The sequence below is a fragment of the Brienomyrus brachyistius genome, unplaced genomic scaffold (assembly GCF_023856365.1).
Source record: "Brienomyrus brachyistius isolate T26 unplaced genomic scaffold, BBRACH_0.4 scaffold160, whole genome shotgun sequence".
Lineage (NCBI taxonomy): Eukaryota > Metazoa > Chordata > Actinopteri > Osteoglossiformes > Mormyridae > Brienomyrus > Brienomyrus brachyistius.
This window is the reverse complement of record NW_026042435.1, coordinates 237,903-309,991: the sequence shown is the minus strand read 5'-3', so window position 1 is coordinate 309,991 and position 72,089 is coordinate 237,903.

Here is a 72,089-nt window from a genome sequence, read left to right as displayed (position 1 = left end):
GGCGGCATCAGGAGGTGGGAATGGCAGCCACGCAGCTGCGGATCACATCCTAAATTCAGCTTATTTTGCAGATGTACCTTTTATTGAGACTAGAGCAGTTGGGGGTTTAGGGACTTCTCTCAGGGGTCCAGTGGTGATGTCACTCTGCTGACTGTGGGATTTAAACCGGCAACCTTCCAGTCATAGGCGGCGACTGCCAACCCGCTCAGCCACACACCACCTTCATTGATGAAACCCACCGTTTTGACGCCAATTAGACGGAAACACAGTTGAGCCAAAAACCACGCAGCGTAGGGCCCCCCAGTCAGGTGCTGCTCGTGTTTAAAAGGCAGGGACGCTCTGCACTCTGGTACGGCCAGGTGGACGGGGGAAGCTGGGGGGGGGGGGGGGGATTAAAACCAGCAAATGACAAAATGGCCGCTTCCTGCCTCCTTTCTCTTTGCCCGAGAAACACGAGACGCATCGCTAAGACTGGTGATGCTTGGATCTGGGAGAGAGGAGTGCGAAGGGACTGGGAGACGGCCTGAAGCTAAAATGCAGACATGCTGTGTTTGCGTCTCCCCCCCCACCACCCCCCCACTTGTTGGGCCTTTTAAACGAGCTGGAAGAGGATCCCACCTCCGGAATACCGGATCCATTATCTGACCTCTATTCCTGCGGCTCAGGCTTAATGCTGCATGTTAGCGGAGAGATAATGGATGTAATTGCAAATAGCAGCGTAATAATTTGCCAAATAGTCTCTCTGCTGTTAAGTCCTGAGCTGATCTGAAGCACTTTAATTGGGATTTAAGGAAACCATGTTAAATCAGATTGCATTCAGTATCGACATTTGGTTAGTTTATTCTGTAAAGCAGGGTACCCCAGTCCTGATCATGGATACTGTGTCACCGACTGGCCCTCCAGGACCGAATGGTCCTTTTGGAAAGCTGTCACACTGTCCCCTACTGGGCAGTGTCGCCATGGGCTGTACCCAGTGGCATCATGGGAAATGTGACCAGTAGTGCTAAGGGGTATTAATGCAGCGTTAGACCGGCGTCAGTCTGCTTGAGAGAAACGAGCTCACTCTTCATCTGAAGTTCAGCTAAGGATTTCTCACCCTCTGATTATCTGCAGCCGGGAACATTCAGCGTTCAAGAACAAGGCCCTGAGCGAAGGAACCGGCACAACTCCCGAGTCCAGCTGGTCTGAGCTTTTTATTAAGCATATACATTTTTTCCGTAATGCCAGTACCTGCTGTTTATCGCCTCTGTCAGTCACAGGACCGGATCCGGGCAAACAAGAGAGCCGCTCGGGGCCTAGATAAGATCAAAGTCATGAAGAAAAAATATGTATATTAATATCTATATATATATGGCAGCTATAGGCAGAATAGGCTGTTGCCTTGGGCCCCCAAATTACCCAAGGAAGTGAAGTGATAATCAGTGTTTTTGGTGGGAGGGCATCCGAGGGAAGCTCGTGTGTGAGTGTGACAGCACTTCGTTGTGCTCATCTTTCTGTCTCACTTCTTCCTCACTTCCTGCTCTCGTTTTCCATGCTAACGTAAGTACGTCAGCAGTCCCACAATACATACTCGTAATAGTGCTATATTATTCATGGTTTCTAGACTGGATGTCTGCTTAGTAAAGCCAGGAGCTGAGTGTGAGCAGAATTCCTACTGTCTGATTCCTTGCATGTGATTCGCTCGTGGGAGTTTTACCCTCACAAAAATGTTCTGAGGGCAGAAGGAAAAATGATTGGTTCAGAGAGATAACCAATTAGATTGTAGAGGAGGTGGGTCTAAGGAACTAGAGGAGGCAGGAACAAGACATCTGATTGGTTGACCCCCCCCCCTCCTCTAGTTGCCTGTATCCACCACTTCTACAGTCTGATTGGTTATCTCTCTGAACCAATGAACCTTGTGCCCTCAGAACATTTTTGCGCAAGTAAAACTCCCATAAACATGTGGCTTATATCATGTTTAGAGACGGTTTTGTTTCTTCCTTCTTTACAGAACAGAACGCGGACTACTACAAAAGAGAGGTAAGCCTGAAAGAATTTAGAGTGAACCTATTTCAGCTGATGGGATGGTTGCCAAGAACAACCAAAGAGGGTGATTAAGTGGGCTCTTAAGAATGCTGTCATAAGAAAATTGCTTCGGAAGGATCTACATCTGTGTTGTCGTTTTCTTTTGTTGGCTCTCAGATATTGACAAATTCTGTTTAAAGGTACAACAGCATGGCTCTTATCAGGGCTTGGATGTGTACCATGCTGTGCCTTTTTTCTGACTCTTATATTCCCCGTGTGATTTTTCATGGCTCCCGACACCAGATTGAACACATCAGGAAATCCCTGGGCCGCTCGAGGGTCAAGTCCTCCATCTGCCTGGAAAGGTTGGATAACAGCCTCCCCCACCTACCCCCCCCCAACACCTGTGATTCAGCCTCAGTCCCAGCATAGCTGGGGGACCACTGGTTCGACACCAGTCCACATTAGTCCCTAACTGGGGGATATCTCTGGGTATTCTGTATACTGTGCCTCTGATTGGTGGGGGGGGGGGATCTATTTCATGTTAATTCTGACAAAAATGCTGGGGACTGCTCTTTGTGAAAATCTAACCTCGTTATTTCGTTCTTTCGTCCATCTGCCCATCCATCTTTCACCATAAATCTCAGAGTCACACATATCCTGGATTAATGATGCCTAACTAATATTGAAACCGGTTGACTATTAAACTGAATTGAACTGTATTTAACTGCAAATAATTACTTAATATTGATCAGAAGGTCGCCGGTTCAAGCCTGGCTTCAGCACACTTGTGGGTCCTTGAACAAGGCCCCTTAACCCCCAGGTTCCTGGGAGCCTCTACGGGCAGCTGCCCTTTGCTACCAAGCTTTCTCTCACCTATGGAGAGCAAGATGGAGGAGATGAAAAGAGAATTTCCTTATAGGGTTCAATGACGTATAATCATTTCGTCACCATTTCGAGCTCCAGTTTGCTGGAATATGCCAGCATTGAACCTGAATATTTGATGACTTGCAAGGATTATAGAAAGTAGGACTAAAACTGGGAATGGCTGGTCTTCTGTGTTCAGCTTCCTTAAGTTCAGCGAGCAGTACCTGAACCATGACCCCATGATGCAAGGCTGCCCCCCCAGCAACCCCTGGATAACAGATGACACGGCACTCTGGACGCTGAATGCCGACATGTGAGTGTGCGTTACCGCGCCCCATCCTGCCTCTTCAGGGCCACACCCCCAGAGGTGACTGTCGTCTCTTCACTTCCACGCCTCCTGGTGCAGGGTGGAGACACCCACCAAGCTGCGGGTGGAACGATGGGGGTTCGGCTTCACGGAGCTCCTTAGGGACCCTCTGGGACGGTGCAAGTTCAGGGAGTACCTGGAGAAGGAGTTCAGTGGTGAGCAGCATGTAGACCCCCCCGCCCAAGTAGATCAGCTTCATGGAGGCATCGTCAGCAAGTAAGAATCATATTCATTATTTGATCACTGCGGGCCTATTTGGGCAGTGTGTGACTCAGCAGATTGGGATTCATTGCAGGAGGTCATCAGCTCAAATCCCAGAGTCAGCTGAGTGACCTCACTATTGGGCCGTCGATCAGTTACTCCAGGGACTGACTGACCCTGCCCTCTCAAAAAAAAAAAAAATAGGATCTAGCATCTGCTAAATTAATAATCATGATCCCTCTATGAAAGGCAATTCTCCTCCATATTGGCATCGTGATGAGCGCCTCCTGCAGGTAGCTGATGCATGCGCTGTTTCATTCACAGTGGAGAACCTCTGTTTCTGGGAGGCCTGTGAGGACATCCGGCACGGCGAGAGCGCTACGATCCCGCAGAAGGTGGAAGAGGTCTACAAGTGAGTGCGACCTGTGGCCCAGTGGGGACAGTTTGCATCCCAGTTGAATTTAGAGCAGGCCCTGATGTGGCACTTGCTTACTCCCAGTGGGACTGCAAAGCTCAGGCTCATCACTTCCTTCCCCCCAGGCAGTTCCTGGCCCCGGGAGCCAGCAAGTGGGTAAACGTGGACAGCAAGACCATGGAGAAGACCCTGCAGGGCATGAAAAGCCCACATCGTTTTGTCCTGGATGACGCCCAGATGCACATCTATTTCCTGATGAAGAAGGTAGGAGCATTAACTGTGCACAGCCATGAAAGTGGATGACAGCTTCATTAAAACGGGCTCTCGGCCTCTCCTCTCACCCTCAGGACTCCTACGCCCGCTATTTAAAGTCCGATCTCTACAAAAACATGCTGGCTAGAGCCATAGAACCACAAGAGACCAAAAAAAGGTAAAACTATTATCTTCTATAAAAGGGGTCTTTCTGTAATATATTCCATGTATTTTATATAAGGGGATAAGACTCATATTGGTGTGGGATACACACAGGTTCTGTTTCTGGGGTTGTTAACGATTAATTCCAGGGATTTTTGGGCTTAGTGTGAACTGCTGGCTTCAGCTTAGCTTCGTCACTAAGACTACACAGAGTTCTGTAATGTTAATTGCTTTTGCGTCCCCTGTGATGCTCTCCAGTTTCTGTTTGTAATTCCACGGTAGTCAAGGATTTTCCAACATGGCTGACTTAGAAAAGGCAGTGCCACAAGTGTTAGCGGAACGCTAACATGTTCTCCTTCCCATCATGCCCCAGTGTCTTTCCCTTTGTGAGACGCCAGCGGCACTCCAGCCGTAACCCTGCCCTTTTCGCCCAGGCCTTAGAGGACAACGGCAAGACCAAGTCCCTGGGGTCACCAGCAAGTCCCACAGCAGCCTGCTCTTCCTAACACTGCCTCCTGGGGGGGGGATGCACTCTGAGCTCACTGCTGCCCCACAGAGGCTGTTTGGGGGCGGTGCTCTGCTGCTCTATTTGACGCAGTCTTCCAGGATTTTTAACTTCGGATGTATTTTTATTATAGTGTCATGTTAAATAAGAACAGACTAAATTATGGTTTAGATCAGAAGTGAGAAAAGTCCTGTGTCTCTATATATAGGAAAAGTTTATTTCATTAGTAACAGACAAACCATAGTTGAGCCAAATATTGCCTTATTACTAAGTAATAAACATCTGCATACAACTTTCACTGAAACAATGGTTGTAATAGATAAATAGCCATTTAAAACTTGGCATTTAGCTCAGTGCTTATAATGTGGATTGTGTCCCATATTCCAGATCAAAACTGTGCAGTTTCGAACCTGCATCATGTCTGCTTCAGATTCCAGCAGCTTCTCTCATCCTTTGTTCATTTACTTCTTCAGCATTTCTCAATAAATTAAGCAAGTTTTTAATTCACCTTTAGTGGAATTCTGTCACTTAAATACCAAAATAGAATAACACAGGTGTCGTACTTTTCAACCATTTTTCTTTTGGCTTATAAACGGCATGTGCTACTCTGAGATCACTGACCTGCTGGAGATGTGGTTCGGAACCGCAGGTGACCTCGAGTTCTTTTTTTTTTCCTCCGTGGAGGGAATCAAACAACAAAAGAGATTAGCCAGAGATCCACCCTGCACGGACTTGCTGGTATGATGGGAACGGGACCTAGATTTACTGGAAGCACAAAGAGAGCAAACTAAATTCTGCCCAACAGACAGGCGGAACAAATCGCTACAAAAGGTTTCAGTCACCTGTCTCCCCTGCCAGGACAGCACCTCCCTCCCACAGCGCACCAACAATACATTATACTATTATACCGTGTCTTGGAAAAGTATTGGAATCCTACTTAGTGTTTTAAAAAGCAGCACATTTCTAAATTATCTATATCCCAGTCCCTGAAAGCTATAACTAAAGATTACTGAGGGTAAGATGAATCTCTGCTGCATCTCATAAGTTCATTAAAAATCGAAACTTCCTTTCTTTCAGAACTGAATTTTCTGCCATGTTGGTCTTTAAAATTGTCCATTCGGCTCCAACAAGCTTTCGAACTCCAGTTTGAATGAAATATTGGGCTGCGAATGTGAAGTAGACAGGGTCATGGTGAGGAATGCGTCAGGAATATGGGGCGTGTCTGGAAGTCTGTGTCCATCACCAAAGCCTGTGATATTCATTATTGGCGGTTTGTTTATTGGCTGCTAAGGCTCACAATGGAAGCTCAATACTAAGTGTTTTGAATTACTGAAGTTTGCATGTTGACGGAGCCGGGATGGATGGATGGATGGATAGATAAATGTTTAATAATACATGCAGTACAAGTGTCAAACTAACTTTACCAGACAAGCCCATTAAAACGAGGCTCTCAGTTTCTCTTGAAATTCTTATGTAAAAAAAAAAATAATAATAATAATAAACTACTTTGCATGTTACTTTTTAATAGATTTCCTTTTTAAAAAATTAAATCTGACTACGCAAATCCTTCAACTCCTACACTACCCATCAAGGCAATCCTCAGGATTCCAGCAGCACAGAGTTAACTGATGTTCTGCGCGGTTCTTAAAAATGCATGAAACTCGCGAGATAAAAATAAAACAACCGCAACAGAGAATACTGAAATTCCGTCTTCATATTACTGAAACATACAGGATTAAGAGACAACATGAAGTTGGGAAAGGGATTGGTGGGGGGTGGGGGGTGGGATTAAAGGCACTGTCAGCATAACATCATAAAGACGGCACCGATGTCCATTTGCCATGGATTATGTTGTATTCTGCGACTAAAAAGGACCCATAATCTGATTAAGTTCACATCAGACTAATGAGTGAATCTTCTCTGACAGCATTACTGACGCATAGCCCGCCATCCAGAGCTGCATTAGTGCGTTATGGGTTTCTAAGGGCCCACCTTAACACAGCAGGGAACACGTGCTGCTTAGTACGCTATTTCTCGGATCTGTAACATCGTAAGGTCACAGTACAACGTCGTGTCTTTCTGCAACTTTATAGCAGGGCTGAACAGCCAGGTGGCATTTTGGGCATTTTCAAGGTGAGCCGATGGGTAGGCGAGCCGGCAAAAATCTTGGGGAACCCCCCCCCCCTTTCCCAGTCAGCAAAATTTATTGCACAGCAAAAGTTATGGAGACCCCAGCTCTGTAAAATTTACTGTGGGGAGTCCAAGGAAACTTTAAAACACAATATCTCAATCTCCGGAGTCCTTTAAACCTAAAAAATATACAAAGAAATCTATGCTGTGATTCTGCTAGAGAATTTGGGCCCCATGAATGCATATCATATTGGGCCACAAACCCACACCAATGCAGTTATGTTCCAAGTTTTTTACTGTCCTAATCTCCCCCCCTTAACTGCGCCCCAGACTTGATGTTCCACGTTACAATTTCAACCAAATGTTGTGTGTTAAAAAAAAATTAAATTGTGCACCAAAATTTTTTAACATGAAGCAAGCATTAATAAAACTTAATCAAATGTTGATTTTTTTTTTTTTTATATATAGAATTTCTCATTGTTTTGCTGATATCTGGGAAAACTGGGTTCATGGATCGGGATGGAAAGGCATGTTCAACGCACATTTTTTTTTAAATATTGATTTCCAGCAACTAATAAGCAAATCGAGGGAAATCTGCAAGGTACAAATCTGCAAGTACAACAGAACCGTTCATCTCATTTCTACCCCGTCAAATCGCGTCCCAGGCTTTCTGGACCTCCCACTGAAATGCATTCAGCGACATCCACCTAAACAATTGCATTACCCCGGCAACGGGACTGCAGTAATCTCATTTAGTCTGAGAATTTGTGTGTCAGAAGGTAGAAAATTAGGATACGGACACGTTGCTCAAAGAGTGCCACGGAGTCACCAGCAGTATCATCAAACACGCCATTTAATACAATAATTTTTTTATCATTGTTTGTATAAATACAAATGATTCTTATTAAACAGCATGACTGACTCGTGCAATACAAATAGGCATATGCATCAAAACCTTTATTAGATTTCAGAAATCACAGAAGAAAAATCAAGCTTGGCAAAATAAAAATTATGCAAAATTATCCAGTATATTTCAGCCGTTTCTATAAATGTACGCTAAGGTGGTACTTGCCAACGCCGAAACAATTCTCTCATCCAGTCACAGTGCTCTTTAAAATGGAGATACTTTAATTTATTTAAGGTTGAGTTTAAAACACGACATTTAATATTCAGAATAAAATCAAAATCTGATAAGGGATTCACATCGTTTACCGTTTAACTGGTATGTCCATTTTCGATAGGCTTGTTGGGTGGGTAAAAACCCTATTTAACTGATCAGGGTCACTTAGGCAAGTTCACCTTAATTAAAAACAAAATAACTAAACAGCACATAACTAGTCCAAAGTGTAAACTCTGCTGTTGGCAAAAACTGTACGGCTGGACCCCCAAGGGCACCAGCGACTGTAGGGCCTTGCTTGGCCAGTAGGGGGCCCCCTTGCACGTGACATTGCAAGGATTTGTAAGTTGTAGGGCGCAGATGGGAAACGAGGTGGGGTAAGAAGCATTTAAAGTGCGGAGCCACATACAGCCATGGGGGGTGGGTTTGGGTTTCTAGCACAGCCTGCAAAGACCAGAATAAGTTCCTTTCTCAACACACTAGCGCCCCCTTGGCCAAACACGACCCATGGTCACCTTGCAAATCATTAAGCTGCCCTGAACCCCACTCTGCTTTCAGTAAGTGCCATTTAAAACAATGATATACACACATTTTCAGGAGAGCACCTGTGAAGTCACCCCCCCCACACACACACACACACACTACTGGCATTGTTTGGCACCCGACCCATGTAAACCTGACCCCGATTTGCATAATTTATTCAGGTATATATCAGAAACCAGGGTTTCTGCCACCTAGAGGCTGTACGGCGCAACAAGAGACAAATCGCCATCAAAAACACAGGACCTGGAGAATCACCCGGGGGTGGGGGGGGATACATACTGTCACGTACTGGCGTGGGTGGGGGAGGACGCAGGCAGTGTGGCAGTCAGCCAATGGGCGAATTCACGAGAAAAACACTGTATGTTAAAAACCGCTAGCATCCAGCATGAGAGAAAAAGGTCAAAGCGAGTCAGGGTTTTTCCGGGGGGGGGGGGGGGGGCAGGGTTGGTCTTACCTACACTGGCATGGGAGGGGTGGGAGGCATTGGTTAATGGTACAATGTGCAAGACAATTATCTGGGAGAGGAAAATTAACTTCCCCTAAAGTAAAACTAAAGTCACAAGAAAACTGTGGTACCCTCTGTCAATAGACCACACTCAAAAAACTCTGAGTAAAAGAGGAACGTTATTGGCCTGGCTAATCTCCTCTCTCTCTCTCTCTCTCTCTCTCTCTCACACACACAGCTTGAAATGCTTTTTACACATTTACACTAATGTATATCACAATGCTACCAAAGCTTTGCAAATGACCACAGAGCGGGACTGACACCCAAGTGTGTGTAGAACCACACACACACACACACACACACACACACACCACACACTCACTCTCTCTCTGAAGTGCTTTAAAAACATAACGGATAAATTATTTTATGTGCAAACTGGGAGGGGGGGCAACAAAAAGTCGCAAAACACACATGGAATCGATCCCCTCCCCCATCACAACCAACCCTCGGTGAACGAAACCAGAAAGTCAGTCATTGGCATCCCGGGTTCCGGACTTTGCTGAAATGCACGACCGGTGCGGGTTCTGGCGGGGGCTGACTGGGGGCAGGGGGGGTTGGCCTGGTGAGCAGCGCGGCAGTCGCCTTCCACGCATCACGTCTGTGCCAGCTGCAGCTCCTCCAGGCCGTCTTTGCCCAGGTGGTAACGGGCCAGGTCCTTCCGCGTCACCAGTCCCACCACCTGGGCACCGGGAACATGATTGGTACGTAGAACAGGCATAGATAGCTGGTTATGTTATGAGGGAGGGGTGGGAGTAGCACAGGAAACCAGGGTGATAACCTTGATCTAGATGGATGCCCAACGGCCACTGGCTGAAAACCGATGCAGTAATTTTCGAATTTTACAATGAGAATGGAGATATGTGCTGGAGATGACGAAGGCCTGAGGACCTCGCAAGGCAGACGCACCTGGTTGTCACTGTCCACCACAATGAGGTGCCGCAGACCAAGGCCCTGAACAGCTTGAAGACACGAGGAAGCGACGTCTCCTGAAAAAGAGGCAGAAGAACACAGTCGCAGAACATGACTGTTTAGTCAAATGTGTCTCTGGTTCTCAAGGACCAAGACCAAGGCTGAGACTGAGACTAGTACCTGCGTGACAGTGTAGGGGGTGGGATTCATGAACTCCGTCAGGTCCATCATGCACTCCCTCTCGTCTTGGGACACATGGATGGACTGGATCGGAGGGGAAGCGAGGGTAGGCATCCCGGAAGTCCTTCAGCTGCAGTTTGCGCAGATTGAGACGAGAACGAGCCCGTTCCACAAACACCTGGTTGAAAAGAGTACACCGGTCACAACGTGGATGAGCACACTTCTCATTGGCTTGCTGCACTGACATTCGCAACCGTGTACGCAGTAAACAGACCCCTCATTGGTCAATCGCACTGTCATTCACAGGCATGCATATACACCAAGCACCCTGATAGGTGTTAGTGTGGACAGACATGCTCCTTATTCAGCTGACCTCTGCAGGAACCTTAGGTCACACTCACCTTGTGTTTCAGGAGCACGATAAGCTGGGAACGCAGGATTAAGCCACAGATTTTCCCTGGCTAAGAGCACAAAATTCAGATTAGCAAAGCCCCAAAGTACATCATGTGACAAATCTCCAGGAAAACAAAATCACCCCTAGTGGGAGGGGACATACCTCACAGCATCACTCAACCCGGAGACTACAGGGAACCCGTTGTGATTGGTCGAGGTGTTGCTGAGCACATCCACAATAGTGCCCACTTTCTCCACCAGGTTGAAGCAGGTTACTGGAGAGCTCATAACCTCCCTGAATGGACAGACACACCAAACCTGAATATACAGTGAGAATGAAGCACCAATGTCTTGCTAAAGGCGTGTACTGGGCTCATTGAAGCATTAGCAGGGAAAATCCTGTAGGGGGGCAATATACCTGGCAGTCAGGGAGTGGGAGGTGGCTGGGGCATCCCAGTGCAGGAAGGGCACACTCTGCAGCTTGATGTGGATGTCGTATAGCCCCTGTGGAAAATTCGAGTCACTCAGAAGAGCTTAGGATCACATCTGCACAACATTCACAAGCTGCCACCCCTTGAAGTTTTACTTCCTCTAAGCAGATTTGCTGGCACATTGAGGAACAGAGAAGCGAAACGAGCTGTCACAGCATGATGTGCCACCTTAAGTTAGACAGCTGTGCAAAAACAACGGAAGGGTTCTCAAAATCAGTCACTGGAAGGACAGATGAAAAAAAGATGGCGTCAGACTGGTGGCTAGCTGCACCACCCACACCAAAAGCAAACATGAGACCGGAGCAGTTAACGAAACACGACTGGCCCGATTCCAAGTTCTGCACGGTCTGAAAGGCGATGAGCTCATCACTCACTGACAGGCTCACACATAATGCCAAATGGACCAACCCGCTCCAACCCGAAACGTCAACACTGACCTCCACGAAATAATCGCCCACGATCTTCGCCGTCATCAGAACCAGCATTATGGGTAGGCCGTAGGTGACATTTCCGGTGGCTTCCACCATGATGACAGTCAGGCTGAGGGTCATCCTCACGATCCCACCTGGCAAAGACCTTCGTAAACAGACGCAAACCCGAAGCCTCATGTGCCTCCATGCACCTCTAGACGAGCTCTGAAAAGCAGGCTGACCGCGGACGGACACTCACCAAGCTGGGCGGCGGCTCCAATCAGAGCGTACTTCCCAGGGTCGGCCAAGGTCTGTCAAACGAAACGCCACAAATCATAAAACATGCTCATTCAAAAACTTCGAGGGGGCTTTACTTCCAACAAACATTATGTTAAACTACATCTATGCCGACATGACGCTGGGCGGCCCAGGAAATCGATACAGCACTAACCAATAGGGCACCTTCAAAGAGTCACGTGACTGCTTAAAGAGTAAATCTGATTGGACAACAAAGAGGAAATCAATCTAAAGCGGGTGTTGAAGGAGGCCCTCTGACTTCTAAAGACCCCGTTCAATTTCCTTAATATATCAAAACCTGCAGCGTTTCCATTAAAGTTCTGCACAAACAAGCAAATTTGTTGACAAAGTGAAATTGCATAAAGGGTGTTTCCATTAAGTAACATCATGGAAACAACACCTGCAATTTATGATTCCGTGCCTCAACATGGATTGAGCTTTTCATGAGATACGAGCTCTAGAACCAAGTCATCGTGTCCTACACAGCAACAAGTTCGCAAAATCGGCTTCCATTTCAGTTTTGCGAATCGCCACAAAAACCACTTCAATCAAACTGAAAGCGTTTGAGGGCTTGTCCTCCTGAAATATAATCGTACCCATTAACGGATTTTCAGTTTTGCTTCTTCAAAATGTGCAAAAAAATCAAGGTCAGTGGAAAACGTCGCCACTGTGAGGTTTCTCTCTGCTGAGGGAAGAGTTCTGCTATCGTGACGGCCCCTCCTCCGCCAGCGGACCACGCCGCCTCACCGGCTATACGGCGCTTCCCCAGGAACGGCGACCCGTCCTGATGTACCTGTATGGAATTGTGCGGCGTAATGGAGGCCAGCAAAATGCCAAAGAGCCGCCCCCAGGCGGCGCCGATGAGCAGCGAGGGGATGAAGACCCCGGCGGACACAGTCAGGCCGTATGTCCAGCAGGCCAGGAAGAAGTAGGTGATGGTGAAGATTCCCAGGGTCACGGGATTGTAGGAACCTGCCGGGGGGGGGGGGGGGGTGGTGGTGGTGGAATTCATCACCTAAGTCAGTGTTTCCCACGTTTTTGCTAAAATGTTGATCATGTAGTTGATCCCCAAGAACGCTAATCTAGCGAAACCAGCTAGTTTTACTTGATTCACCCTTGTAATGAGGATACAGGTGTACAGAAATTATTTCATGATGAATGGCATTTTTCATATGATCATTTCCATTTTTCTACCTGGTGTAAAGTGCAATTTGGAGCCGATCAAGACCAAGCCATGTTACTTTGGTATGTCTTTCATCCACTAGAGGGCATGGATGAACACAGTTTAGTGCCGTTCGAACTTGCCTACGGTGGCATTCGTCAGGGCACTTGAGAAGCGCTCCTGTTCTCCCCAGGCAGGGTGACAGTCCCCCATCCCAAATGAGGGAAGCCTTGAATAATTGAGGAGGATTGTGTGTATGGGTTTAGCTGTGTCTGTCGGGAAAACAATCAGCCAGAAGCGGCCCGTAAACAAACCTACGACACGACAGAGGTGGCAGACGAGTCTGACTGTTCAAACAGCTGCCCCGGACCTAGCCAGCCTGTCACCAATATCAAACACAGGTGTTCATTCTAAAGATGGACAACGGACTGTAATTATAATCTCTTCCAGAAGAAGGGCACAACAGGGGCGACCAATCCGGCTTCAGGTCACGACCCATCCTGCCCTGAAACACGTGCTGGAAACTCCACGGACCTGCGGGGCTGTGGAACAGGCTGCGGACACTCCTCTCCGGGGTGTTGAAGACGATCGTGGCCATGGAATTGTACTCGCCATCAGCACAGAACAGCTGTGAGAGGGATAAGTGGAGGTTCAGGCCTGAGGACAGGATACACACCCTCTCAGCTGTTCAGCCAATGAAATCACAGAGAGCCCACCTCCAGCTGCCTTACCTGCAAGGGGTATTCCTCCAGCTGATCCTCCCCCAGGGGGCTGGCAGTCGTTGGAGAAGTAGATCATAGTGAAGAACACAGTGGCCGTCACGGCAGCAACCAGTATGGCCTCGATCACCTGCAGGCAGGGCCGTGGATATACCTGGGGATGGGGGGGGGGGGCATGGTGGCTCAGCTAATGATTTTGTTGTGGGACAACTTTCATTTGCATCAAACCAGTGTGGGGCAGTTTCAAGGTCAGCCCCACAGTCTCGGGATATATTATTTAATTATTTAATTTCAAGTGTTAAGATGCCTAAGTTTCAGACAGGCGTGACACAGTATAAAAACCAAACAGGCCTCACTTACGTGCACACACACAGGCAGAGGTACGCACACACACACACACACACACAGGCACACATGCGCACAGAAGTACGCACACACACACACACAGGCACACACACGCACACAGGCACACGCACACAGGCACACCTGATCCTGAGGATGGTGAGCCAGTAGTTCAGGACGTTGAACAGTGCTCCCAGCAATCCACCTGCGGGGGGGAAAGAGACATGGGCCCGGCATGAGAAAACCAGAAACAGAACCAGTCCGTTAAGATGTAAAAGAGCAAGGTTTGGGTTTCCACAATAAGACGCTCCTCTCTCTCTCTCTCTCTCACCGAAGGCTCCCATGACGATAAACAGAGGAATCTCATACAGGTAGTACTCCGTGCTCTGAGGGGGGGGGGGGTAAAAAAAAAGAAAAAAAATCAATACCCAGAATCCTCCAGTCAAACATGCAAATGACAACATCACAGTAATTTCTTCTATTTCTAAAAAGTTACTGATATCTAGTTGGATGGCTAGATGAACACCGCTTCAGTTCCCAAACTTCTCCTCAGGGGCACCTCAGCCGTTCCATGATTTTGTTAAATTTCACCAACAGCTGAATTAAAAAAAGTTAAATATACTGGCTTAAAAAGTCAGTGAGAGACTGACTAGCTGTATGAGGTGTGCTGGTGGCCAAGTCAAAAAAAACACATGGCTGCATTGGACGGTCGCTGCAATACTAGGATGATTTTAGCAGAGGTTCTGAAATGGCGAAGTTGACACACTTTCACAGGCATAATATCATAGTTTTACACCAACACGAGGATAATCTAAATATCATTTTCTTTGCCTGCCTAAGACTTTTGCACAGTAGTGTATAATTTTTAAAAAAATGGTGAACGTGTTGTGATCCTACAGGAAGCATACAGTGGGCATCCGGGGGCAAACGTTTCCCAAAAACTTCAGGCACCGAAGGCGGGAAAAATTCTGCTGCGTTTAAAAAAAATAAAATAAACAACCGTATCTGCATACCATGTAAACTGCTACAGGTGCCTCTCTTGTAACGAGAAACATCCACAACCATGGCTAACATGCCTACCTAAACCAGGAGGCCCAACTAAAACAGCGCGGTACTCATGTCCACCGAGGTGATGACTATATTTCCAGCCCAGGGGGCCTCCCAGGAAAGTCATGCGCTGCGGGGTGGGGGCTGTGTCCAAGTCCCCCAACAAACGTTTCATGGTTTCCTTTCCAACCCATGTGACCAGAAGGCAGGTAAAAATACATCACTGCTCATGTGACAGGGTACCGAGTCGAGCCCTTTCTGGAAATAACAGCTCATCCTTTTCTCTCTCACCCTTGTTTCCCCATAAAGTTCACAGATCAGCCCCTTCTGAAAGGCACGGACAGGAAAGACCAAAACATGTTCGGGAACAGTGTGAACTTGGTCTCATTCTGGATTTTGGTCAAATTATACCGTCTTCTTTCGCCTTTCCCAAACGAGGTAATGATTATAAAATGCTCTCCACTCTAAGTTGTCCAGACATCCATAAACATCACATTTTCCCCACTGACTAACGGGAGGCAGGAAACCAATGTCAGAGGGTAACGGCCGACATCTCCCAAGAGCTACTTGACTTGCGGACAGCATACCATTGGCCAAGACAACCAGATCAATTACCGATGCCCAATATTTTGATTTTCAAGATTCCATCTACAGACTTTTAAAAAGGACAATCTACTCACAACACCGACAGAAATGGGAAACTTACATCGTTGTCAAAGCGTCCAAAGTTGATGAGACCTGGGTTACTAAAATCTCCCGGCTTGTTGTGGTAGATACTCATGAAGAAGTTCAAGGTGAAGGTCGAGATCATGGAAGCGAAGAACTGAAAGATACGGGTCACTGAATAGTTACATTTCACCAGAGCCCCGTGGCGGGGCAAGGAGATCAGGTATGCTAATCGGAAACGTCACTCACGATTCTCCAGGTCAACATCTGGTTCCAGAAGGAGGCTCCCTCCTCCAAGCTGAAAAGGACACCACCTGCAAAACCGGAAACCATCAGAAACTGCTGCATAACTGCATTACTCACAGATCAGCTCCACTAAACTGGAAATATTCAGCAAAGGTCATACAGGGGTCTTTATTGCAAGGATAAGACTCCACTGGTGTGACTCCATGCCTTTGTGGCATTTTTTTCCTGGATTATTCATCAACACAGAGCCACCTTGTACTTTCCATCCTGAAACCGAAAAATCAATGGCGGAGGCCGAAGAAGCCCAACGCTGACAGGACACTCTAATAACCTTTTTTTTACTCATCATAGCTTCCCTTCTTCCTTGAGGGTAACATTAGATTCTGGAGGCATGGAACTGATCTGAGATCAGAGCTTCGGGTGTGTATATGGGTGTGTCGAGACTAGATGGTCAGTATGGATAACTAAGGTGCACTAAAATTGGGTGAGCAGGCAAGGCATGTCACCCAGGTTGTGTGACAATTATTTTATATATATGTATATATATATTCCATCCACCATCCCTCCTTTACGGAGAACTGCGTTATTTTTATTGTCCATTACGAAGAAAAAAAAAACTATATATATATATATATATATATATATATATATATATATATATATATATATATATATATATATATATATATGGGTGTATCGAGACTAGATGGTCATTATGGATAACTAAGGTGCACTAAAATTGGGTGAGCAGGCAAGGCATGTCACCCAGGTTGTGTGACAATTATTTTATATATATGTATATATATATTCCATCCACCATCCCTCTTTTATGGAGAACTGCGTTATTTTTATTGTCTATTGCAAAAAAAAAAAAAAAAAAACAATACATATATACATATATATTTATGGGTGTATCGAGACTAGATGGTCATTATGAATAACTAAGGTGCACTAAAATTGGGGTGAGCAGGCAAGGGCATGTCACCCCGGTTGTGTGACAATTATTTTATATGTATGTATATATATATTCCATCCACCATCCCTCCTTTACGGAGAACTGCGTTATTTTTATTGTCCATTGCGAAAAAAAAAAACTATATATATACATATATATTTATGGGTGTATCGAGACTAGATGGTCATTATGGATAACTAAGGTGCATTCAAATTGGGTGAGCAGGCAAGGCATGTCACCCAGGTTGTGTGACATTAATTATTTTATATATATGTATATATATATTCCATCCACCATCCCTCCTTTATGGAGAACTGCGTTATTTTTATTGTCTATTGCAAAAAAATAACACAAAAAAACTATATATATATATACACACATATATATTTATGGGTGTATCGAGACTAGTTGGTCATTATGGATAACTAAGTTGCACTAAAATTGGGTGAGCAGGCAAGGCATGTCACCCAGGTTGTGTGACCAATTATTTTATATAAATGTATATATATATTCCCTCCACAACCCTCCTTTACGGAGGACTGCTTTATTATTAATATCCATTGCGAAAAAAAAACACAAGAAAAAGAAAAAATATCAAGAAAAAGAAAAAATATCTATATATATATATACATATATATATATATATATACATATATATATATATATATACATATATACATATATATATACATATATACATATATATTTACATTATATATATATATATATATATATGGGTGTGTCGAGACTAGATGGTCAGTATGGAAAACTAAGGTGACACTAAAATTGGGTGAGCAGGCAAGGCATGTCACCCAGGTTGTGTGACAATTATTTTATATATATGTATATATATATTCCATCCACCATCCCTCTTTTATGGAGAACTGCGTTATTTTTATTGTCTATTGCAAAAAAAAAAAAAAACTAAATATATATATATATATATACATATATATTTATGGTGTATCGAGACTAGATGGTCATTATGGATAACTAAGGTGCACTAAAATTGGGTGAGCAGGCAAGGCATGTCACCCCAGTTGTGTGACAATTATTTTATATAAATGTATATATATATTCCCTCCACCACCCCTCCTTTACGGAGGACTGCTTTATTATTAATATCCATTGCGAAAAAAAAAAACACAAGAAAAAGAAAAAATATCTATATATATATATACATATATATATATATATATATGGGTTGTGTCGAGACTAGATGGTCAGTATGGATAACTGAGGTGCACTAAAATTGGGTGAGCAGGCAAGGCATGTCACCCAGGTTGTGTGACAATTATTTTATATATATGCATATACATATTCCATCCACCATCCCTCCTTTACGGAGAACTGCGTTATTTTTATTGTCTATTGCAAAAAAAAAAAAAACTATATATATATATATATATATACATATATATTTATGGGTGTATCGAGACTAGATGGTCATTATGGATAACTAAGGTGCACTAAAATTGGGTGAGCAGGCAAGGCATGTCACCCCAGTTGTGTGACAATTATTTTATATAAATGTATATATATATTCCCTCCACCACCCCTCCTTTACGGAGGACTGCTTTATTATTAATATCCATTGCGAAAAAAAAAACACAAGAAAAAGAAAAAATATCTATATATATATATACATATATATATATATATATATGGGTGTGTCGAGACTAGATGGTCAGTATGGATAACTAAGGTGCACTAAAATTGGGTGAGCAGGCAAGGCATGTCACCCAGGTTGTGTGACAATTATTTTATATATATATGTATATATATATTCCATCCACCATCCCTCCTTTACGGAGAACTGCGTTATTTTTATTGTCTATTGCAAAAAAAAAACAGAAAAACTATATATATATATATATATATACATATATATTCATGGGTGTATCGAGACTAGATGGTCATTATGAATAACTAAGGTGCACTAAAACTGGGTGAGCAGGCAAGGCATGTCACCCAGGTTGTGTGACAATTATTTTATATATATGTATATATATATATATATTCCCTCCACCACCCCTCCTCTACGGAGGACTGCTTTATTTTTATTTCCATTGCAAAAATAAAACATTTTAAAACACAAAAAAAAAAAAAAAACGAAAATAATAATAATAAAAATTATTTTGAATGTGTATTCAAATAAGTTTGAATGTGTGTGAACTATATATAAATATATATATACACATGCATATACAGAAATATATACACACACACACACATATATATATATAAAGACACACACAGACACACACTCACATAAACACATACACACACTGTGTACAGTCTTATGCAAAGGTTTGGCACCCCTTGACAAATAACATCTTTTCAATTACAAAAGCAACAATATCAGTTAATACAGTCTCTTTAGGAACTGGGGGGAAAATACACAATATTTTCAGCAAACATTGATGAATAGTTACTTTTTATGCCATAAATTGAACAAAATTACAAAATAAAAACATTATTATGGCACTCTGCAAAAGTTTGGGCACCCTACGTAATCAGTACTTAGTAACACCTCCTCTGCCAGATATCACAGCTTACAAGCGCTTCTTATAGCCAGCTGAAAGGCTTTCAGTTCTTGTACTTGGGATTTTCTCACATTCTTCCTTGCAAAAGGCTTCTAGTTCTGTAATATTCTAATATATCAAGGGCTGTATTGTCAAATAGGAGATCGGCAGCATTCTCCCACCTGAGAAAACTGTACTACAATGCCCTTGATAGTGTGTAGAAACACACTCGTCAGCTCTAGTCCTCCTGTAACAACGCAAAAGGACTGGCAACCCTCAGGTATTTATGCGTGCGATTGTATGATAAATTCACCCTGACAGTCTCACACTTCTCTTGGTACCAACAGGTCTCATGGAATATATAAAAGGCAACTGCAACAATTATACTCGGCACTAAACATCGAGGCACGGAAATGCAGCAGAGCTTGTGTATTTCTCAGGATGCATTCTAGTAAAATGCCCGGAAAATGAGCTAAAGACATATTTCAAGGGGCACTATATAAAACCGATGGAAATTTTACTGATTAAATAAAAGGAAAAGCATTGTTTGAAAAATCACAAATGTTTCTAAGATTCAATGCATCGCTTTTTGACCACATCATAGCGATGAACACATCATTGTTCCTGACAATGTCCTAATACAGAAATAAAACTTTATGTTGGTAAACTCAAAAAGCCTTCAGCTGTCACACTGGCTAACGATCTCAAACGATTATAAAGCAGCATTTTGAAAAGCGCTGTTTTAAAATAACAGCTACAACACTTACCTTGTCTTCTGGCCAAATGCTTTTCACGGCTTGGCACTCCAACGGTGCTGAAACGAAATTTGTATTTCCTCCTACCTCGTTTGCCCTTCAGTTCTTCTTTTCTCCCTTTGGATGTTTTTTTCCTTCTTCTTTGGATATTGTTTTTTATTTTTGTTTGTTTTTTTTACTTTGCATGTTTTTCCTTCTTCGGATATTATTTTTTTGGCTTATTTTTTTAGACGATGTTTTTTTCGTCTTCTTTAAAAATTGTTTTTTTTTTCATCCTTTTGATGTTGTTTTACGGAACAAGAGCCGTACAGTGCTACTCTATCAGGAGGTAGCGCCAACTGAACGCCTTGAAGCAGTACCCAGCTCTTTTATAGGGAGCGTCAACCCGAAGTCAAGTTCTAGAACGTTGCACTCACTTTTCATTGGTTTCCCAGCTATGCTGTCAGAATAATGTTTGCTGATTGGTCGAAAATTTTAAAACGTACCCGAGTACTGTAAAAAAACTCAAGATCTTGCTACCCTACGGAGCACCCATAAGGTGATTTTTTTTATACGTTATATGCAGCTATTTGTAGCAGGCCGTAATTAGACTAATCCACCCTTTGTCAATAAAGCCAACAAGAGAACAGGTTGCCCAAAGTTTGCTCAGGTACACGCCACAGCACAACCTTAAAAACACATCCAGCACAAATCACACTAGTGAATGACACAGCAAATCACAGCAATAAAAAAGACCCCTATGGGCAATCCAGCACCCAGACTACAGGTGCCAAAAGGCCCAGCCTGCCTAATAATGAACCCAAAATATACATACAACAAAGAAAAAGACACAAACAAAAAAGAAAATAAAACTAGCCAGCTGCTCCCACTAAACCCCGCTCCCGAGGCCACTAAGCCGGCTGGCTTGATAATACACGATACAACCTCAGATAAAACATATTAAAGCAACACCAGGGAGGTTTACAACCTGATCCTTAAAATTATCGACCCGTAATTCCACCTTGAAAACCCCTAAAGAACAGTAGTTTACCCCATGACTCACTGCCCCATTCAAACAAAAAAAAAACAGGTTTTTGGGGTAACCTTTAGGTCAGCTCTTCAAAACCAGGTATGAGGACTCTTCAGCTAATCAGTCCTCTAATTAGAAATCTAATTAGGGAGTTGCAGCGAAAACCTGCATACACACCGGCCCTTTGCGGATAAGATTGTTCACCCCTGAAACAAGCAAACAGAAAGGCTGCTACACTGCAAATTCAATATGCCCGCCGATGCTCCACCAAATCTATCAGGACCCTGCCTGTCTTTCCCGTGCCTGCTCCTTTGCCAATATGCCCTACCATCGGAACATGCACAGCCATCTCACCCCGGCTATGCCTCCAGTCCGAACTGCAGTTCCTATACCTGCCTATAATTGCCTGGCTACAATCCATCCCCCAAAATGAAATTGATGACCCAACGATCACAGCTAAGAATTCTATCCCCAAACCACTGGTCTTCCTCCCCAACCGAACGATCATTCACTGACCGTGGTAACTTATAAGGGTTGGTATGATGACCAGTGGTGGACCTCACCGAACGTTTAACTGGTCTCTACACCTCGGGGGGGACATAACCTCCTCCATTATACGAGGCCTACTTGTGGATGCTCTATTGCGACCCCTCCCACCAGCCCTGTCCCCGTAAAATCACAGAGTCCTCATCCGATTCCATTTCTGTTGCCCCTGTGGGCAACCCAGACTCAGGAGACATTACCAGAACATCTTCCCCTGACATAACAACCCCCTGTGGTACTGGACGCAACTCTGTTCGGTGAACTTGACGGACAACCCCGTCCCCCTCCATTGGAGTTGCAGAGTAAACTGCACCCTGATCTTGGGGACACCGAACTACCATATACAAACAGGCATCCCAATGATCCTGTATTTTACCTCGAACATGGTTCCGCAAACACACCAGCTGACCTTCATCAAACCCCTAATCATTAACCAACTCATTGTGTTTCCGATTTCGTGGTGTGGCTTGTTCCTCCAACTAAGCCTTCACATACTCTTGAAGCACCTGCAAACTTTCCTGATGGTTTTGTACCCATTCCTCCAAAGGTCCACCATACTGACTGATCCCGGCAGGAGCCTGAAGATAGTGTATCGGTAATCGAGGCTCACAGCCAGACCTTAAATAAAAAGGCATCATCCAGTCATTTGGTGGGGTGTAGTATTGTAAGCTTCTCTGCTGGAGGAAGTGTGTGAAGCAAATTGTGCAAAAAAAATATTAAAGCAACACCAGGGAGGTTTACATCTAGATCCTTAAAATGATCGACCTGCAATTCCACCTTGAAAATCCAATTACCATATAAAGGATACAAGATGTAAAGATGACAAATGACATGGCACACATTTGTTGTTTAGACTGTTGTGTCAGGTTAATTGAAAGCTGAAGGATCTTAGTGTTTACTAGTCTAAGTAACAGAATGTCTAAACACTGTGCTTGCCTTTATGGGTTTTTAAGCAGAACATATAGGTATAGAAACATATTAACATTACGTTTCACGATTCACTGACTGGAGAATAGGAGAATATACACATCAATATTACTACTTAAGTTAACTAACCCTAATCCCAACCCCTATTGGCACGGAGCCCGCCAGGGTTCAGGTGAGATATAAATCTGTAATCTGTATCAATGGTTTTGCTATCCATACCCACCCTATTAATGTTAGCTTCCCAGGGTTTCTTGTTAGACAAGCTCTGTGTCTCTCTATACCCCCATTTACTGCACGACTGATTGTCCATTTATAAAGAATCAAATAGGGTGAAGATGGTTTTAGTTTACAATTACTCTGGAAGGTGACCAGATTAAAAAAAACTAAATACCATGCCTACGTGTATGTAATCTCCATCACAGTCCCCATTTTCCCCATAATCCTCGTTTTGATAGTGCCAATTTGTGTAATGTGAGTTTTTTTTTTTTTTTAAAAACTGTTATAGAAGAACATACTGGATGCCACATGTGTACAATTACCCCTTTCTAATTAGGGGGGTCCGTTGTGTCAGCTACAGCCTTTACTAACATACACATAAGTATACAGTCTTACAGCACTTTTGTTTTCCTTTTGTATTTAATGGTTTTCCATTTAGGGGGCAGCATGGTGGTGCAGTGGTTAGCACTGTTGCCTCACACCTCTAGGGCCCGGGTTCGAGTCTCCACCTGGGTCACATGTGTGTGGAGTTTGCATGTTCTACCCATGTCATCGTGGGGTTTCCTCCGGGTACTCTGGTTTCCCCCACAGTCCAAAAACATGCTGAGGCTAATTGGAGTTGCTAAATTGCCCATAGGAGTGTATGCGTGAGTGAATAGTGTGTGAGTGTGCCCTGCGATGGGCTGGCCCGCCATCCTGGGTTGTTCCCTGTCTCGTGCCCATTGCTTCCGGGATAGGCTCCAGACCCCCCGCGATCCAGTAGGATAAGCGGTTTGGAAAGGCTGCCTAACGCCCTTAATTTGTTTGCAATTTCGCCAGGTAGGCTACCTTCTTTAAACTGCGTTTTGCTAGACTACACATTTCGAGATGTTTTATTGTAGTCTTGGTAAATATATATATATAGTTTAGCCTAACCCAGCCACTTAAGGGAGCAAGCCAGCTCAGGTAGGTGCCAGTCCCAAGCCCGGATTAATGGAGAGGGTTGGCGTCAAGAAATAAAGAGAAATAAAGACAACTAATACTCCTAGTTTGCGAGATCTGACTGCAATGGCAGCACTGCTACAAGGGTGTGGATAAATCTATACAAATATCACCTGCATGCACATTACTTCTTTTACAATAACCAACTCCTGATCCATACTGTTAGTCGTGAAAAAAAAAACTATCGTGTACATAGAGGCCCTGTGTAAAAAGATAACTGCCAAGGAAAAGATCAAAAACATTTATTTCAAGGATACAAAGTTTTTATGGTCATGTACAGTGTACAGTGCAATTCTTATTTGATTAACTTGAATGTCTCCACAGACTAGACGATTAAACAAATAAAGCAGCGCAACATTACAATAACTAATAACAAATAAACAAAGCTCACGAGTACTATTACAGTATTTATATCATTTATTTAAACTTAATTTTACCAGGTAAATTAACTACAAAGCAGTTACCACTGCTTTACCTGCTTCTCGGGAGAAATAGCAGATATACGTCATGTATGTGACTAAATTCTTAAGCCAATAAGGGCAAAGTTGTGTCGTAATGGAGGCGGATCCAGTTTGTGCAGCCGGTTAAAGACACTACGGGCATGTAAATGGAGAACGAAATTATAGTTATACCGAATCTCCTACACACAATACCAAGGTTACCAACTTTGGTCAGCTGACCGGAGTGAGACGTTCAATTCCCGTAAGATTTCTTTGCGCCAGCCTGAGAGTCTGAAAACACGTCACACCAGATGCATGAGAGATGGAAACCTGGGATATTCAGTCGAATCAGATCAAATATGATGCTAAGTTAGTACTAAGTTAAAATATGTTCCGGACTTGTAACATGCACCCATGATTTGGAACAGTCAGCAGGCTGTCTCTGGCCACGCCCCCTACACTCGGTCCGGCCCCTGGCTTTTCCTGAATTCTGATTCCTTTAGATAAACATTGACTTCATTGATATTGTTATTGATTTATCGACAGACCATCATACGTTTTAGACGTTATAATAACAACACTCTATTGATCCCCAAAGAGAGAAATTCTCTCCTTGCCTGCCCCCTCTTACTGTCCATGATACACAAGCACATATGTAGAAAAACGTCAGCTTGGAAGCCAAGGCTGGACTTAACCTACTCCTTAGGGTTCAACTGGAAACTGCCCCATGGCCGAGCGGTCTAAAGCCTCCTGCGCAGCGAAAATGGCCTTTCAAAGTAAGGGGTATTCTGTTCTCCGAAGTAAGGCGTGGGTTCGAATCCAACTTCCGACAAAAGTTCTTCAATCGCTACAGCAGAATTTGAGCCACTGATCGGCTTTAATTGCTTTGTTTTATTTTTGCGTTTCAGGCAAAACTACATAACACTTAAGAGGTGCAGGATGATCTGTCTTGCTCTCGCGAGGTTTTTGTACGACGTGACATGGTGACATAATGCAGCGGACGATAAAAATCTAACCACAATGCATTGCGTCAGGACCAGAATGTATTGCTTTAAGCCAGCGCTGTATGTGGGTACATGAAGTGGAAAGCACCCAATAACAAACATAACATTTAAAAAAAATCTACAAACTAGTGGGAATATAAAATAAAATAAATGTGTCTGGGCAAATTGGTAAGTTAAATTAAATCGTTTTAAGCAGTGTTAAGCAGTGTGTGGTTTTAAACACGAGTAGCATGTACCGTGTTGACGGCGCATGAACGTATCTTGGCAGCACATGTAAAACTTAGATTTGCAAGCGGGATGTGAAACAGCATTTAGGTGTTTAAAACAGCAATAGAGTGCGTGTTTGTTCACGCAGTTACAATGTTTAGTTGTTATTTCTGTGGAACATCAGTGCAAACCCTTAGGGAACATGTTTTACATGTCAAACTTCACCGTCATGAACCACGATGCGTGTTCAAGTGTGGCGCTACAGATTGCCACAATACGTTTCGTTCATATGGGGAATTTAAGGCTCATTTTTACCGTAAACATAACACAGATTCATATATTGATACTACAAATGCCCTTACGGTGTTTACGTGTAATATGTCTATGTGCCAGCGCCAATGTCGCGATGTCAGATCACTAACAGCTCACTTAAAGGAACATATAGCCGAAGGACGTGTTGTGACATGTCCGGTGACAGGATGCGACCATACGTTCACTGTGAGATCGTCGTTTACAGCCTACATGTCCAGGAAACACAGACAATGTTCTGTGGACAGTATAAGAGATCTTAATAAGGAGACAGTTTCTCAGTTTCTTGAAACTGAACCGTTAGTTACAGGCCCTACAGAGAGATTTAGTGAGACTGATGAAGGTGAAGTCCATCTTACAGAAAATTTCAGTGACCTTTTTCTTAGAAATATTTCTCTTTTCTACTTGAAATTACATGGGCAGTTTCTTCTGCCAGCATCAACTATACAAAATATTATTGAAGAGATGCTAAGCATACATGAACTAGGACAGACATATACTTTGAATAAATTAAGTGCATTCCTGAAAAGTGACTTAACTGAATTAACAGATGAGGTTATTGGTAGTATATGTGATGTTGTGAAGGAATCTGACCTTTTCACCATTAGTCATGAAGGACCAATGAGAACCAATTTTTCAAGAACTAGGGCTTTTAAACAGATGTTTAGATACACAGAACCTGTAAAGTTGTACTTAGGAAGGGATGAAACAAGGTCACAGAGGTTTGCCTACTATGTTCCATTGAAAGACACTTTGAGACATTTACTGGAGTCAGACTTATGGCAGAATTGTGCTGCACAGGGTACATACGTACCATACACTGATGTGCTTTGTGATGTCAGTGATGGTCAGGTATATAAAAACAATGAGTTCTTTTCTCAAAACCCATCATGTCTAAAACTAATTCTATATCAAGATTCTTTTGAGGCGGTGAACCCATTAGGTTCAGCAAAAAGCAGCACAAAGTAGTAGCTGTATATTTGTCTCTGGCTAATTTACCACCTCATCAAGTACAGACCACATGTCACTTGTAATGCTGTGTCAGGAAAAAGACTTCAAACACTTTGGCCATGACAAAGTTTTCTCAAGGCTCATTGCAGACTTAAAAGACCTGGAAGACAATGGAATAACGGTGGCAGAGGAAAAAGTTAAAGGGACTGTTTTGTGCATTGCAGGGGACAATTTGGGGTCTCATAATATCGGTGGATTTACAGAAAATTTTAGTTTTTCTGAATATTTCTGCAGGTATTGCCGGACAACCCGAACAGATTTTCAAACAGATCCAAATGCATTTTACAGTCTGAGGAACAACAAAACGTTGAAGGTATAATATCTGAGTTTTAATTCATTGAATTACTTCGATGTTTGTATGCCTGGCCTGCCACCTTGTTTAGGCCATGACATTTTTGAGGGTATCCTTTCCTATGATTTAGCCCTTTACCTGAAGTACTTCATCAAGCAAAAAAAGTGGTTCACTTATTCAATTCTGAATAGACGCATTAAGAAATTTAAGTACAGTGGCTCTGATGTGTTGAGTAAGCCATGTGCAGTAAACTCCAATGGAGTAAAGCTTTATGGTCAGGCTGTTCAGAACTGGAATTTTCTAAGACTTCTTCCTGTGATCATGTGTGACAAGGTGAAAGAGCCCACAGATGATGATTGGCAGTTGACCCTTCAGCTAAAAGACATTGTGGAGCTGATTTGTGCACAGAAAATTTTATTGCCAGAGGTTGCATACCTTGACGTTCTTATCCAAGAATATCTTGCTTGTAGATTTTCTTTCTTTCCAGGACATAGGTTAAAGCCTAAGCATCACTACTTGCGACACTACCCTGCACTGATTTTAAAGTTTGGTCCTTTGATCAGGTTGTGGACAATGCGATTTGAAAGTAAATAAGGCACCATGGCAACAACAGTCAGAACAGCATCCAGTTCACAGCTAGTTTTAAAAATTGCTTTAACGCAGAGTGATTACAGGAAATAGGTGTACTGCTTAATATTAATTAAATTATTAAAATGTGCTAATAATAGACATATTTGTCAGTCAGACATTGTGCTTTTTAAAGAGCAGAAGGGATACATTAAATTACGATTATATTGTCCTTACTGTATATATTTTTACATTTTTCCCCTCAATGATTGTCAAGTGATCACAATTCTTACTGTGCTTTACCCCTCACTTGATAGAGATGTACCAAAACTGAACATATAACTGGATTTCACTCAGAATAACCAGGCCTTCTTTTTGGACTCTTTATCCCTTTTTATTTTATCTTCGCTTTCCTCAAGCCAGGCATTTACAGGTGAAAAACCTTAAACCACAAAACACCAACTTTCACCAATCTATCTTATGAGCAAACACAAAATTTTACTTTAAATGCATATATATATATATATATATATATATATATATATATATATATATATATATATATATATATACATACACACAAAATATACAATGAATGACCAATCTCAGCTTCAAATTTCCACACAATTATACATAACTTGTTCTGAATAAAATTCCTCCAAACATCAAAGTTTAAGATCAAACCACTGGGGAAACACATAAATGAGTTACTCAACGCAATAAATTGCAATGAAAAGCTAACCAATTAGACAATCGAACAATAGGTTTAACATTTCTGCCCATATGAATTATTAAAAGGAAAGTTCACCCTTAATACTTTTTTTTTTTCTTTTTAGCAATTTAATATTTAACTTTTAGATAAACTAAAAATAGAACCCCCCCTTTTAAACCGCATTAATGCAAACATCTGAATCAATAAAACAGCATTCCACATATTGTCATTAAGACACTTACAGCACACCATTTATTCCTAATACAGTCAAATACCACAACTCATATAATGTTACAAGCCAGCACCAGCGCCTCAATGCCTCATTAGCGCACCCCATTAAGAAATAAACCCCACTCGCAACAGGTAGTGCTTGCTACAAATAACATTTGCAACAAAGTCCAACACGCATGGTTCATGGTCTTACCGGCTGTCCGTTCAGAGTCTACTTTTCAGTACACAATCGCAGCACAGTTCCAGAAGCACTTGGTGTAGATTTGACCCTTTGCTTGTCGCGCTACCAATGCGTTTTGCCGACTTTATCCAAAATAAAGAGCAGGTGCGTCCGTTAATGCCTTCCCCTCGGGTGCACACAGGTGAGTAAACTTTGGTTCCGCATGACCACTTGCGTGAACGACGTAACCACTTGCTGGAATGACGTTCATCGCAAGAATGATATAAATATTTTCCCCCCTGACATATAATCAGTGTAAGCACACAAACACATTGGCCGGTTATCCTATTCATTCAGTTCCACGGACAGTGACCTGTGTTACTGTGCTGTGACATCTGGTTCCTTCATTGGCTCTGTATATTTCTATAAATGACTAAATGGCTCTGTTGTAGAAATTTCCAGCCAGAGACTTGGTTCCTATATAACGAGAAGATTTTATTTTTACTCGGACTGAGAAGCTACAGAAAATCATCTCTGCATGTGATCTCCCCTTTACTGCTCAAGCAGAGCACACGCACATCAGCAAGTGTCAAGGCAGCAAGTGCATACAAACAACTTCTCAGGGCCTTCAGGAAGAGTCAGACTGCGGTGTCATTCAGAGATACCATTGTCTAAGACTTGCACTAAAACATTCTATGCACTTGGGCATATTTAAACAAAGTAGTATGGTACCTATGTCAGAATCCATCCCTGCCTTGTCCTGTTCACATGTCACTGGCCATCCTATTCTCTCCTCTGTCTTGTACCCCTTAGCCCATAGTGTGTTTGCCTGCTCATCGGGCCACCATGTGGCTTAACGGGCCAAGTGGTTGGCCACCGTGCCTGACTCCCCTTTTGATTGTGGGTTTTGAGGATATCAGTGGGTCTGTGTTTTCATGATTGTCCCCCAGGCCACCATGCAGCTCAGCCCTTGATTCCAACTACAGTAGCAATCAGGTGGTTCTCGGTCTACTAGGACTGTATAACAGGATTCTTCACCCATTCTATCTTTACTCCTTCAGCCGCATACATGAGTCAGACCTATAGGTTATTCAAATTCCGTCCTGCCAAATTTACTGGACAGGAAGTGGACACTGCAAATGAATGTGTGAATACGCCAATACCTACATCTTTACAAGTTACATTAAGGGGTTTGGTACAGTAAATGGCTGTGAGGTGGGATTTCTTCTTGATGTCTGTTTGTAGCCCGTCCACCAGCAGCTGCTGCTGTATTTATCACACCAAGCAGGGAAAGTATATTGCTAAATTTTCCTTAGTTCAATTACGCTTGATTAAGCTAATTAAGCCGGCTATGTTATTTACATTCAGAAGGATGCCGCCATATTGGGTTATACACAGATGCCACGATAGCTCACACTCACATTCCCTCTTCATTATTTTTCTAAACACACTCTATCCTGCCTTGTCACCTGCAACAAGATCTCACTCCCTGTAGCAATAAAAGTCTTTCTTATGATTGAGCAGATTTCTGCTTCTCTCCTAACCATGGGCATCCAAAGTAAGATGAAGCAAAATGTTAGGAAATTTGATAACACATGGTTACTCTTTTGGTAACAGTGACTTTGGTTTTATTTTGATAGATGTAAACTACATAATATGGTCTTAACCTTGTTTTCTGTCCTAAAAGCAAACTTTTATGTTACAGGAGAAAAGTGCACAGCTGCTTGGATCAACCCCAGCTAATCAGCGCATATGGGAATCTTTTCAAAATACCATGTGAGTCTTATGCAATTTACCCAATTAATATAAGCTCTTTAGATGACGCTTAAATAATCAATTCCCATCAACTTAGTGTCAAAACACAAACTCAGTGGCAAAAAAGTGAAGGGCAACAGACTAAGTTGTGAAAATGAAATCTGCATGTGATGAAAGGGCATGTGACTGTATCGCGATGATTATAATCATCAGATCAAACGGACCACGGAGTTGGCGGTATGGTCACACTGCTGGTCCCATGTCAGTAGGGTATAGCACACCCCTGGGCCCGGATACTACTAGGATGTCACTGGTGTACCACTGTGCCGTCAGAGTGTGGTGTGTCACTCCACAGCATTGGCAGGATTGCTCCTCTCCCTGCAGCGCCACCATACGCACATGACGGTCATCTGTGGTACTGCAGAACTGAGATGTATCGCTGAACATGGTAGGACGCCAGTCGTCATCAGTCCATCAGTCCATGCCTCCCAGTGACTACACCACTCCAAACGCAACCGTTTCTGTGCTATTGTGAACGGCAGCCTATGCATGGGACGGTGAACCCGTAGTCCAGCTGATGCCAGTCATCGCGACACGATGATATAGGGTGTTGTAGAGAGTCCAGTAGCTGTGTCCATATATCAGGCGCAGGTGTCATGGGGATCTGTGATGCTTGGAGCACAATCCGACGATCCTTCCTTGGCGTGGTCTGTCTTGGATGACCAGAAACTTCACGACGTGTGTGGATGCCTCACGTGCCCATTGGTTTCAATATCAGGCCACTGTGATATCCGCATGGCCCACATGCAATTGCAGCACATGACCACCTGGCTTCATGTAAACCCGCAATGCAACCCTATCAAACTCCGTCAAGTGCCGTTAACACTGTCTAATGTGACTACGAGGCATCCTGTGTCTGGTGATTAAACATGCCAACTCCTTGCAATTTGAATCATTTACATATCCATCACTGGTCTGCACATGTACCAGATTACATCTTTAATCGGATAGTTACTTCTGGGTTCTCAACTTTTTTTTTCATAATACCCCTTAAGTGTATATGCCCTTCACTGATGAGAAATTCATCAACATCTAAGTCCTACATTCATGTACAATGCATATTAAATGAATATTTTGTCACTATTAGTTTTGATGTATCATTCTTTGAATGCACTCAATTGAATCATGGACAGTGGTTCCACATGGAAAAAAATGAATATTCCGAAAAGGAAAAATCCTTCTTCGGTTGATACATTCACTTTGTGTTCTGAGAATTTTTCCCTTGAGTGCCTTGTACAGTATGTCTAGTGTGTTTTTGGTGTGAATGTGGCCATAATCATACAAGGAAAAAACCACTGACTTGTAGTGAACATGTAAAACCGCAACATGCAGTGTCATACGTAACTGAAATAAGAAATGCTGGATTGCCTGAGTTGCATGCGTGCATGTTTTTTAATATGGGCAACATGGTTCCCTGAGATGCCTCAGTGTTGCTCACCGCCATCTCTAACACACAACCTCACAAACCATCTTAAAACTACTGAAAGAAATAATTGGCTACACTGCAGCTCCACTGTTTTGTTTGGCACCCCTGCATGTCCTGCATTGTGTGGGGAAAAAAGCTGAAGGCTGAGGAATGTTACATAACACAGCTAGAATGTAAAAACTCTCTCTGGTGTAATTCACTGCGTAAAACCAATGGTCCTAAGTGTGGTGTCTTCTTCATAACACTCCCTGATGTTTGTGTCCGTGACCATGAGATAGGGTGGCTGTTCTTCCTTGCTTTCCTTGTATTCCTACGTTTCCTCCCCAGCCTTGGTTGGTAGGTCAGGCAGCATCACCTTGTTTTAATAGACCCAGGTGCAATTTATCTTGAAATTAGACTCAAGTGCAGAAAATGTTCTATCAGAAGTCTTTGACAATCTCTGAATTACACAGAAATCTGACTTCTTCTGAAGCTGTGAAATTGTTCATCTGTATTTGCTGCATTGGTACTTGTTGATGTGCGTGTGCCCTGCTTAAGGAGTAAAGGGGAGATGACATGCAGAGCTAGTTTTCTGTAGTTTATTTTCTTTGTCTGAATAATAATATTCTCTTCATATAGGAACCCAGTCTCTGGCTGGAAATTTCTACAATAGAGCCATTTAGTTATTTCTAGAAAAATATTTAGAGCCAATGACCTGATGTCATAGTAACACAGGTCACTGTCCGTGGTGCTGAATTCTCTACTTGATGGGCTGGTGCTGAATGAATAGGCCAGGTGTCTGTGTGCTTCCACTGACTGGCACCCAGACATATAATGACTTTTAACAATGAAGGGGGAAAAGTCCAGACAGGAAATTAGTCAACAGTAATTAGTAATCAAATATAGTTCTCATTTATCATTATGTAAATTTCAAAAACCTTTTCTGACTATTAATCTGCACGTTGCAATAATTTAATATTAACTAACTTGCTGTAACGTAAAGTGAAAAACAAGTTTTAAAACTAGCTGTGAAATTTTTGATGCTGTTGACCTGAATGTTGTTGCCAGAGCCTTAGGATACGTCTCTACACATAAGTGAGGGGATGGATGCACTATTCTATGGAGGCTTCTGAAGAGAATTATTATCCCAAATTTAAATTGAGAGAGATGATTAATTCCTTTTTAATGCAGTCTGCCTTAAGAGCCCCTGTTCTGCCGTTGATCTTTTGCATGGATGCTATCATGTATTAGTTTACTCTATGAAATTTAGTTTGAATTTTGATCACATGTCAAACTAAAGCATTTTGGACTGGATTCCTGAGTTCTTTTTAACGCTGTTAAGTTACATTTTTATTTCAGCATAATTACAAGTTCCCGCAGGGAAGAAATAAGTCAGTTACTTAATAAATGACTATAAAGTAGTTGCTGCAGTATATATTCCATAAATTTACTGAACTGGAGTTTTATGCATCCTTACAAAGTAATAACTGTATGTGTTCTTTAAGTATGAAAGAGTTTAGGACATTGTCACCTGCAGTGGACGGCCACGTGTCCCCATAATTATAACTTTAGATTATATTTCTGCATGACTGAGTATTCACTGAGTACCTGGTAGTGTTGGATGATATTTACGTCTCATATTTACCATTTATGTCAGTCTTCAAAGTGTGTGGATTATTAAGGTTGGTCTTGGTTGTTTTCTTCCCTGGAGAAACAGAAGTTTAATGCCATGATGCCACAGCAGCTCGCCGTTCCTGTCAGTACGGTGGAGGTAAGAGTTTGAAACATTCATCAGCCTGTCAGCTACGCATCTCGCCTGGACATGGGACTCAGCTTTTATTCTTCCATAATACCGCTTAAGTACCTCACTCTACTCAATCTCAGTACTGTTTAAGGGTAAATAACTTTTGTCACTGACTGCCAGAGATTATGGCAATTAAATGGAAAATATGAAGCAGACATATGAAATACAGTGGGCTGTTTGCAGTAAGTTGGGCTTAGGGTTAGTAATGGGGCTTTTTCCACTGACTTCTGCTTCTGTGCCCTTTCTTCACACTGCTGTTCAACTGTCCTCTTTATAGGAGGGAGGAGCAGCGCAAATGCAGCCGACAGATATAAAGCCATGTGCTGGCAGCAGACGCTTCGCACCCCTTAATAGCATATCTGTTGCTGGTAAGACTGTCTGTGCTGCCGGTCATCTCAGTAACCAGGTGAAACTCCCCAGGCAAGATCAGGACAATGTTGTGTTGAGTTTCAGTGAGTTTCCTGTGTGTAAAGCCAGTTTTGGGGTCAATGTGGAGCCTGGTCCAGTCATGAGCTGGGGAGACGTGACCAAGGCTGCACTGTTACTCTTGTGTGTCTTTTCATTCAAAACTCTTTTTTTTTTTATTTCCCCATAGTGTCCATCATCTTGAGCAGCACCGGCTGTCATTTAGCACAAAAGATGCCTGTTCAGTTTTCCATCTGAACAAGGGCCCTCTGGACCCAGGTGTGCACTACATGAGCACTTTGTTCCTGACTCCTTATCAGCGTTTACATTTACACTCTCAGCCAGTCTTTAATCTGCAAAGTTACGCTTGGTGAGATTTATACAGACACGAGTAAAGAGGATTTTTTCACTTTTCCCAAATTCCCTCTAAGTCTGTATTTTCACCTCTTGAATGCTGGGATTTGTAGGCCCAGCTCTTCACCATGTATAACAACATCACCCTCAACGCTAGAGAAACCAAGGAGCTGATCCTGGACTTTCGCAAACGGATGACTCCCCAAAGTCCTATCTACATCGCAGAGGATGCTGTAGAGGCTTCAACAGCTTCCAGTTCCTCGGGCACACAGCTTCTGGCGGTCAAAGGCATCGTCTTCAGGTGCTGCCTCAGAAAAGCAAGCAGCACCTTGAGAGACTCTAGCCACCCAGCACTGTCACTTTTCACCTTCCATCCATCCATCTGCACAAGCATTTCCAGATTTAGAGACAAGTTTCCTCCCCATTGCTGTTAACCAGCCAGTGACGCTGACATTTCCTCACACTGCCACTGTTACCTCATTCTGTACTGTTACTGTGTCTGTCTATGCTGGTGCCATTACTTTAATTTTATTTATATAGTATTATCACTGGTTATACTGTTGAGGTGCAACTACAGACAATTTTTCTTTGAATTAATCTAGCGACTATTTTCCCAAGCTGTTGATTCATCAAAACTATTATTTTTCCTCCAGAAAATCAGATTGACCGTTTAAGTTAATATTATTTTAAGAACAACACAAACTACGTCATTGCGGGGTTTTAGATAATGGACACTATACAGATATTTTTTTCGCCCACCATTCAATAAGCAGATAAGTAACTTGTCTAAAATATTTAGATTTGTATTGTGATCCCCAAAAGTTAGTAATCTGTATAAAATCAGTGTATTTTTGTTTTTTAAATTTGATTCTGTAAATCAATGTACACTGAACAAAAATATAAACGCAACACTTTTGTTTTTGCTCCCATTTTTCATGAGATGGACTTAAAGATCTACAATTCATTCCAGATACACAATATTACCATTTCTCTCAAACATTTCTCACAAATCAGTCTAAATGTGTGATAGTGAGCACTTCTGCTTTGCTGAGATAATCCATCCCACCTCACAGGTGTGCCACATCAAGATGCTGATCTGACATCATGGGTAGTGCACAGGTGTACCTTATACTGCCCACAATAAAAGGCCACCCTGGAATGTGCAGTTTTGTCTCACAGCAAAATGCCACAGATGCCACAAGCATTGAGGGAGCGTGCAATTGGCATGCTGACAGCAGGAATGTCAACCAGATCTGTTGCTCGTGCATTGAATGTTCATTTCTCAACCATAAGCCGTCTCCAAAGGCGTTTCAGAGAATATGGCAGTACATCCAACCGGCCTCACAACCGCAGACCACGTGTAACCACACCAGCCCAGGACCTCCACATCCAGCAGGTTCACCTCCAAGATCGTCTGAGACCAGCCACTCAGACAGATAATGCACGGCCCCATGTTGCAAGGATCTGTACACAGTTCTTGGAAGCTGAAAATGTCCCAGTTCTTGCATGGCCAGCATACTCACCGGACATGTCACCCGTTGAGCATGTTTGGGATGTGCTTGACCGGCGTATACGACAGCGTGTACCAGTTCCCACTAATATCCAACAACTTCGCACAGCCATTGAAGAGGAGTGGACCAACATTCCACAGGCCACAATTGACAATCTGATAAACTCTATGCGAAGAAGATGTGTTGCATTGCATGAGGCAAATGGTGGTCACACCAGATACTGACCGGTTCTGAGTCCCCAGACCCCCAATAAAGCAAAAAACTGCACATTCCAGGGTGGCCTTTTATTGTGGGCAGTATAAGGTACACCTGTGCACTACCCATGATGTCAGATCAGCATCTTGATGTGGCACACCTGTGAGGTGGGATGGATTATCTCAGCAAAGCAGAAGTGCTCACTATCACACATTTAGACTGATTTGTGAGAAATGTTTGAGAGAAATGGTAATATTGTGTATCTGGAATGAATTGTAGGTCTTTAAGTCCATCTCATGAAAAATGGGAGCAGAAACAAGAGTGTTGCGTTTATATTTTTGTTCAGTATAGAATAAGCCCAGATTTATGTTTATTCAGTGGAGATAAGTACAACCTCTAAAGATAGGCCTACACCCGTTTTGGCAGTGTCTCCGGATCCCATGACAAATAATGCCTTCAGTACATCCTCCTCAACCCACACTGAAAGCAGAAGTGCTATGGGCTTTGCAAACGGTTTGCCGACATCACTCCTATACGTCCAATGATGACATTCACACCGTCTCCAGGGTGATGTTCCCTGACTCGCAGGGTCACTTGTGGTAAAGATAAAACCGCTTTTCTTGCGCGATTTGGACTCGCTCCATATATTAAAAGGGAGCTTCGTTGTCATGTTTGACGTAAGTATGAACAGGACCATCAAAAGAAAACAACTGGATGTGCATGTCAGGTATTGGGTGAATTATGAGAATGGCTCTCGAGTGCAGTCCTGGTTCTGGGATCACAGTACATGAGCCACTCCACCGCTGAAGACTTACTGGAGAAGTTTAAGATAAGCCATTCAATAACATTTAAACTCATTAACGAACCCATGATTTTTAAATATCCATGGTTTATCTTTACATGTGTTTAAATGGGAGAACCATATTTATTGGTAAGCATATTTTAAAGATTTTATTGCTGCTTCATGGCTTTTGCTGCAAAAAAAATAGTTCATTGAGGAAATAGAATGTTTAAGTGTTGTGTAGCAACATGTACAGCTGTTGTACAGGCAAAAACTCTGGCTCAGTCCAAAGGAGGTGGATATAGGAATGGCTGTCATCAAGGTGGGACTTCTGTGAATTCACTGGTATCTTTACATACAAATGTATCAAACAATTGTGAAGTAAAAAATATGTGAATAACATGGAGTTTGAGCTGGTTTGATATGTACAGCTGAGGTAGTGTTAACCTTGGGCTGAGTGTGCAGAAAGATTCTGGAAATTTGACAAACCATCTTTTTGTCAGAGACAGTCAGGAGCCAAAGGCAGTGGAAGTGACCTTGGTGTCCTTCAGATTAAAAAAAATTGCCAGATTGTGCTCTCAAAAATGTGCAAAAAGGCCTTGGATAAATGCCCTCTGAAGTACTCGATTGTACATGAGATGACGTGCTTGGACCCAAACAAAATGCACACCAGCCAGATAACTGTCATGCCCGGCTCGTCCGCTCCTCGTGTGTGCCACGCCCCCTAATTACCCACGTGTGATTTCCTGATCCTGCCCAGTCGTGTCTTGTTTCCTGCTGCCTTGTTCTGTGTATTTAAGTCCTGGTCTCCCCAGTTTGCTTTGTCTGTCATTAATGTCTGATGTTCGTAAGCGTGAGCTGTTTCCCGGTCCCTGTCCTCGTATTAAACTCCCGTTTGCCCCGTATTCCTGCTTCCTGCTTGCCTGCTTGCCCGCACGATCGCCGCTTCACCCGTACCCGATCGTGACAGAATGACAGACCACAAAAGGAAAGGCCCCCGGAGAAGGAGGAGAGGACCGGAGGAGACGATCCGCCTGGGAGCCTGTTCGCTCTCCCGGCTATGGATCACTTCGGAGGAGAATGAGAGGGAAGTACCCGCTCTACCTCCAGCCCGGAAGCTGACCACACACTACCCCGATCCCGTGTGGAAGTACTGGCTCTCCAGTGAGGATGAGGACGAGGAGCCCTTCCTCTACCCTTACCCGGAGCCGATCCTTTCACCGCCTGTTTCTCAGGACATCGCACCACCTCTCGCCGCCGCTGGGCGCCGGAGAAGGAGGAGGAGACCGGCGATTGCCTGTCCCGAGGAGCTCCCTCCGTTAACGCCCACGGACACACAGCTCTCTCCCCCTGCAGTAACCACCCCGGAGGCGCTGCCCGCGCCTCACTTAGGGAAGCCGGTGAACTGCGCCTCCCAGTTCTTTGCCCTCCAGGGGTTGTTCTGGAGGATCTGGGGGGAACTGGTCCCTCCAGTAAGTCCGGAGGTAGCGGGGCTAGCGGAGCGACTCCAGAGGAGCTTTGCAGCATTTACTCCCGCTTCCGACCCCGAGGAGCTGGTGAGTATGGCAGAGGACGTGCGGCAGCTCTTACTGCTCCAGAGGGCTGCAGTCCCCGCTCCCGTGCAGCCGCCATTGGCGGCGGACCCCGCTCCCGTGCAGCCGCCATTGCCGGCGGACCCCGCTCCCGTGCAGCCGCCATTGCCGGCGGACCCCGCTCCCGTGCAGCCGCCATTGCCGGCGGACCCCGCTCCCGTGCAGCCGCCGCCGCCTGCGCAGCCGCCTTCGCTGCCCCCACTGCAGCCACCTGCAGCTCCAGGGCAGGCGCCCCCACTGCAGCCACCTGCAGCTTCAGGGCAGGCGCCCCCACTGCAGCCACCTGCAGCTCCAGGGCAGGCGCCCCCACTGCAGCCACCTGCAGCTCCAGGGCAGGCGCCCCCACTGCAGCCAGCTCCTGTTCCTGACCGCGTTCCTGTTCCTGACCGCGTTCCAGTTCCTGACCGCGCTCCAGTTCCTGCAGAGGCGCCCCCTCTGCAGCCGCCTGCTGCAGCTCCCGGGCAGGCGCCCCCTCTGCAGCCGCCTGCTGCAGCTCCCGGGCAGGCGCCCCCTCTGCAGCCGCCTGCTGCAGCTCCCGGGCAGGCGCCCCCTCTGCAGCCGCCTGCTGCAGCTCCCGGGCAGGCGCCCCCTCTGCAGCCAGCTCCTGTTCCTGACCGCGCTCCAGTTCCTGACCGCGCTCCAGTTCCTGCAGAGGCGCCCCCTCTGCAGCCGCCTGCTGCAGCTCCCGGGCCGGCGCCCCCACTGCAGCCACCTCCAGTTCCTGACCGTGCTGCAGCTTCCGGGCAGGCGCCCCCACTGCAGCCACCTCCAGTTCCTGACCGCGCTCCAGTTCCTGACCGCGCTCCAGTTCCTGACCGCGCTCCAGTTCCTGACCGCGCTCCAGTTCCTGCAGAGGCGCCCCCTCTGCAGCCGCCTGCTGCAGCTCCAGGGCAGGCGCCCCCTCTGCAGCCGCCTGCTGCAGCTCCAGGGCAGGCGCCCCCACTGCAGCCGCCTGCTGCAGCTCCAGGGCAGGCGCCCCCTGACCGCGCTCCAAGTCCTGACCGCGCTCCAGCGGCTCCCGGGCCAGCTGACCGCGCTCCAGTCCCTGACCGCGCTCCAGTCCCTGACCGCGCTCCAGAGGCGCCCCCTCCGCCTGCAGCAGCTCCAGCTCCTGTCCCTTCTCCTCCAGTGACTTTGTCTCTCTCACCCCGGCGAATTCGACCCCGACCTGGGGTCTGTGTCCCGTAAAGGGAGGGGACACAGACGCAGGGCTGGGGTCCCGCCCGCCCTGCCCCCTGGCTCGCCCTGCCTCGCCTGCGCTGGGGCTCGGTTGGCGCCTGCGGGTCCCTCTCCGGTGCCTCGTCGCCCTGCCTCGCTCCCCTCTCCGGGTCCTGGTCGGTCGCCTGCGGGGCCCCTACCTCCGGCCCTCCCCCGGACATCGCCGCCTGCTGCGGCTCCCCCCTCCTCCGTGCCTTCGCCCTGGCCCCTTCCAGCTCCCTCGTCCCCTTCCCTGGTGCTCCCTCCTGCTCCCTCCCTGGCCCCTCCGCGGGTCCCTCGCCCTGTCTCCTCTGCCCCTTCTCGGTCCCCTCCGGCTCCGGCCTCCCGGCCGCCTGCGGCCCCTCCGGCTGCCGCCCGTCGCCCGCTGGGGCTCCCACGGGCTCCCCTTTGTTCCCCCGCCTTCTCTCCCTTCTCTCCTGCCCTGGTCCCTCCTTTGTTTGCTCCTCCTCCTGTCTTTCCTCCTTTCTCCATTCCTGGTTTCCCGTCGTTCCCTCCCGTCACTCCCGCTCCTTGTGTTCCGCCTGTTCCCTCTGTTTCTCCCTTCCTGATCTGTCTGTCTGCCTTCCCATCCCTTTGTCAGCTCTTGTCGCACGTCTTGTCCCTGGCTTTGTTTTGTGCTTCGGTCCTGTTTCCCGTCGTGCGTAAATTCTGTTCTTGTTTTCCAGGTCCTGTTCTGCCTCGTCCCGTCCGTCGCCCCCTTCCTTGGCGCGCCCGGTGTAGCGCGCCTTTGGGGGGGGGTTCTGTCATGCCCGGCTCGTCCGCTCCTCGTGTGTGCCACGCCCCCTAATTACCCACGTGTGATTTCCTGATCCTGCCCAGTCGTGTCTTGTTTCCTGCTGCCTTGTTCTGTGTATTTAAGTCCTGGTCTCCCCAGTTTGCTTTGTCTGTCATTAATGTCTGATGTTCGTAAGCGTGAGCTGTTTCCCGGTCCCTGTCCTCGTATTAAACTCCCGTTTGCCCCGTATTCCTGCTTCCTGCTTGCCTGCTTGCCCGCACGATCGCCGCTTCACCCGTACCCGATCGTGACAATAACTGCCAGCAGAAAAGGAGAAATCTCATGCAGAAGTTTGCGCAGGAGAATCGGTTGGCAGGCAGGATATCTGCTGGTAAATCATAGGATAAGAATAGGATAGTTCAGAATATCATTTTTAAATTATGCTTTTCTTTTTTCACATCTAACTGAATCAGGGACGGATTACAAACCGGGTTAGCGGGGCCGCTGCCCAGGGGCCCTTGGGGTGCAGGGGGCCCGTGGGCCCCAAGCCCAAAACAATTTGCAACGCTTATCAGCAATGTATTTTCGTTTGTCTATTTTAGAGGGCCTACATTCTTTGATCCTCTGCCTACAAGGTCCCCTGACCCTATAGGGAGGGTGTTTGGCTGCCAAGGGCCCTTGACTTGTGGTGGTTGTGGTGGTGGTGCAGGTGGTGGTGGTGGGGGGGGGCCTCGCGAACGTTTTACCCAGGGGCCCACACAACCCATAATCCGTCCCTGAACTGAATAGTGTTAACACGCAGATTTTAGCAGTATTTAGAAGACCGACTCTTGGTGTTTGAAAAGAAGCATCAGCCCAGTTATATTTTCTTTGATGAGCCTAGAGATATCTCAAGATTAAATTAAAATGATTGCACATTTATGGTATCATAGGAAAATTGGGTTATAAATCACTTTCCTATTCTACATGTGATTCTGTGTATTGACATTGTTGATCTGCATCTAATCTACTGTAATTAATGTAATTACAGGTGATGCAATATCCCAGCAGTCTGATAATCACCTGCACAATGAGGCAAAAGGCTTGGATTTTATATCCTTCATTCCTTCAGCACCATCCAAAGTTGATGTCTTTTTACATCAAAAAGTTAGTGGGCCTTATCCTGACCTCTGGATGTTCTGCAAGAACTTGCTGCTGCTGTCCTATGGGCAAGCCGAAGTGGAACGAATAGAGGTGGAGACCTGCAACTTATCAGAGGAAACAGTTGTTGCACAGAGGCTTATATGCGACCATGTCAGAGTGTGTGGGGGAGCAACCAAAGCGCCTCTGACCAAAGGTGAAAGATGAGCGAAAAGCAAAAAAGAAAACTTGAGGAACTCAAGAGGAAGAGAGTCTCACTGGAAAGTGTATGTGAGAGTTTACAGAAGGATGCTGAGCACATGGCAGAGGAAGCAGAGAGTGCTGCTGGAACCAAAAGGGCAACATTACTTACCAAGTCCAATACTCTGAGCCGACGAGCGAAGGAGGAGAAAGAGCAGTTGGTGGTCTTAAATGCAGATACTGAAGAATAGGCTACTGAACTGTGACTCCTAACACATCAAGAGTGAATCGGTGGAAACAAAAATATTTAGGTTCTTTGCATTTTTGGAGTATTTTACTTTCTGTGCCTGTTTGTACATTGTTCACAGCCATAATACTTTATAATTACAAGGTAGTTTTATGTTAGAGCTCTTGCTCCAATAAATATGTGCCTTGTAATTAACTAAATTCTAGGCTATTCAGTTTTTTTTGCCCTCGTGATGGTCGTGGGTTGTGAAAAAAGCCTTCTTCTTAGGGGTACCGCTGGGGCCAGCCGGGCGTATGTCGTGGCTTCAGTGAGTACTTATGTTTGTCATGCTGCCTGTGTACTTTATAGCGGCACAACATATTTCTGCAAATTGCATGCGTCAAATTGTCTGTCTCTCTTAAAAAATATGAAGTGTCACCAAAATTTTAAACGGGGAATCAATCTCAATGAAAAATATTCGTCAAGTAACGTTTCTAAAATAATATAGACATACTAATAATTATATATTAATAAATCGGATGAACGATGCATCCCAAATTGTATCCGCTGCGCACTTCTTAATCAGGGCAATCGCATCGTGGAGGTTTCTGCAGACGCCCAAAAAGACTTACTTAAGAAAACTGTTGCATGATAATTTGTACCATTTTCAAGGGTGGGGGGCGTGCAGTAGATGCCCCCTTTATTTTTGTGCTTCTGCCGTTCAAACCGAGCAGCACTGAGTTTGTCATGGCACCTGACGCCAAATCTACTGCTTAGCTGCTACAGACAGAACTATCTTCAAATCACCACTAGGGGGTGTCAATGCTGCAGCTTCGTTCTATGGTTGATCTTTTTCAAAGACAGTTTTTTTTCTCTCTCTCCACATAATCAACTTAACTGATTAGCGTGCTTTCATAGTAATGGTTTTTAATCCGTGTTAATCTTCTGAACAATGACTAGTAAAGGTTCTATGAGGTTGTCCTACTTACTATGGATTTTAAGTTTTTTATCAAGGTGTTAAAACGTACCACAGTTGCCAGTCCTGTGTTTTATGTCTAGCAATTTGTACAGTTTCTTCAGTATAAACACATGCCATGATCTGTGAGAATCTCCTCCAGAACTCTGCATTTCCTCAAGATCTTTTTGTAATATTGCATCATGGCACTGCTCAGAACAACACAGATGGTGCATAACAACACAAGGGAGTACAAGACAACATGGTGCAGAAACAGTGCGATACAAAGCAGGACAAAACTGGATGATACGTGGTCAGTGGTGGATAAAGTGCAGGAACAGCTGTACAGTGCAGCTGCCGTGGAAATGACTATTACAGGGGATGCAAAAGCTGCAGGTTTGAATTGTTTGGCGAATGAAGCTGTTCATGAATCTGCTAGTCAGTGTTTGTGGATGGTGGTCAGAGTCCTGGATTATAGACTGAACCTTGTTACTGTGGCAGTTAAAGTACAGCTGGTCAATGGAGGGCAGTTCAGTGCGAATGATGTTCTTAACAGACTTCGCAATGTACTGCCTTCCTGTCATGTGGCTCCACCATACCATAGTACTACTGTAAGAACTAGGGATGTAACGATACATTCAACTCACCATTTGATACGATTCACGATTCTGAGTTCAATTTTCTCATTTTTTGCAGAATGAGCTGCAGACAAATATATTCAAAAATATTCTTATATTTATCTTTCTGAACTGTTGACACTGTTGTGAACAGTGCAACTGAATTTGAATAAAATACTGTTGAAAAAAATCCCAAATCAAAATAAGTAAATAAAAAAAAATAAATCAAATAAATAAGCTAAGGTTTGCATGTGCAGCTTTTTAGCGTGCTTTGCCCTTTTAATAATCTTCACTCAGCTCACGGTGGTGCCAGTGGACCTGTTTGTGTATGTTATCAGTCTATTACAATGTTTGCATGCAGTTTATGTCTTGTCTGTGCTTTTCTCGCTGTTTCCTCCTCGTTTGTGATTACCGGAAAGCTAATATGCTGCCACACCGCCAATTGAAGATCGGGCGGTGCGTCCATCCATCCATTTTCTGAAACCACTTAATCCCAACTGGGATCGCGGGGGAGACCGGAGCCTATCCCGGGAACAAGGGGCGCAGACAGGAACCAAGCCCAGGCAGTCACCTACACACCGCAGGTCGCACACACTCACACAACTACAGGGCCAATTTAGACTCACCAGTCAACCTATCCTGCATGCTTTTGGACCGTGGGAGGAACCTGGAGTCCCCGGCGAAAACGGGGAGAGCATGCGAACTCCACACAGAAAGGGCCCTGGACCGAAGCCAGCACTAACCACTGTGCCGTCCTCAGTTTCAAATTCATTCATCATCTCGCGTTCGCTCAAAACCAAAAACTGACGTACGATGTCGACGTGATACGCAGTGACATCTGACGTCAAACTCACATTGTGAAATCAAATGTAATATTACACCAGTTTTTCTGTTAAAGTACTGTGAAGTACTCCTACAATAGTGATTCATTTTCCACATCAGCCGGTTTAAATCTTCATGCATTTGCACCGATTTTTAACTGATTTGTGATTCATCATTACATGCCAGGGCCAGCAGCTCTGCATGGCTCGACCCTCATAAACATTCTCCACACATGCTGTTCAGGCAGTGGCCACAGAAATTCCCCCAGTGAACTTTATGCTTTCTGTCGGAGAGTATGCTGTGTTCTGGCCTTAAACCCTGCATACTACTTTGCAGACTTTGATCCTCTTAACAACAATTGGCATTTCTGGTGGCTGAATATCCATCCATCCGTCATCCAACTGCATGCTTAAAAGCTGTGAATAATAGTAATAATTCTTAAAATTGCAACTATCTAGAATTTCAGCCTAGTTACTCAGCTAAATTACTATTTAAACCTAGAATAATTTCTATAAGGGGCGGCATGGTGGTGCAGTGGTTAGCACTGTCGCCTCACACCTCTGGGACCCGGGTTCGTGTCTCCGCCTGGGTCACATGTCTGTGGAGTTTGCATGTTCTCCCCATGTCGTTGTGGGGTTTCCTCTGGGTACTCCGGTTTCCCCCCACAGTCCAAAAACATGCTGGGGCTAATTGGAGTTGCTGAATTGCCCGTAGGTGTGTGTGTGTGAGTGGATGGTGTGTGAGTGTGCCCTGCGATGGGCTGGCCCCCCATCCTGGGTTGTTCCCTGCCTCGTGCCCATTGATTCTGGGATAGGCTCCGGACCCCCCGCGACCCAATAGGATAAGCGGTTTGGAAAATGGATGGATGGATAATTTCTATATGTGTGATAGAATCAAAAAATATTTTGTTTTACATATAAATCTTCACAAGGTGTATTACACATGGTATTCCCCAGACACCGCCACCCCAACAGATGCTTTGTTTGTTAAGACAATAGCTCAGAAAGTGGTTGATCGATCTTTTGCAGCTTTTACCAAGGTTTGTACAAGCCAAAATTAAATTTTGAAACGGATCCCTGCCACACCCTGCCCTCCTGAACCTCCCGTTTCCTCCCTAGTGTGGTATAACGTGCCATGCCTGTTCCGCGTTTGTTTTACCTCTCCTTCCTGCCCTTGTGTTACTCATTTCAGGTGCCTCTAGTTTGCTCCCTGCTTAGCCTTGTATAAATGTGCTTCTCAGTCCTGCCTTTAATGTTGCTGCTGCTGTTTGCCTGTGTGTTCTTCCCTGCTTATGATTCCCCCGTGATCCAGTTGTGATCCAGTTGTCTTCATATCATGTATTCAACTCTACTGCCTCAGTCCAGTATTATCTCTGACCATCATCTTATTGCGTTCAATATTTCCCTTGCTCAAAATATTAGCCCCCCGACTCGCTTCTATATGCCAAACGTACAATCACGTCAAATACAGCAAGTAACTTTATCGATAACCTCCCTGAGCTATCGTTTTCAACCAAACTAATGTCGAATTCTGCTGAACTTGATAGCATTACGGATTATTTAGCATCTATGCTTAATTCCACTAGAGAAAATTGCTCAGTTAAAAATAAAAAAGGTTGTACGAGGTTTACTTTGGGCCTCCGCCGATGCCACCCATTGTCTTACCATGTGAGCGTCTCAGGGACTATGCCCGGTGCCTAGGAACATAGTGTGTACGCCCCTCAGAGGGTAGACCGGTACCTGTCATCAGCGTGTGCGAACTCCAGAGGTGTAGTTTTGGTATCCACCTAACTTAACTTGGGCAGTCAAGTTTGGGACCCGGATAAATAAATGGGATTTAACCCAGAGGCTGCAAGATAGTATTTACCACCATAGTCCTAATAAGGATAGAAGTCCAATCTGGAAAGTTTATGAAGAAGTTAGCAAATCAGACAGTCATAAAGTAATCGAAACAACATTTATTAAAAATACTACAATATACAATTATTGACATGTGGACACATACTTGTAAATACATTTGGACAAATACAATATTAAACAATCACATTCCTCAGCTGAGAGTGAACAAAGTTCTGTGGAAAGTATCTGACTACAGATAGACTTTCACCCAGTTCTCTGCGGGAGCTCTGATTACAGAGTGACTCCCCGACTACTTCTGAAGCCCTTCCTTAAGTATCCAGACCAGGTGATGGCATGTTTCTGAAGACTGACTAATTTCGGTCAATGATTAATTTTAGGGGCATTGCTGACCTTGGTTCTCAAGTCCCCAGCCAATCAGATCACTTTAGGGGGTGGTTGTAATTCCCTTGTTCTACCATGAGAGAATCTCTCTCAGTTTGGTGGGTTGAGCCGAAGTTTCTGTATTTCTCTTAGGAAAAGCTATACTGCCTTAAATCTGAGAGTATAATACTCCTCGTCTCATGCCTATTCAAACGAGACCAAACATGCGTGTATTTGTCCCTAACATCTATGTGTGCTGAGTTATCCTGTTTATAGTGGAAAAGGTGTCTGTGTCTGGAGGCTGACAGCTGTTGTTGCTGTGGATTGATTGTGGAACTCTGGTCACTCCGGGGGTGAAAGGTCTTGCTTTTTCTGTGCTGCTCCAGTTATTCCTATCCAGTCTCTCAGGAGCCGGCAGGCCTTTGCCTTCCTTAAAAGGGGTGGTTTGACGAGTTGAGTCCAGTCTTGCCTGGGCCAGCGGAGCTCTGAAATAGACTGATGCAGGCTGATCAGAGTTGGGGCCTGCAGGACCTATAAGTTTTATGTCCTTACAGAATGTAAGTGGCATCATACTAAACTAGTGGTGTTCGAACTAGCATGGAAAGAGGCTATGGGTAGCTACAAAAAGGCTCTTAGTGCCGCCAAATCATCTAGTATCTATCAGAACTAATTGAAATAAACAAAAATAATCCTAGATTCCTATTTACTATGGTGTCCAAGCTGACTAATAACCAGACCACTGGTTATTTTCCAGTGACGACTTTATGAAACTTTTTGACCAAAAATATGCTCAATTAAACAGAACATTTTGAATATTGAATATTGGTTAACCAGTCAGAACTGATGTACTTAATTTTATCTTCAAATTCATCTACTTGTATGCTAGACCCTGTTCCATCAAAATTATTCAGCGATGCTCCCAGCATTGATTGAACCGCTACTAGCAATAGTTAAACTAAAACATATAATCATATTACCCCAATTTTATCTTCACTGCACTGGCTGCCAGTTAGATTTCGTGTTGACTACAAAACACTGCTCTTAACCTATAAAGCTGTAAATGGTCTTGCACCGCAGTATGTGAGTGACCTCATTTGCGTTCCGAATCATACACTTAGATGACGAGATGGAGGTATTCTATCCGTACCCAGAATAAAGAACATTACCTTTGGGGGAAGAGCATTTGCTCATAAAGCACCACAGCTATGGAATAAACTTCCTATTAGTGTTCGGAACTCAGACACAATCTCTGCTTTTAAGTCAAGGCTTAAGATGTACCTCTTTCGCCAGTCTTTTGGATAGTTAAATCTTCTTTTCTAAGGTGAATGGGAAATCTGGAGGTTCATAGTTATTTGAGATTGAAGGGGAAAGGGGGGATTGGTGCTGTCGTCCTGCCACTCTCGCCGATCACTTAAGCTGTGGATGGGAGGTGGCTTGACGCCAAAACCTCTGTAAACCCTCATGCCTGTGCTTCCTTCCAGGTCACTCTTTTAGGCAGGCTGTCATAGTTGCTTTAGTCCTGCCGGTTAGGTGTAGGGCAATAACTCTTCTCCATCTTCTCTTTTTCGAGCTGATACCGAGCCGACTACACCGTGTGAACCCGCACCTGGACTCCTGGATATAACTACATGAAACCAACTGGGACTTTATAACTATATGAACTCTAATGAATGTCAATGTAAATGCAGTTTCATGCTCCTTGGTCGCCCAGAGGAGGATGGGGTCCCCTTCTGAGTCTAGGTTCCACTCAAGGTTTCTTCCTGCTAGAGGGAGTTTCCTTGCCACTGTCGCCTCAGGCTTGCTTGGTGGGGTTCTGGCCGGTTAAATGTAAAGTGCTTTGTGACAATGCATGTCGTTAAAAGCGCTATATAAATAAAATTGAATTGAATTGAAGTGCTTCCTCAGATTCATTTTTAAATGTTCTCCAGCTAATTTCCACTATGGCCACGAGTTCTAGTATTTTAAATTAATATTGAAATGGTCATTTGGCTGAACAGCATCCCGACCTGTTAGAATCTTATATACCTGGATCATGTCCCCCCATAGTCTCCTTTGCTTGAGGCTAAACAGATTCAGCTCAGCGAACCTCTCCTCATAAGACATTCCTCTAAGTGCAGGAATCATTCTAGTCATCCTACGTTGCACCTTTTCCAAGGCAGCAATGTCCTTCTGAAGGTATGGTGACCAAACCTGCACACAGTATTCTAGGTGGGATCTTACCAAGGAATTATATAATCGTAGCATCACTTCTCTTGACTTACATCTCTAGGTGTGTGGAGTTTAATCCAACATCCTTTTGCCTTTTTTTAATGCTTCCCCACACTGGCAAGAGTGGGACATGGAAGTATCAACATACACACCGAGATCTTTCTCGTAATCAGCTACCTTTATTTCAGTGGAACCCATAAAATATCTGTACTTTACTATATTTACTATATTTCTGCTCCCTGCATGGATTACCTTATATTTATCTATGTTAAATTTCATCTGCCACGTATGAGCCCAGTCGCTAATTAAATCCAGATCCTGTTGTAGCCTCTCTGGACATGAGACATGATCTAACATCAATCAGAAGATACCACACCAGCAGATAATGATTTCTGGAATAGTAAAGTTAAAGGTTGGCTAATAATACCCCTCATCTCTTTTAAAACTATAGATAAGATGCCATCAGGGCCTTGCGATTTATTTATTTTGAGCTTAGCTAGGCTTTGTACCACATCAGCCTCAGTTATACATATATTGGTCATAGACATCGTTGTATTTGTACTAAATGGTGGTAAGCTATTCTACTGTGAACAGCCATTGTAAAATAATCATTAAACTCATTTATATCAATTTCATTTTCAATTATAAGGCCCTTACTATCCTGCAAATGAGTGATTTTCAGCTTTTAGAGCTCTTTCGGAGTTAAAATATTGGAAGAAACTTTTAACGTCATCCTTATAACTGTTATTAACTAAACCTGTAGACGTAGATACTCCTGCTTTATTTTGAAATCATTAGTTAATTTCCATTTGTGGAAGAAAGCCCTTTTGCTCCTGACTTTATTCTTAATTTTCGTAGTAAACCACCTGTGACATCGCGTGCTGGACGAACAGGCAGGAAGCGAGGAATCAAGGATCCGGGAAACGGAGAGTCGGGAATGAGGGTTTATTGATGAAAACAGGTACCAACAGCGAGAGATTTCAATGACAGGACTGGGGAAACAGACTTGAATGTGGACTAAATACACAGGACTACTCAAACTGACAGAAAACAGCTGGTTACAATCGGGGCAGCACACATGGTTAATGAGGGGGCGTGGCACACACGAGGATCGTACAAGCAGGTCATGACACCAGCTTGGTTGCAGTTTCCTAGATTTAGTTTTTCTGGAAACGGGTATGAAGTTCTTTTGCACTTGCAACAATGTGCTTTTAAAAAATTCCCATGCCTCTTCCACAGTATTGCTATTTAACTCCATCCGATTTACAGTTTCTAGTTTCAGTCTCATACCATTGAATTACCCTTCCTAACATTGTATACTTTTGTTTTGGACTTGGTTGAAGACTCAGGCAGCAGGAGTTGCCCCAACGTTGGTATGTCCTTATCCATAAGGGGGAGTAAACGTTCTGGTTTCCCGACCTTATAGATGAAGGAGTTGGGGGATGTTGCCAGTGACCTGCCGGATTCCAGGCAGAACAGGCCTCGCTATGCCACAGCCCTTCAGAGACTGGGCCTTCCGTGCAGAACCTCTGCATCCAAATTAGACCAGTTGTTTAACAAAACCCTAAAATGGGGTTATTTTTGACATGGAACGGGACTTTGATTCAACAACCCATTACTTAGTTGCGGCAAGTACCCAATATCAAGTATAGCTGCAAAGAATCTGCCAGAGATTTTCAGAGAAGTTCCCCAGATGCATGGACTGGACTAAGGTGCGTCAGATTAAACAGGAGCCTGGTAAATTCTGTGAGCCCCACGCCAAGTGACTGATGGAAACATACTCCAGCTACAGTGAGATGGACCCTCCAGCGGACCGAGAGTGGGATTCCCTCTGGGAGCGACAACTCGTGCAGTTGCTGGTGGATGAGCTGCAAACAGACATCAAGAAGGACTTCCAACCTCACAATCATTTACCAAACCACTTCAGGTAACTTGTAAAGATGTAGGTATTGGAGTATTCACACATTCATTTGCAGTGTCCACCTCCTGTCCGGTAAATTTGGCAGGACAAAATTTGAATAACCTATAGGCCAGACTCATGAATGCGGCTGAACGAGTAAAGGTAGAACAGGTGGCCAATCCTGTTATACAGTCCTAGTAGATTGAGAACCACCTGATTGCAACTGTAGTTGGAATCAAGGGCTGAGCAGCATGGTGGCCTGGGGGACAATTATGAAAACACAGACCCACTGATATCCTTAAAACCCACAATCAAAAGAGGAGTCAGGATGGCCAGTGACATGTGCTGGCTAAATGGGGACAACAAAGAGAGAACAGAACAAGGCAGGGAGGGATTCTGACACAGGTGCCATGCTACTTTGTTTAAATATGCTGTAATGTTTTAGTGCAAGCCTTAGACAATGGAATCTCTGAATGACGCCGCAGTCTGGCTCTTTCTGAAGGTCCTATACTGTAACCGTCCTGAGAAGTTGTTTGCATGCACTTGCTGCCTTGACACTTGTTGATGTGCGTGTGCCCTGCTCGAGCAGTAAAGGGGAGATCACATGCAGAGCTGATTTTCTGTAGTTCCTTAGAATAAAAATAGAATATTCTCTTCAAATAGGAACACATGCTGCGTTTGATTATTTCACTCCAACTCGGACAAAAACGTCACGAAAAACATCACTTCCCATTAGAAACGCCTCTTTTATGACGTTAATGTCTGACAGAATCTTCTTGTCCGAGTTGCCCCTGTGACGTAATTTCAACATGGCGGCTTACACACTCAACATTAATTCTATTTTACAAATCCTTAAAAATGTTTATTTTGTTAAATTTATTATTATCCCATCCATCCATTTTCCAAACTGCTTATCCTACTGGGTCACGGGGGGTCCGGAGCCTATCCCGGAAGCAATGGGCACGAGGCTGGGAACAACCCAGGATGGGGGGCCAGCCCATCGCAGGGCACACTCACACACACCATGCACTCTCACATGCATTCCTACGGGCAATTTAGCAAGTCCAATTAGCCTCAGCATGTTTTTGGACTGTGGGGGGGAACCGGAGTACCCGGAGGAAACCCCACGACGACATGGGGAGAACATGCAAACTCCACACACATGTGACCCAGGCGGAGATTTGAACCTGGGTCCCAGAGGTGTGAGGCAACAGTGCTAACCAGTGCACGACCATACCGCCCATTTATTATTATTATTATTTATAATTATTAGTAATTATTAATGTAATTGCACGTGTTCGATTTAGAGAATACCATATTGTGACCGTAAACAGTATCCTAACATGCAATATCAGATTTTTACCAGACTTGTTAGTGTTTTTGGTTTGTTTGTAGTTTGTTTGCCTCTCGAAAAAAGAATATCGCTATGAATGTACTAAAATACTTTATAAAGCTTTTAATGTGGTTTGACTAGTTCCTGTTTCTTGTTTATTTGTCTGAAATAATAATCTTACTCCATAACTGCTAAAATATAAAGCAACAACACAGCAGCGTATTCATGGAGGCAGCCATGTTTGTTCCGAGTTGTGCTAGCTTGAACGGGAGATTGTTGGATGTGATGTCACCCAATTTGGAATTTCCAAGTTCCGAGAGAAAAACGAACGCACCACAAGACTCTGGCTGGAAATTTCTACAATAGAGCCATTTAGTTATTTCTAGAAAAATATTTAGAGCCAATGACCTGATGTCATTGTAACACAGGTCACTGTCCGTGGTGCTGAATTCTCTACTTGATGGGCTGGTGCTGAATGAATATGACAGCTGGCCAACATGTCTGTGTGCTTCCACTGACTGGCACCCAGACATATAATGACTTTTAACAATGAGGAGGGAAACGTCCAGACAGGAAATTAGTCAACAGTAATTAGTAATCACATATAGTTCGCATTTATCATGATGTAAAATTCAAAAACCTTTTTATATTATTAAGGGATAAATGTAATTGAGTTTTAATGTATCCTTTCCGCTCTTAAAATCGCAAATTATTTCTGACTATTAATCTGCACATTTTAATAATTTCATTAATATTACCTAATTGGTTTGTCTTTTTTATTAAATTTTAAAACTAGCTGTACAATTGTTGATGTTGTTGCTGTTCTGAATGTCATTGGCCTGTTGCCTTACGTCTGTCTAAACATGAGTGAGGGGATGGATGCACTATTCTATGGGGGCCTCTGTAGAGAATAAATGATCCTAATTTTATATTGAGAGAGATGGTTAATTCCTTTTTAATCCATACTGCGTTCAGAGCCCCTGTTCTGCCGTTGATCACTGCTGCATATCATCCCCAAACCAATGGCCTGGATGAGAAAACGAATGATGACATAAAATGGTAAGTCTGTTTTTGAGGTTGTTTTAGAACTGTGTGAGACAGGCTCTATTCTTTTAACATTACATCAGGAATTACTGATATTATTGACAATCAATCCCTTAATATACAGTATCTCACAAAAGTGAGTACACCCCACACATTTTTGTAAATATTTTATTATATCTTTTCAAGGGACAACGTTAAAGATATGAAACTCTGATAGAATGTAAAGTAATCAGTGTACAGCTTGTATAATGGTGTAAATTTGATGTCCCCTCAAAATAACTCAACACACAGCCATTAATGTCTGAACTGCTGGCAACAAAAGTGAGATTAAAAATGATTTGTGGCAAGATCGGATCATGTGTGTTGAAGAGTTTCTTATGACTGACAAGTAGTTATTTAAAAACATATCTTGAAACAGCAAATTACATTGTTCTTAATGCTTTTAGAAAATGACTCTTTATAATGATCTGTGAATAATAATAATTTGCTATGAATGTTTTTCCACTTCAGCTTTCCACAATTATTCTTCCCGATGAGAAAAGCTACGGCACGTTTTTTGATGAAAAAAATAAAGTAGTTGAGACAATAAGCAACAACAGCTGAAAACATCTCCTAGTCACAGGAAAAACAGAAGCAGGCATGTGGTAAACGAATACAAAAGAGGTACCAAAACACAGTTTATCATGTTGGAGATGAGGCGCTTCTGTTCAACATGAGGAAGCGGGGACGGAAAGGAGGAAGAACGGAACCGGATTTTACCGGACCTTATGTCATCCAGGCAATATGTGGCAAGCTGGTTACACTGTCTAATTCTGAAGGGGCAACTTTAAAGAACAAATACAATGTAAACCACATACAGAAGGAGCCAAACTGATGTCCCAAGTCAGGAATCACACAAGGTGCCAGAAGAGTATAAGACCAGTAAACCTCCCTCTAGCGCAGAGCTTCTGACAATCGAGAAGGATGCTGACAGTTGAAAAAAAACTCATGTCTGTGTGTTATGAAAGAATATCAATAAATGTTTCCGAAAGGGGATGACTCATTTGGTAATTATTTACGGCTTATGTTATGGCTGCCAATTTACAGTCTTTACTGAAGTCTGACTTCTTTTGAGTCACCTTTAATATAGATTGGACACTCTCTATGCAATGTGCAATACTTACATAGATGGTAAATGTTTACCTGCTTGCACAGATGGATGATTAGGTAATTAGTGTAAGTGTGTGTGTGCGTTCAATCGCATGTATGTCCAAGGTCCATAGTAAATAATATACACTGATCAAGAGATGCCCGAAAGTGGATAAAAGAGGACATTAGTGGGTGTATCACTTAGTGTAACGCGTGCAGGAAAATGAGCAGGACTGCAAGCCATATAATGACCCTTGTCTAGCTCTTAATACAGTATGCATACAGTGATGTATCTACAATGGACAGCTACTATGAGCAGATAGCACAGTACAGGTGCTTATAAGATCTGTATGCTATTTCCATCCATCCATCCATTGTCCAAACCGCTTATCCTACTGGGTCGTGGGGGGTCTGGAGCCTATCCCGGAAGCAATGGGCACGAGGCAGGGAACAACCCAGGATGGGGAGCCAGCCCATCACAGGGCACACTCACACACTATTCACTCATACATGCATACCTACGGGCAATTTAGTAACTCCAGTTAGCCTCAGCATATTCTCAGCATATTCTTGGACTGCGGGAGGAAACCCCACGACGACATGGGGAGAACATGCAAACTCCACACCCATGTGACCCAGGCAGAGACTCGAACCCGGGTCCCAGAGGTGTGAGGCAACAGTGCTAACCACTGCACCACCATGCCGCCCCCTGTATGCTATTTCATTCTATAAAAAGAAACTTACTGTACTGTACAATAAAGTATTTCACCACTGCTTCTTCCTCAGCTCCCACTGTTTGCTAGCACATGCATCTTTTGATTTCTTAGTGCAATCTGTGCTTTATTTTTTTTTTGTGAAATGTAAGTGCAGTATCTGTTTATTAAGTGCTGTGGTTTAATATGTACATTATTATTTCAGTACTGTGTATACTGTCCTTAATGTCTTGCCTCTCTCGTATAACTTGAGATACGCCCAAATTGACTTGCAACAAGTGGTCCTGGTTCCAAATGCGGAAGGCGATGGATACCTGTATTTTATATGCTGTAGTGTGCTGGGTGTCAGACATTGCAATGCACCTTGCTTTGATCTTGACCTGTTAGATCAGAGGGAGGTAATCTTATCCAGAAAGGGCCACTGTGTATGATGGTTTTCACTGCAACTCTCTTAACAGCGAACCTAACAGTTATCCCAATACCTTGATCTTGCTAGCATATTTAAATGTGTACCTATTCAGGAATAGAGTGGTGAAGGCATTCAGAGGAGGACTGATGATTATCAGAGGGAACAAAGGGGCTGGGTACTTGTCAGTATCCAGTAGAACCACCAGACTCCTACACTGAATGGTTCTGGATGTGGCACAGACGTTAATCCCTCTGTATTAGGGGATCCGTCTCCAGTTTGTACTCTTCTAGTTAATAGGTAGATTATCAGGCAGTTTTTCACCCTAGTCCAGTACTCATTGACAGCCTAATACACCGTGTTTCAGTTTGTCTTGATAGTCAATACATGTCACAGGATGTACATTACTCTGATGGGCAGGCCCTCTTACATATGATGGAAATTGCAATACCTACTTTTGGCCACGAGATGGCAGCAAGAAAATAGAAAAATTATTTTCCCACGGTCTACTAGCAGCTTTTAGATGTTAATTCTTCATAAAAATAATTTGACTTGATCCAATGTATTTTTAATACAAACAATTACCACACAAAGCTGCTAGTTTCCTCCGGTTTCCCCCCACAGTCCAAAAACATGCTGAGGCTAATTGGAGTAGCTAAATTGCCCGTAGGTGTGCATGTGTGAGTGAATGGTGTGTGAGTGTGAGCTGTGATGGGCTGGCCCCCCATCCTGGGTTCTTCCCTGCCTCGTGCCCATTGATTCCGGGATAGACTCCGGACCCCCTGTGACCCAGTAGGATAAGCGGTTTGGACAATGGATGGATGGAAATAGCATACAGATTAAGCACCTGTACTGTGCTATCTGCTTATAGTAGCTGTCCATTGTAGATACATCACTGTATGCATACTGTATTAAGAGCTAGATAAGGACAGTGGGTCATTATATGGCTTGCAGTCCTGCTCATTTTCCTGCACCCGTTACACTAAGTGATACACCCACTAATGTCCTCTTTCATCCACTTTCAGGCATCTCTTGATCAGTGTATATTACTTACTATGGACCTTGGACATACATGCGATTGGACACACACACACACACACACACACACTTACACTAATTACCTAATCAACCATCTGTGCAAGCAAGTAAACATGTACCATCTATATAAGTATTGTACATAGCATAGAGAGTGTCCAATCTATATTAAAGGTGACTCGAAAGAAGTCAGACTTTAGTAAAGACTGTAAATTTCTCAGCCATAACATAAGCCGTAAATAATTACCAAATGAGTCATCCCCTTTCGGAAACATTTATTGATATTCTTTCATAACACACAGACATGAGTTTTTTTTCAACTGTCAGCATCCGATCCAAACGGGATTCCCATTTCCTTTCTGTGGGATCCAACAGAACACGGGCTGACCATCAGTCAACATGTCTTCAACCGTGCAGGACAGGACCCAGTCCAGGCCAAACCTCACGGTGCTGGTGTTAATAAAAAAAATGTAAGGAACATGCAGCTGCAGCTCACACACAAACACAGTCCACAGCATCCAGAAAAAGGTCAGGCCTTTTTCTTCTTTAGCTGACTCCGCCCAGACCTCGCCCCCTTTCTGGGCGCCTCGCACTATGCCTTTGAACTGGCCCTGCAGCTTGGCCCGTTTCCTGTTTCCCAATGCAAGTCATAAGATTCACCCGTAAATGATATTTTGAATCGGAACGATATTTATTACTATTGTTTAGATTAAATATATAACGGTTTAATGATTGAATATAACTTGATATTGTTGTTTGTGTTGTTTAGTTTGAGGTTCTAGTTTCTGTCTTTATCCGCTTTCGTTTCAGTAGGCAGCTGGTTCATCCCAGGCTCAGGGTCTCTCTGCTCTTCATCAAACCCACACCCCCAGTTTGGGAGCACCCTCTCCCTCTCCTCCCCCCACGGCTGTGACTGTTACTCCTCCTTGAGGAGTAACTGCTCCGCCCCCTATCCCAGCCCCTATACCCACAGGAGTGCATCACCCAGTGAGCCGCCGCCCTGCCTGTCCCCTCACACAAGCACACACTGAAATCATGGTCCTAAGCTCTCTGTGTGGGTCACCACGATAGTACAGCACACCGACGATTACCCTCTGACTGAATCAGAATCAGCTTTATTTGGCCAAGTATGTTCACACATATTGGGAATAGTTAGACATTTAATCAAAATAATTAAGACAAGACATAAACATACAGTTCTGTTGATATGCGACGCATATAACCTCTGCATTCACAGCACTGCTTCAGTTATCGAAGAGCAAATTTCGAAAACTCACTCAGTCCGATAACCTAAAGTAATAAGTCATAATCCTCTTCATACGTTGCAGTAATGGGAATGAAATCTCACTCAGTGTTTATGTAATGGAGCAATGGAATTTCGTGAAATTTCCAAAAGTCCACAGAAATATTTAGAAAAACATTCCTGCAGACTGAGTTTTTGATATTTGCTTTTCAATTAACACAATTTTCTTCAGTCTGAGGTTTAACAGAATTCAGCCATATGCTGTTCAAAAAAAACTACACAGAACAAAAACAGAATGGACTTTACATCTGTCTGAAAGGAAAGTTGACACAGGCTGCAGCAGTGAACAAATCAATCAATGTATTAAAGTTAGGCATTAAGTAACTGGAGGCAGTATATACATAACATGATAACATGCCTTTTCTGTATTGACCATATTAAGGACGCTGTAACACTGCCCACCACATACCTGCTTCATTTATTGTTTTATACTTGCAGCTGCTTATTCAGACAGCTCGTCTACCTGTCTGTCCATGTTGCCCTCCCATGACAACTGGTCCAGCCTACAGGTGCCGTCCCATTCCGGCATGTTACCCATGAGTCATAGCGGCACCTCCGGGAGCAGCTCCAGGTGAGCCCGTGCCTCCCCTCCCCCACCTGTCCCCATGCTGAGTCTCGGGCCCCCGTCTTCCCTCTTGTTCTCGCCTATACCCACATCCTGGCCTGTGTCTGCATCGTCTCACCTCGTTAACAGGACTTTCGCCTTCTTCTGTCCTGATCCATTCAGGCCCATCATTCTGGGACATGCTTTGATTTATTTCGCCATAGTTACTCTTTGTTTTCCTTTGTACTTTGCACTCTACAAGTAAAATGAATAAAAAATAGGCATTATTTTGATATTGTTTTAGTACAGTGACACTAGTATATTTGTTGTTGTTTCCAGGCAACACTGCATGCTGATTTAACGTCTTTCCTTAATCTCCACCCCATTGCTCACACACAGCCAGTATCCCAGTTTGTGGTCAATGAGCTCCTCCTCACTCACCCCAGTCTCCTAGTCCAGTGGAATGTCCAACAGCTTGGGCTCTCAGTTCCTGCGTGTCATGCCCGGCTCGTCCGCTCCTCCTGTGTGCCACGCCCCCTGATTACCCACGTGTTTTCTCCCGATTTGTACCCAGCTGTATCTAGTTAATTTGCTCAGTCCTGTGTATTTCAGTCCGTGTCTTACCTGAGTCCAGTGTCTGTCATTGATGTTTGTATGCGTGAGATGTTTCCCCGTCCGCGCTTCCTAATTAAACTCCCGTTTTTGCCTGTCCGCTTGCTCCTTGCACGCCTTGCCCGCACGATCGCCTGCCTGCTTGTACCCGATCGTGACACTGCGCAGCTCTACAACTCATTACCCAGGGCTCTCGCACCCGGCCACAGTGCCCCTCTCAGGCTCCCCGCTGTATGACAGCACTGCCCCATCGGAAGTTCATGAAGCCTCACAGTACGACGCCTCTCCCCACGCGCGCTTAGCCACCACCGGGACTCCCATCACTCCTCCTTCCCTGTAGGGCGGCGCACTTCCATTATTATTACAGTTTCTACTGTCACTCTGTTGCTTTTCCTGGTGCTGGACTTTTGACAGATAAATACATTATTTGTTGCATTCAGTGACAAAAGATTGGTCTGTTTAACACCCTCAGTCTCCACCCTATGAGCCCCTTGTTGGCGGCAGAATCAGGAAGATGTCGGAGAAAGCAGAGGTAAAGTGAATAGTCACCTCGACAATAATGTGAAAACCGCTAATGGTGATCATGCCTGTGTGGGTGAAATGGATCACCACAGTATAAGCGGATGATGATTATAGACGATTTTTCCCTTTTTCTTTATGTCTGTTTACCATCTAATAGGCATTTTTTTTCTTTGGGATGCGTCTAGGTCAGATACGACCAAAATATTTTTCTCATTTCAGAAGTGAAAAAAAATATTGCTCTCAGATTCTGTTCAGTTGTAGTTTTTTAAAATAACCTTGATTTGTGTTTGTTTAAAATGCCATTACCTGTTGCTTACTGGGCCGCTGAAAATGTCTGGCCCAGCTAAATTTCTTGGTTTAAAAATCTGGCCCAACTACTTTCCAGACCTGGACTAGCCCTACTGAATCATACACTAATGTTATTCTGTTATGTGGGCTGTTGTGATAGGGAGATTTGCTGGATGCTGCACGACGGGTGGTGTCCCTGCTGCAGAATGCCCTGTCTGAAGCAGCACCTAGAGACAGTGAGGGTTGTTGTTATCACCTTAATATTGTATATACGCAATCTGTTATTTCTTAACTAATATAATTGTAAGGTATTCTTCTAATATATTGTGCACAGCCAACAAAAAAGAGAAAAATGCAAAACCAAAGGAAGGCTTTCTTTTCTCTTAAAAGTCTTTTTTCTAAACCAACTGAGAGTCAGTTAGAGGGGTGTTCATTATCAGTATTGTTGCTGGCATTTCTGAAAATGTGCCAATTTTAGTCAAGTGGCTACTTTTCAAATGCAGTCCCTGGCCAAGATGAAGAAAGTTCATGAAGACTACATGATAATATTAAGCACTGACATAACAAACAACATTTTTTACATGCAAAATATACAGGAAATATACACTGCAACAGGCTAGGATAGACAAATAACCAAATACACTTGCAAGCCTGACCACTTTAGACCCCAGATTAGAAAATTGGTGAATGAGCATATATTTTTTCCAAGTTTTGTTTTGCTTTCAAGTTCTCACAAATAAAAAAAAAAAAAAGATTTTCCCACTATAGCCAGATCCAGTTTCTGTGGGGGGCGGGGGGGGGGTGACAATTTGTAGTAATAACTATTTCCTGCTGAAAACCACTGGTAAACTATCCACATGTCTCTGAATATCTGTGAGTCCCGAGACCTCCATGACAGATAGATATAAGTTGCTAGTGTTGATCGGCAGGAAATCTTCTCCAAAGCCCCACCACCACCTCACACCAATCCACCCAGGGTTTACTCCAAATAAATTTGCTGGTAATACAAACCGGATCAACTTGTGGTTTGTGTCCACGTGTACTAGAGACAAAGGCCCTGGTACATTCTGCGTACAACACAGCCAAGACTTGACAACCTTTATATGATGCGCATGGAATCAACCCTATGCATGGAGGCTGCAACTCTTCTCCACCGAACCCTGTAGCCCATTGACTGCAGCCTGCATTGACTATCCTGTAGCCTGCATTTGGTAGATCATTCTTGACAGAAGAAACCAAATTGTCAAGTTCCCTAACACAGAGCTCATACTCTTTTATTCTTCTTAAGATTGTTCTTCTTGAAACACCCATCAGTGTGGCTATGCAAGGCACAGGAAGTTGAGTATGGAGCATTTCTTTCAAACATTGTTCTTCAATCAAAATCTTGGGTCGTCTATTGGTGGCAGCGACTTCCTGTGTGACACATGGGGCTGGACGTTCCAGATGTGCCCTCACAAGGTCAAAGAGCTCTTGCAAAGCCAGGGTGATAGCAGGAGGTACTTCAATGTGATTAGACAGGGCCTGCAGAAGATACAGCTCCTGATGACAAAGGAACTCCAGGTAATCCAAATTTAGTGGAGTCGCGCTGAATCCTATTTCTATTTTATGCAGAAGACTTTCGAGAAGGTGGTATCTGAGCTGTTCACAGAACAAATTATAGTTAATGAGGTGTCAAGATCTTGTCTCTGATCCACACACTAGGCCTACCATTCAAAAGTTTTAATTATGAAAATGAAATGTTTTTGTTTTGTGAGGTGCTTGTTCATGTATGATGATGTAGTGGCTGCTCTGTTTGACCGTGGTAAACCTTTTCACAAACAATATAAGTGAAGAAGTATGACATTAGATCTAAGGACCAGAGTATAATAAAGTTAAATAAAATCCATCAAAAACACTTACTCAGTGGAGATTCCAATGTAGTAGGCAGACAACTTTATGGCTTTAATAATGAGTGTATTTAGCAGCTACAAGGACAAAAGATATTATAAACCTCTCCATTTTAATGCTAATTTAATAAACATTAACAGATAGCACTTAAGGTGGTTTCGCCTATAGTCTGCTAACACTAACCCGAGAACTAATATCTGAGGAGCGTTCTTCCCAGGATTTGAATTTATTAAATTGGTTTTGTGATGTTGTATTAAGAAATTTTATTCACAATGCAATTTACCGTACATTGGCCCATTCTTTTATATACGGTAAGACGAAGCGGGAAATTCGAGCGAGCGAGTGCTGTGCAGACGCGAGCGCGTAGAGGGGATGGGTTTTCAGCACTCGAGCACACGCACGCGCGTGGTTCGACTTTTGGCCCTAATTTAACGGCGAGCGAGTGAGTGAGTGCTGTGCAATCGCGAGCGCGTAGAGAGCATGGATTTTCTGTTTTTATGCGCACGACTTTTGGCACTAATTTAACGCCATAGAAATGTGTGTTTAAAAGGGGAGGAGATCGGGTTGCAGCGCTGGTGTGAGCGGTTTCTCCGGGCAGTTCGCTCGAGGCTAACGTGGCTTTGGGAACGTGGTGCACCCGTCACCCATGCCAGGGAAGAAATCAAAACCGAAATGCTAGGAATATGGACTTCATCTTACGTCAAGCGTTTTCCCCTCCATTGACGCCCATAAAGAAAAGGCTTAAAGTCCATATTCCTAGCATTTCGGTTTTGATTTCTTGTCAGGTAAGTCTTTATGGCCAGATACATTCGCGAGAAATTTGGTGATTTGTGGTGACTGTTTTAATACATTAAGTTGCGTTACGCATTTTCACATTAAGCGTTTTAGAATGTCCCGTGGCAGGTATCCCCTTCTATTGCCCTAGGGAGGGTTGTAACCCTCGTCTGTATATTAATAAAGAATAATCCTTCTATTCCTGTCTCATGTATCTGGACCTCCCCAGCAATTTAACGAAATTTGGTGGCAGCGGTTACAAGTGAACCCGTTTAAGTTTAGCGCTCATACTTCCGTCCATATGTTTAAGACCCACCTTGGCTGACTTAGCTGACATGTCCTGATTTCATAATCTTCAAATTTGTAATCTTTTCTCCTTCATCTAACTCCATGTTTTTAACTTCTTGTCATTTTCTTGCCGTTTGACTCATAGAAAATTATCAGACTTAAATGACACGTCAGCCTGTGCAGACAGCGATTTCAATGTTTTAATAAATTGGCCAGCAGGTGGGGGCAGTGCTCAATTTCATTAATGCCATTCAGAAAACTTTCAGGCTTTATGTCTTAATGAACAGCCTAGAAAAGGACAAAGCATTATATTACTGATGCATACAGCAGATCCCCAACTCAGGCTGTGTTGCATATTCTTAACAGTGCTACAGTATGTTCACACAGCCAGTACAAACAAACTTGCAAGATCTAGACCAGGGGTCACCAACCTTTTTAAAACGGAGAGCTACTTCACGGGTACTGAGCCATACGAAGTTTGATATCAGTTTTAAACGCCCTCCTAAACATGTCTAAACTTCATGCATGATAAACATGTTTTAAATGCTTTTTTATATTCAATTTCAAATCTATATAAATGCAAATGTGATAGATTAGAAACAGGACAAAATAAAATTTTAGATGATGTTCGCTGGTGAGTTGTGCTATTTTATAGAACAGGTCCACGGGCAACTCATGTGGTCATTGGGGGCATCCTTGGGGCACCATGTTGGTGACCCCTTATCTAGACCTACCACATCAGGTAGGAAGGTGCCTATTTCTACCAACTATTCAGACCATCAGACCCAAACCATACATTCAGTCATGCACAGGCACTCCACCAGAGGGCTCTACATTCTGTCCTACATCTGCTCACCTGTTAGACCCACACTCAGTCTCCATCCTGATTTCTACCTACTACTCGGACTATCTCACCAAAACCAGTCCTGTGGCCTGTTCTATGAAGCGGGGTTACTGGCTTATTGGGGAAACTTGTCGGATTTCTTGATCGGGACCTTCAACTGCTCTGCCATAGAGAGCATCCTAACATGCTGCCTTACGGTCTGGTATGCGGGCTGCTGGTGGCCTCCTACCGCTCTGCCATAGAGAGCATCCTAACATACGGCCTTACGGTGTGGTATTCGGGCTGCTGGTGGCCTCTATGACTTTTTTTGTAGACAGTCCATCTGTGTGGTGCTGTTTGCACGAATTGTTTTGGGAAATGCACTTACAGTTTTGCAGATGTTAAGGGTGATTCCAGAAATGCATCAAAGCAACTGAGGAACTGCAATGTCACTGTACAGTTACTTATAATGGGCGCCAATGTAATGTGTAGAGTGGCAAATAAACTGATTCACCATTTACTCTCATGTACATCACTTAAAATGCTTGTTTTAAATGCAAATGTGTGAATGTAAATCTAAGCAGTAAAGCTACAATTTACATTCTGTTTGCATGGTGGAAAGAACATTTAATCTGCCTTTTAAGTGTGATTAGAAGATCTAATGCCTGTGTGCTTGTAATAAGATGGTCGCTGGTTCAAACCCAGCCACAGCACATCTCTGCGTCCTTGAGCGAGGCCCTTAACCCCCAGCTCACTGGGCATCACTATGGGTGGCTGCCCTTCGCAGACAACTTACTCTGTTTACTCTAAAAAAAAGAGAGCAAGTTGAGAGAGAAGTTAAGACAATTTCTCCACAGGGACCAATAAAGTATCAATTATTATTACTGTATGAGAGACTGTCTAATATCAGATAGATAACAGACTCATACTGTGCTGAGCTTGTCTGAGAGAGATGATTAGCAAATGCTCTCCCACAGTATCTCAGCACTCTGTACAAAGAACTTTATATGCTCAGTATCTGCTCCTGTTTATCTAATTGTTCTCATTTTAACTGGATGTTAAGGAGTAAATTAATAAACGTCATGTAAGTGCACATTAAAATGCTTTTTCACTGTTACTTAAGTTCCCATGTGAACAGCCAATCAGATCAGCCTGATGTGTGTCTCTCTGTTTCCTCTCTGTTTCCTGCCCTTTCATCCCGACCACGACCATGATCTCTCACTTAGCAGCAGAGCAGTTTATTCTAAACAGTGGAAGCACAAAAATGTTCAGACTCTTTGGTCTTCTCATTTTCATTAGTAAGGCCCTATAATATAAATTATTTTGGGATTTTAATATTTTCATTTATCTGTATGATGTGATCAGTGGAATTTGGCCATTTAATCTGCATCATAGTTAATAGTTATTTAGATTACTATTATATGTCTTATTTGATTATGATTTTTTTTGTTTTTCTGTTTTTGCAGACACTGCACTGACTACAGATGTTGTTCAGCCCAGTCACCTGATGAGGGTTCAGCTTGGAGACAGTGTGACCCTGACATGCTTCTGTCAAGGAGAAACAACTTTTGTTACTTTGTTTAAGCAAGCTGTTGGTCGGAAGCCCCAGCCCATGGCGAAAGCGCTTCTCTACGTACCTGGTGAATTTTACAAGGAATATAAAAGCATAAAACGTTACTCCTTACTGAATGCAGAGGGGAGTTTTAACCTCACTATTTCTAACGTGGAGCCGTCAGATTCTGCAGTGTATTATTGTGCTGCTGTGTTTCTTCATGAGGTCACCTTCGGGAATGGAACCTTTGTCATAATCACAGGTAAATGAGATTCCAACTATTTTCATATTTGCTTTATTATAATGTCAGTAAGATTATTCCCTGCAAAATAATTTTGACAGTTTAGTTGTTTGTCAATATAAAATTAGCAAAGATACCTTATTGTCTGCTTTGTTCCATAAATGTTTTTCTAAACATCAAACAAAAATCATTCATTATTATTATTATTATTATTATTATTATACAATTTGTTGCATTTTGCTTGCTGTCAGCCAAAAGCCTAACCTTCTCTTTATACAGATGTTAATGTTACACATTGCAGCCTCTTTAAAACAAATAACATAAAAAAATGTTTGAGTTGTTATATACAGTATAGGACTGTGCAAAAATCTTAAGCAACAAAAGAAAATTATTTTTGACGTTATTTATCTGAGCAGTCAGTGTGTATTCACTCTGAAAAAAAAAATGCATGATTTAACATATGAACTAGGGATGTGCACCATTCAGAACTGATTTGAGAATGAAATTCTCAAATACGTATCCTAAAATTCAGGATTTTGAATACATATATGAACTTGAATTTCAGTTCATTTTGTTAATCTGAATTACATTTGAATTGTGGTTGAAAACAGGTTGTGGCATTGAAATTTATATTTGAATTTAAAGAAGAAGAACGAAAAAGGGTTTGGATTCAAATTCAAGTTCATATACGTACTGTAGGTGTAGCTTTTAACTAAAATATGAACTTTAATTTAAATATGAATTATACATAAACACATTAACATTGTTATACATCATTGTTATAAAAATGTCGTTTTGTAAAGAATGAAATAATGCAACATTTGAAGTGTCACCTAAAATAATAATTATACTGTCATTTTGTGCACCATGGTGGATCTGCTCATAGGAAGAGCTGAGTGTCTCTCCTTAAAAGTCAGTGTTGGCTGCAGTGACGGCAGTTTCTAACCTAAGAAACGTCCCTGTTGGGGAAAGCGCCCGGCGTTTCCACCCCAACTCCACATTTATGAGACACACACAGGTTACAGTTTTACTTGCAAGGGTACCCACACTCTCTGCAATGCAAACTACAGCAGAATGTGTTACAAAGGGTGGTTCCCCTTGTCTTCTTTATTTATAGTCAATGGGGGGCGCAAGAGAGGGAAGTGAGATTCTTATCTAAGTAGGCAGCTGTTAACCACCTACTTAGAGTACAATAGCTAAGAGTATGTGGCTAGAAGATAAGAAATAACGTATACATATATATTTACACTCATTGCTGATCATACAGAAATGATTAACAACTGTTTCTTCAACCTAACAGTCCCTCCTGTTTATCATGACAGTATGATCAGAAGCATCAACATTGTACAAGTTGCAAAAGCACTTTAGGTACAACCTTCATTTAGACCACATTGTCATTATCCTGGAAAACATTTAATTCCGGTTCTTCAGGTCCGAGCCCTGCACGGGTGCTTTCGGCTCGGCCGTCATTATGAATTATATGTCTTCTTCATCGCCATCGCTGGAAACAGGCTCTGTCTCTATAGTTTGGGTAAGGGAGAGAAACATTGTACTGCGTGTCCGAAAAGCAGCGTTAAGAGCTTGATTAATAAACATTTTCAAACATGGTATAACAGTAATAAAACAACAGAAAAATAAAATGAAAAACAAAAGAAAATATAAGTGAAACATTACTTTGATATCCTATACCTGCAGAAGATATTCATAGCTCTGCCATACACCGTAGGTCCTTCACTATGAGTGAGCATTACTGAACAAACATAGCAATTTGTCACATTTTTCGCTGTTACAGTATCATGTACATATCGGTACCAGTAGTTTTGCATAAATGGATGTGAGTGGTCAGCGGGCAACGGGCGTAGATGGAAGTCATCATGGGTCCATCGCCGTAGGTGCTGTAATGGAGCTGGTGAGAGCCAGGACAACCATACAAGTCCTACAACAAGAATGACCCCTAGAGTCACTTTACCACATCCCCACCCTATCAGGGCCATCCTAAATAGAGTGCAGCTCAGTTGTTTTCTTCACCGGGTTGAGACAACAGCACCCTATTGGTTACTGTGCCTTTGTAGCGGACTTCCACTGCTACTCTGTTGCTGAGGCCTCTGATAAGGGCTTGATGGGTTTACAGTGACTTTTGTGTATCCAGGAAGGTCGTTCTGCGATCTTTACTGCTGTTGGTGTTGTAAGGAGGACTTGATAAGGACCGTCCCACCGAGGTGTGCTCCAATCTTTCCGCAACAGGACCTTGACCAGGACCCAATCTCCCGGCTGCAAGTTATCCTGTTGAGTAGAAACAGAATTTACCGGCAGACTACTGGGGCTATGTTTTTGTTGTGATGTTAGTAGTTTACGCATCCAATCGGCCAGCGTATTTTCTCGGTCTGCTTTTTCTATGTCATTCATTTCAGTTGCTAGGGGAAATGGTCTACCATACACTATTTCAAAAGGTGTTAATCCTGCAGGAGTGGGAGTTATTCTCATCCATAATTTTACTAGAGACAAACATTCTGGCCACGGCCTTTTTGTCTCTTCCACTGTCTTTCTTAGCCTTGTTTTAATAGTGCCGTTGGTCCTTTCCACTAAGCCTGCGCTCTGAGGGTGATACGCACAATGATTCTTAAGCGTAAAACCTAATGCTTGTGAGCAAAGGGACATAGTCTGATTTACAAAATGAGTCCCATTGTCTGATCTTATAATATGAGGTATGCCATAGGTAGGGAAATAATGGCTTACCAAACATTTTGCAACGGTCATTGCATCACAATGCTTTACAGGGTATATTTCTACCCACTTAGAAAAGGTGTCTATAATAACTAGACAGTATTTCTTTCCTTGTGACCAAGATAATTCAATAAAATCCATATGTACAACTTGAAACGGATACTCAGCTGTGGGGAACTGGCCACGTTTTGGTCTGATGTTTCCTTGTGCATTGTGTTTACAACAAATTAAGCATGTCCTACAAAATTGTTTTGCATAATCAGAAAAATTTATAGCATAGAAATATTGTTGTATGATATGTACCATCCCTCCTGTTGAGACATGAGTATTTCCATGGCTCACCAAAGCAGCTGTTTTGTATAAATTTTTTGGTAGGATGGGCTTGTCATTCATATAGTAAACTTTCTCTCGTTGTATTGCTCCTCTTTTGATCCAACTTTGTACTTCTATTTTAGGAGCATGAATCTGTGCATCACATAGCACATCGCTATCTATAAAAAGAATGTCTGCCACTGATAAGGTAGGTTGTTTCAGTGCCGCTTCTTTGGCGGTTTTATCTGCAAAACTATTTCCTGCGGTTTCTGCAGAGTCATCAGTCTGGTGTGCTTTGCATTTGCACAGTGCAAAGTGAGTCGGTAAATGCACAACGTCTAATAATCTAAGTAGCAAATTTGTATGAGTAAGAGATGTGCCCTGTGATGTTCTAAAACCTCTATTTTTCCAGACTCTTGCATGGTGATGGACAGCTGCAAACACATATTGACTATCAGTGTAGATAGTAAGTGACTTGTTCTTGAACAGTTCACATGCCCTGATCACAGCATAGAGTTCAGCCGCTTGTGCTGAACAAGTAGAAGGGAGTGCATTGGCTTCTAACACTTCAGTAGATGTAACTACAGCATACCCAACTTTATTTTTTCCCATATCATTTTTTGATGCTGAGCCATCTACATAAACAACTTCTGATCCTGGTATAAAAGTTTGCAGAATATCTGCTCTTGGTTTTGTTTGTTCTTCTATTGTTGCTTTGCAAGAATGTGGCTCCCCATCCTCTGCGGTGGGGAGGAGCGTGCTAGGGTTCAATAGGCCACACCGCTGAAGTTCAATGTTAGGTTGTGAGAGCAAAAGTGACACTAAGGTAAGATGTCTTGTATGTGTTAAGAATGGAAGCGGTGTCTGCAACAAGATTAGAGACACAGAATGAGGAACTTTAAGTATGAGGGGGTGACAAAGTACCAATTCTGCTGATACCTTTACTGCTTCTGCAGCAGCTGCACATGCCTGTAAACACTGTGGAAAGCCAGCTGCTACTGCATCTAATCGTTTTGAATAGAATGCTAACGGTCTCTCTTTTGCTCCGAATGGCTGTGTTAATACTGCTTTCATATAACCTTGATTAGCATCTACACATAGGGTGAATGGTTGTTGATAATCTGGTAGAGCAAGGGTCACATTGGTTTGCAACATTCTTTTTAAATTTGTAAAAGCATTTTCTCCGTCCTCAGTCCATTGTATTTTGTCCTTTAGAGTCATCTCCTTCCCGTATATTAAATTTTGCAAAGGTTGAACTAGAAAAGCATAATCTGGTAACCATTCTCTACAATAATTGCAGAGCCCTAAAAAGGACATCATCTGTTGTTTAGTCTGTGGTTTAGGTGCTTCCTGTATAGCTTGTTTCCTTATCTCTAGCAGCGAGCGACCTTTTTGTGAAAGGTTATGCCCTAAATAGACAACTGTCTTTTTGCAATACTGCAACTTCTGTTTAGAAGCTTTATGTCCAGTATTGTATAAATGCTGAAGCACAGTTAGGGTAGTTTCTTTGCAATGTTGTTCTGAATCTGCTGCTATTAAGATATCATCCACGTATAGTAATACCTGACTATGTGATGGTATTTCACAGGTACTCATAGAGTATCTAAGGGCCATGGTATATACATGTGGACTTTCAGAAAATCCCTGAGGGAGTCTAGTATATGTATATTTTTTCCCTTTATAGGTAAATCCAAATAAATGTTGAGAATCAGGGTGCAATGGTACTGAGAAAAATGCATTACTAAGATCCACTACTGAGAAGTAGCTTTTATCAGGAGTCAATGAGTTGAGCAATAAGTGTGGGTTAGGCACGTCTGGTGCTGCATGTTGCACTATGTTATTAACCGGTCTTAAATCCTGCACCATGCGCCATTTCCCTGTATGTCCCTTCTGGACTGGAAAGATAGGAGTGTTGCAAGTGGCTTCAGGAGCCTCTCGCAATATTCCTGATGCTAACATGTCTTGCACTACAGGGGCTATACCTTTTTCTGCTTCAGGTTTTAATGGGTATTGCCTAACTACCGGACGGTGTTCTGATTTCACAATTACTTTGTAAGGTGGAAACCCCTTTACCAGCCCTACATCAGTGGGGGAGGACGACCACAACCCTTCTGGGAGGCGATCTAGATCTGGACATGATCCCTCCTCCAGGGTTGAAAAAATTTGTCAGGTTGGGTCCTTTAAGTGTGTGGTGGGAGTGGTTTGAACTCTCCATCCCAAAGGAAACCGCCACACATTGTGTTTCTCATCATAGCTCCAACAGGAGCCAGATACGGGTTGGTAGTCATTGTAACTGTGCATAGAATCTCGTAAGAACATCTCTACATCTCTCCACTGCATCTGGGGTGGTTTTGAAAGAGATACGTGTGGTGTTCTCTCTCTAAATACAGCCTGTTGCTTGTTAGATAAAATGACTGAGGCTGCTGAAAACCCAGTGGTGGGGTTAACATACATATGTTGTAAGGTAATACAAGTGTCTTGGAGGGCATGAAACGTTTTGTCATAGACATAATCTGGTCCAAGGGTGTCTTTGTACCACATAGTGACGTGTAAGGCATCGTCAGGCATGAACTGGGCCTGTCTAGGGGACTGCTTTTCTCTAGTTTTCCGCAATAATTCTCGTGTCTGTGCAGTTCCCCCTAGGTCCAGAGACCAGTAATATTGTGGTGTTGTGGTTCCTTGCACAACATAAGCTTCTTCATTTACGATTGCTTTCATGCCAGTGGCTGTGGCAACCACGCTAATGCCCATTTGTACCATAAGGTCTCGGCCTAACAAGTTAACAGGACAAGAAGGGCTTATTAACACCTGTGCTTGACATTCAAGTCCAGTTTCCTTATCTTTTACTGCAACTGGGTTTGTTAACTTATGTCTGTCTGTCTGACCTCCTGCCGTTTTTATATTTATGACTGATGAAGAATATGTGACTCCGGGAGGACTGGAGGTTAGGACAGTCCTACATGCTCCAGTGTCACACAGACATTCATATACTTTGCCGTTTATGACTAACTTCCGACTTGGCAAGGTTTCCCACTGCCTTTCTGCTAATAACTGACACACTGCTTGTAAATCTATTTCCTTATCTAAAAGGTCTTGTAAAGTGACCTCCGTTTCCTTTCTTAAAATCACCTCTGTTTTGCCTCGGATGGTGTCGGTAACAGGGGCCTCCGAGGGGGGTCATTGATCATTGTTTTCAATGGAGTTTGGGTTATATGGTTGTTTCCCTACTCTACAATTCCTAGCTAAGTGTCCAGGTTTCCTGCATGTCCAGCAAATGTTATCTTGCTGAGACGAATTCCTGTAATTGTTTCTGAAAACACCTCTCCCCCTTCCTCGGCCTCTTGACCTTCCTCTGAATCCTCCCCTCCCCGGAGGATTCATTTGCACTAGCGCTACTACTTCTGAGGCGCTGAATATTGTGTCTGTCTTTTCCTGTTTCTGCGCTTTCTGCGCGTGTTGAGCATATTATAGTGCTTGTTGGACTGAACCAGTATTCTGATGTACCCAATGTTTGTCAAGATATTTTCGCAATTCGGGCTTTAGGCCTGCGACAAAAGCTCGTTTTAGCTGTTGTTGGTACACTCCTACTGCCTCTTCATCAAATGGGATCCCTGAGTTTCCTCTAAATACAACTCTCATTCTATCCATAAAATCCTCAGGTTCCTCTCCATCTTTTTGTTTACATTGCGCTATTCGTCCATAGTCTGCGCGTCTTACGAAGGCT